A 72,089-nucleotide genomic window follows, 5' to 3' on the forward strand; every position below is an offset into this window, starting at 1 on the left:
GGAACTGTTCCTGAATCTATAGAACATTGAAAAATGATTACCAATGTGTCCACGATTTCTAGAGCCACCTTTTTAAGTACCCTGTTATGCAGACCATCAGGTCCCGGGGACATATCAGCCTTCAGACTCAACAGTCTATCCAACACCGTTTCCTGCCTAATATAAATTTCCTTCAATTCATCCTTTACCCTAGTTCCTTTGGCCACTATTACATCTGGGAGATTGTTTGTGTCTTCCCTAGTGAAGACAGATCCAAAGTACCTGTTCAACTCATCTGCCATTTCCTTGTTCCCCATAATAAATTCACCCGTTTCTGTCTTCAATGGCCCAATTTTCGTCTGAACTATTTTTTTTTTGCTATTCACCTACCGACAGAAGCTTTTATTAGCCTCCTTTATATTCTTGGATAGTTTATCTTCGTACTTCATTTTTTTCTTGGCGTATTGCCTTTTTTGTTATCTTCTCTTGCTCTTTAAAAGCTTCCCAGTCCTCCGGTTTCACGCTCATCTTTGCTATGTTATACTTCTTCTCTTTTATTTTTATACTGCCCTTTACCTCCCTCGTCAGCCACGGCCGCCCCTTACTTTCTTCCTCTTTGGAATGAACCGATTCTGCACCTTCTGCATTATTCCCAGAAATACCTGCAATTGTTGTTCCACTGTCTTCCCTGCTAGGGTATTGTTCCATTGAACTTTGGCCAGCAAATCCCTCATAGCTCCATAGTTCCCTTTGTTCAACTGTAATACTGACACATCCGAATTTCCCTTCTCCTTCTGGACAACAGCAATGCGCTGCTCTCCTCTAACCCCTCCCCCCTTCCCCCGGCATGAACAAGGCGCCGCGCTCCACTTCAATCCCCGCAAGCCCAAGACGCCGCGGTCCTCTTCCCTCCGCGCGAGACCAACGCGCCACGCCCCTCTTCTCTTCCCGCTGGACCATGGCTCCTCTTCCCTCCGCGCTGGACCAAGGGGCCGCGCTCCTCTTCACTCTCCGGGAGACAAAGGTACTGCTCTCCTCTTCCCTCCCCGCTGGACCAACGCGCCACGCATGTCGCAAAGGTAATGATACATTTGTCATGGGGGATTTCAACATGCAGGTAGACTGGGAGAATCAGAATGGTACTGGACCCCAAGAAAGGGAGTTTGTGGAGTGCCTCCGAGATGGATTCTTAGAACAGCTTGTACTGGAGCCTACCAGGGAGAAGGCAATTCTAGATTTAGTGTTGTGCAATGGACCGGATTTGATCAGGGACCTCGAGGTAAAGGAACCATTAGGAGGTAGTGACCGTAATATGATATGTTTTAACCTACAATTTGGTGAGTGCTCAAAGGACAGCTGGACACATGCACCCCCAGTGACATTGATACCTCTTGATTCAGCCCTTCCCCTCATCTCTCAACACTGGTCACCACTCTCCAACCCCTCTATCCTTCTGTCTGGACGAAAGCTCCAGACCAGCCATGTCAACTGTCCATCATCCTGACATCCCTCTGCATCTTTCACACAGCCCACAATGGGAATTCGGTCTGTTTCATCAGCAGACATGGATACTTTGCATCCCACTGTCACAACAAATCATTCATATAGATTGTAAAAGATTAGGAGCCCCTTTGACGTCACACCTCACAGCTGACTGCATTCCATTAAAGAGCCCTCTCCAAATTCTCATTTCTCCAAAACTGACTGCAGATGCTCTCAGAACATTCTGTGGAACTGCACTTTATTCCATGGTAAAGAAACCACCTTGGTCATCAGCCCTCCTTCCGTACAGTGGTGGGGTTAATGAGAGTTGGATTTGAGGAAGGAAAGTGACCATCCACAGTTTTCCACATTTAACCGCAATGAGGGTTTGCCTTGTACAGACATCAGGGAGGTGACAAGGTGTGGTACAGGTGGAAACATGCACATTTGGAAAAGCAACAGATACAGCCTCTTTAATGCCAAATGACTGCAAATGGTGAATGTTGGTGCACGAAAGTGGTGGTGGGGGGGGGCGGGGAGGTGGGTTGAAGGTGTAAATCACAGAAACTGACAGCACAAGAGACCAGAGACCAGTTTCTTGTATTTATCCTGAGTCTTGGAACATCCAGTCACACACAACGCTCACACTAACTTTTATCTGAAACTTCTCAAGAATCAAATCAATGAGAGGTTTAAGAGCTGCATCACGAAGTTTCCACCCCACCTGCATTGATTATTGTCAGCATCTTAGAACATAGAACATAGAATAGTACAGCACATTACAGGCCATTCGGCCCACACTCTTGTGCCGATCCTCAAACCCTGCCTCCCATATAACCCCCCACCTTAAATTCCTCCATATACCTGTCTGGTAGTCTCTTAAACTTCACTAGTGTATCTGCCTCCACCACTGACTCAGGCAGTGCATTCCACGCACCAACCACTCTCTGAGTAAAACATCTTCCTCTAATATCCCCCTTGAACTTCCCTCCCCTTACCTTAAAGCCATGTCCTCTTGTACTGAGCAGTGGTGCCCTGGGGAAGAGGAGCTGGCTGTCCACTCTGTCTATTCCTCTTAATATCCTGTCCACCTCTATCGTGTCTCCTCTCATCCTCCTTCTCTCCAAAGAATAAAGACCTAGCTCCCTTAATCTCTGATCATAATCCATACTCCCTAAACCAGGCAGCATCCTGGTAAATCTCCTCTGTACCCTTTCCAATGCTTCCACATCCCTCCTATAGTGAGGTGACCAAAACTAGACACAGTACTCCAAGTGTGGCCTAACCAGAGTTTTATAGAGCTGCATCATTACCTCATGATTCTTAAACTCTATCCCTCGACTTATGACAGCTAACACTCCATAAGCTTTCTTAACTACCCTATCTACCTGTGAGGCAACTTTCAGGGATCTGTGCAAATGTACCCACAGATCCCTCTGCTCCTCCACACTACTAAGTATCCTGCCATTTACTTTGTACTCTGCCTTGGAGTTTGTCCTTCCAAAGTGTACCAACTCACACTTCTCCGGGTTGAACTCCATCTCCATATAGAGGAGTCACTGCACAGGATCGGGAAAAGCTGCAGAAAGTTGCCAACTTAGCAGCTTCATCATGGACATTGCAGTCCCCAGCACCGAGGGTATCTTCAGCAGGTGATGCCTCAAAAAGGTGGCATTCATCATTAACGATGCACCCCCCCCCCCCCCCCGTCACCCAGGACAAGCCCCCTTCTGATTGCTACCATCAAGAGGGAGGCACAGGAGCCTGAAAACACACACTCTATGTTTCAGGAACAATTTCTTCCCCTCCGCTATCAGATTTCTGAATGGACTGTGAACCTCTGAACACTTACTCAACATGTTTCGCTGTTTTTACACTAAGGACTAATTTTCATTTTATATACATTTCTTCTTGTAACTTGGACTTTTTTTGTTACGTGCATTGTACTGCTGCTGCAAAACAACAAATTTCACGATATATCCCAGTGATATTAAACCTGACTCTGATGTGCTCAGACCTTTTCAGAGATGTGGATTCATGAACTGGAGGTTGAAAGAAATGCAGAAGCTGGGAGCCCGAGATAAAAACAGAAAACTCCAGAAGCACCCAATGGGTCAGGCAGAATCTTTGGGGAGAGAAACAGACTGACCGTTTCATCCTCGAGGTCCAAGCCATTCACAACCAGAATCTGTGGTCAGGATTGAACCAGGTTCTCTCGCACTCTGCTTCCTGCACCAACCAACATTACTCATCTGTCAGGAAGGTCCGTGCTCTACAAGTTGTTAATAAAATAGCTGAAGATGTGCACAGGCTGCAGAGATTTACAGGATGCTGTATGGATTAGGGAGCAAGTTTTATGAGGAAAAGTTGAGTGAGATAAGATTTCAAAGCAGCCAAAACTGCCCAATGCATCACGGCCATCAAGGACATATATTCAGTTAGGTGCTGGAAAAGGACCAGTAACATCATAAAGGAACGAACCTACCCTCCCATCTCCCAGCAGCAGGAGCGGGTTTAGGAGGCAGCTGCAGACAAGCCCCGATCCGCGGCGGGGAAAGGCCGAGAACCTCCGTGCAGCTGAAGCATCTCACAGAATCTCTGCCAGTCTCTTCACCTCTGCAATCTTAAGGATTCAAAATTCCGGCTGGTGTTGCAGCCTTTGCTCGAGGTGCTGCTCCCGATCTCCGGCCTCTCCCCGGTTCCGAGCGCTCAGCGTCCTGCCGACTGACACTGGGCGGGGCTGACTCCGCAGCCAATGAAAGCCAGCTTCTCACAGCACTGGTCGCTGATTGGCTGTGAGTGTGGCTGAGAACGAAGTTCCCCTAAACTCAAACGTTCAAAGTAAATTTTATCATCAGAGTACTAAAATGTCACCACATACAACCCTGGGATTTAATTTCCTGCAGCCACACTGAGAAAATCTATAGAGTAGTAACTATAACAGGATCAATGAAAAATCAGCTGGAGTGCAGAAAACAACAAACTGTGCAGATGCGAATACAAATAAATAAATAAAGAGGTTTAATGACAAGGTAAAGAGTTCCTAAAGTGTGATCACTGGATGGACAGTAAGTGAATCCCGAGGCTCTTGTACCTTCTGCCTGATGGCAGCAGCGAGAAGAGAGCACGGCCTGGGTGGTGAGGATCTCTGATGATGGACGCTGCTTTCCTCCGGCAGCATTTCATGTAGATGTGCTCAGTGGTTGGGAGGGCTCTCCCTGTGATGTACTGGGCCGAATCCACTACCTTTTGTAGGCTCATCGCACTTTCGATGTGAACCCTGTGTTAATGACATGGGTTACATTCATTCAGACCAGCACGTTGACCACAGGTCTATCAGGCAGTGGTCAGCACGGAATGCCCCGCAGTTACTGCAGGACAACGATTGGATGTACCTGGTGTGGTGGTTCCCTGAGCGACAGTCCGAACCATCAGCAGATCTCACCGTCAATCACCAAGACCTCGCCTGGCCGGCGGTGAGAGGAGCCCTCCCAGTCTGATCCTTGCTGCACACCGGAGCATCACTCCCTCAGCGCGCTGCCCCGAGATTGATGCAGTGGAGATGAGACCGTCTCTCAGCTCTTTGCGGACGGTGGGCTTGTGAAGATGAAAGGGTCTGTGCCACAGCAGCTGAGTGACACTGATCTTCAGGTTGTTCCCAGGACGAGCAGGAAAACGGACATCGCATCGAAGTCTCCATAGGCAGGGGTTCCCAACCTGGGGTCCACTACCCCTCGGTTAACAGTATTGGTCCATGGTCTATGAAAGGATGGAAACCACTGCTGCAGAGGAGTGTAGCCTACTGACAACTTCCAAGCTGCAGGAGAACGTGCTGAGGGACGCATTGAAGGGTTGGGTTCTTCTGCTACTGGATAGGGAGGGGTCGGGATGGGTGAGGAAGCCTCTCTATTATTGTAGTAGTGAACCATCCCGGGGGCCACATGAGCGGAAACGGTCTGATCGGTTTCAATGAAAGTAAAAGAACACTAAGTACCACATTGACCATGAATCTAAATTCATTGGGTCAAGGCATTGCACAGATTATTACTGAGAATGTTTTTATGATAAACAAAGTTTATTTTGATCAAAAGAATACAACTTGTGGTCTGTGTCCAGAATGAGGGAGACCAGACTTTCCACTGGAACCAGGAAGTCAGGGAGATTCTTCTCTTGAAGGGCCGTGGAAAGCAGAACTTCACTGAAAAACTGATTGCTTTCCACCCTGTGCTGTATAATGTCCAGTCCTGTGCTTTTTCCTGCAGCCACAGGTCGGTTATCACCACTGCATTCAGCCTCCTCACAGTACAATATTCTCCCCATATCCCAGTTTCGTGGCATGAACTAACTTAATAGTTGCTTTAAAAGTTTACTTATCCACCGTTTCACCCCAGTCTGACTCACTTTAGACCTCCAAAAAAATAAAAAGGAGCTGCTAGAGGAACTGAATGCATCAGGCAGCATCTGTGGGGGGGGGGGGGGGGGGAATGGGTAATCAGCATTTCGGGTTGAGACAGTCCAGATGAAAGATCTTGAACCCGAAAGTTGATTGAACATTTCTCTACACAGATGCTGCCTGACACACTCAGTTCTTCCAACATTTTGTTTCTAGCTCTGTTGCAATGAGCAGCTGGAGGTGACTGGAAGCGGACCAAAGTGCAGGGGACTCGGGACTCGACACGGACCTGGACATGGACTAAACTCGGAGCCTGGACACGGACTAGACTCGGACTGGGAACCTGGACTGTACTCGGACTTGGAGCCTGGACCTCGACTGGACTCTTGACTCTGAACATGGACATGGACTCGGAGCCTGGACCCTGACTGGACTCAGAGCCTGGACCTGGACTGGACTTGGATTCGGAGCTGGACCTGGAATCGGAACCTGGATTGGACCAGGACTCGGAACCTGGACCGGACTCAGATTCGGAGCCTGGACCTGGACTGGACTCAGAGCCTGGAGCTGGACTGAATTTGGAGCCTGGACCCGGACTGGACTCAGAACCTGGACCTGGACTGTACTCGGACTCGGAACCTGGACCTAGACTGGACTCGGAACCTGGTCCTGGACTTGACTTGGATTCGGAGCTGGACCTGGAATCGGAACCTGGATTGGACCAGGACTCGGAACCTGGACCGGACTCAGATTCGGAGCCTGGACCTGGACTGGACTCAGAGCCTGGAGCTGGACTGAATTTGGAGCCTGGACCCGGACTGGACTCAGAACCTGGACCTGGACTGTACTCGGACTCGGAACCTGGACCTAGACTGGACTCGGAACCTGGTCCTGGACTTGACTTGGACTCAGAACCTGGACCTGGACTGGGCAACTTGGAACCTGCACCTGGACTGTACTCGGTCTTGGAGCCTGGACCTCGACTGGACTCGGATTCGGAACCTGGACCTGGACTCGACTCGGACTCGGAGCCTGGACCTGGAGTGGACTCGTACTCAGAGTGGACGTGGACTCGGAACCTGGACCTGAACTTGTCTCGGACTAGGAACCTGGACCTGGACTGGGCAACTTGGAACCTTGACCTGAACTGTACTCGAACTTGGAGCCTGGACCTCGACTGGACTCTGACTCTGAACATGGACATGGACTCGGATTCGGAACCTTTACCTGGACTGGAATTGGAACCTGGACAGGACTCGGAGCCTGGACTAGACTCAGAGCCTGGACCTGGACTAGACTCGGACATGGAGCCTGGACCTAAACTGGGCAACTTGGAACCTGGACCTGGACTGGATTCGGACTCGGAGCCTGGACCTGGAGTGGACTCGGATTCGGAGCCTGGACCTGGACTGGAATCGGAACCTGGACAGGACTTGGAGCCTGGACCTGGACTGGACTCGGATTCAGAGCTGGACCTGGACTCGGAACCTGGATTGGACTAGGACTTGGAACCTGGACCTGGACTGGACTCAGAACGTGGACCTGGACTAGACTCGGACTCAGAACCTGGACCTGGACTGGACTCGGACCCGGAATCCGGACTGTACTCAGAGCCTGGACCTGGACTGAACTTGGAACCTGGACCTGGACTGGACTCGGACCCGGGACCCGGAACCCGGACTGGACTGGAACCCGGAACCCGGACCGGACTCAGAGCCTGGACCCGGACTGGACTCGGACTCGGAACCTGGACTGGACTCAGAGCTTGGACCTGGACTAGACTTAGAACACAGAGATGACAACACCAGACAAAGACAGACGATTCATAACCTGGCTTAATGGAGCAGCAAATGACCAGCGATCCTCAGCCAGACACGAAGAGACAGAATACCCAACCCAGAATAGTGGCAAACGGCTGGAGCTACTCAGCTGGGAACGAGATGACAGAAACCAAACAATGACAGTCCATTTCTATCTAGACTCGGAGAAGCTCATGAAGACGGTCCCTTATTCTTGGCGGCTCGGAGTGGCGACAATCGGCCAGCAAATCTCAGCTGAACATGAAAATGACATAATTCGCATCTTAGCTCGGAGTAGCGGCAAAACGGCCGGCAACTCAGCTGGACACAAAAACGACTGAATTCAGTAAGCAACCACAGGCACCGAAACAACCGAGAGTCCAAGAATCTCAGCTGCCCTGGAACGAGCATAGCTGCACTGGTTACGGTGATGAAGCAGCAGTGAGTAGATGTAAGCCTGAGTTTTTATGCTGCCGGTTCGAATGAGGATCAGGTGCCCTAATCAAGGAGCCCAGTGGAACACAGGGGAAAGGAAATAAACTGAAATGAGTAGTTAACGGACCGGACCATGACAAGTACGAGATTCCATCATATGCATTTCTGTGCCTCTCTTCTGAGAACTTGTCTATTTTGGTCCTGCCTTAGAATGACACCTTCATCTTCGCTGAAGATCTTATTCATCCAGTCGTTCCGAAATCCACGTAGAAATATCAAAGGTGACAGTCACAGAATATTCCTTAGCACAAGTGGTTACCACTTAACAGACTCGAAACCATGTAAGGGTTAATAAAGTTGTTGCCACTGAATACTCCATCCAAATCCACATATAGATCATACGAAGTGACAGTCACACATCCAATGTGCACGGTGTGCCGTTAATCAACCCAATCCTTTGGGCATGGTTAAGTATCAGACTTTAGCAGGCTGAGGGTAGCAGACACCAACAGAATCAACAAACTCATTCGCAAGGCCAGTGATGTTGTGGGGGTGGAACTGGACTCTCTGACAGTGGTGTCTGAAAAAAGGACGCTGTCCAAGTTGCATGCCATTTTGGACAACGACTCCCATCCACTCCATAATGTACTGGTTAGGCACAGGAGTACATTCAGCCAGAGACTCATTCCACCGAGATGTAACACTGAGCATCATAGGAAGTCATTCCAGCCTGTACAACTCCTCCCTCGGAGTGTCAGACACTCTGAGCCAATAGGCTGGTCCTGGACTTATTTCCACTTGGAATAATTTACATATTATTATTTAATTATTTCTGGTTTTATTTTGCTATATTTCTACTCTATTTTTGGTTGGTGCAACTGTAACGAAACCAAATTTCCCTCAGGATCAATAAAGTATGTCTGTCTAGCGAGCTCTTCCTGCCCACAGTCCAAATATATATATATATATATCTCCCTCCCTCTCCCTGGCCCTCTCCCTCTGAAAGTCCCAGCAGTTTATCGCAGCTTGTTACACTGACATCATAGTCCCACCTCATCAAGGCAATTTAAAGTGACGCCCACAGTAAAGGAAATTCCTGTGTAGTTTTGGCTTTATGCTTGGGATCATTATCTTGCTGGAAAACAATTATCTTCTCCCAAGTCGCAGTTCTCTTGCAGACTGCATTAAGTTTTCCTCCAGGATTTCCCTGTATTTTGCAGCATTCACTTTACTCTCTACCTTCACAAGCTTTTCAAGTCCTGCTGCAGTGAAGCATCCCCACAGCATGATGCAGCCACCACCGTGCTTCATGGTCGGGATGGTGTGTTTTTGATGATGTGTGGTACTTGGCTTACGCCAAACATAGCATTTAGTCTGATGGCCAAAAAGCTCAATTTTGTTTTTAATCAGACCATAGAACCTTCTTCCAGCTGGCTCTGGCAAACTTTAACCAAGATTTCATAAGTTTTTTTTCCAACAGTGGCTTTCTCTTTGCCACTCTCCCATAAAGCTGCGACTGATGAGGCACCTGGGGAACAGTTAGAACCATAGCACTAGGGAGCACTACAGAACTGAAAACAAGCCATTCGGCTCTTCTAGTCTGCGCTGAAACTTTATTCCGCTAGTCCCGTTGACCTGCACCCAGTCCATAACCCTCCAGACCTCTCCCATCCATGTATCTATCCAATTTATTCTTAAAACTTAAGAGTGAGCCCACATTTACCACGTCAGATAGCAGCTCGTTCCATACTCCCAACACTCTGAGTGAAGAAGTTCCCCCTAATGTTCCCCTAAACCTTTCTCCTTTCACCCTAAATCCATGTCCTCTCATATTTATCTCTCGTAATCTAAGTGGAAAGAGCCTACTCGCATTTACTGTATATACCGCTCATAATTTTGTAAATCTCTATCAAATCTCCCCTCATTCTTCTACACTCTAAGGAATAAAGTCCTTACCTGTTCAATCTTTCCCTGTAACTCGACTCCTGAAGACCCAGCATCATCCTAGTAAACTTTCTCTGCACTCTTTCAATCTTACTGACATCCTTCCTATAGTTAGGTGACCAGAATTGCACACAATACTCCAAATTTGGCCTCACCAATATCCTATACAACATCATCATAACATCCCAACTCCTATTCTCAATACTTTATGAATGCCAGGATGCCAAAAGCCTTCTTTACAACCCTGTCCACCTGTGACGCCACTTCCAGGGAATTATGTCTCTCAACGCCCAGATCCCTATGTTCCTCTGCACTCCTCGGTGCCCTACCATTTACTGTGTATGTCCTACCTTGAACTGTCCTTCCAAAATGCAACACCTCACACTTGTCTGCATTAAGTTCCATCTGCCATTCTCTGGCCCATTTTTCCAGTTGGTCCAGATTCCTCTGCAGGCTTTGTAAGCCCTCCTCACTGTCCACAACACCTCTAATCTTAGTGTCATAGAATGATAGAACCATAGAAGACTACAGCACAGTGCTGACCCATATAAACCTTAAAAAAAAGTACTAAACCCACACTACCCCATAACCAACAATAAGTATACCGTTTTGGATACTGTTGGTGGGGATGACCTACCAGGAACAAGCTGCAGTGGTCCTGTCTCTGGCACTGAGGTTGGACCCTCGACTAGGAAGGGGAGGAGGGAAGAGAAGAGAGCGGTAGTGATAGGGGATTCTATAGTCAGGGGGGCGGATAGGAGAGTTTGTGGGGAAGATCGGGAGTCTCGGATGGTATGTTGCCTCCCTGGTGCCGGGGTCCGAGACATCTCAGATCGGGTGCAGGTTATTCTCGAGAGGGAGGGCAAGAATCCAGATGTTGTGGTCCATGTAGGGACCAACGACGTGGGTAGGATGAGTGAGGGGGTCCTGCGTAGGGAGTTCAGGGAGTTAGGTGAGAAGTTGAAGAGCAGGACCTCCAGGGTAACAATCTCAGGATTGCTACCTGTGCCACGTGCGAGTGAGGCAAGGAACAAAAAGATTATACAGATTAATACGTGGCTGAGAGGATGGTGCAGGATGGAGGGCTTCAGGTTTTTAGATAATTGTGCTTTGTTCCAGGGAAGGTGGGATCTGTTCCGAAGGGACGGTTTACACCTGAACTGGAGCGGTACTAACATTCTTGCAGGGAAGTTTGCTAGTGCTTCTTGGGGAGGGGGGTTTAAACTAAACTTGCAGGGGGCGGGGATCCAGAATGTGAGAGAGGATAGCGAGATGAAGAATAAAGGACAGGTGGGGACTACACAGTTCTGGAATATTAAGTGTGTAGTAGAGAAAGGTGAGGCGGAACAAGTGATAAGGAGGACACATGTACAGAGGGATGGTCTGACGGAACATGGAGTTAAATGTGCAGAAAGAATAAGTAAATTTAGGAAGCACAACAAAATTCTAGGGGCGTATAGCCTGATGGGAGTTCGGGGAGCTGGGTTAAGCACAATAGGCAGCGATTCAAACAGAGAGAGGAGAAATGGGCTAAAAATTCTATATCTAAATGCACGAACTGTCAGAAATAAGGCAGATGAGATTGAAGCTCAGGTGCGAATGGGTAACTATGATGTTGTTGGGATAACGGAGACATGGCTGCAGGGAGATCAGACCTGGGAAATGAATGTACAAGGGTATACGTGCTATCGTAGGGACAGAAATGTGGGCAGAGGGGGTGGGATGGCCCTGTTGGTGAGGAATAAGATTCAGTCCTTTGCAAGGGGGGACATAGGATCAGGAGAAGTAGAGTCTGTGTGGATAGAACTGAGGAATAGTAAGGGCAAAAGGACCCTAGTGGGTGTTGTCTACAGGCCACCAAACAGTAGCAATGATATTGGGTGCAAGTTGAATAGGGAGTTAACATTGGCATGTGGCAAAGGTAATGTCGCAGTAGTTATGGGGGATTTCAACATGCAGGTGAACTGGAAGAATCAGGTTGGTGCTGGACCCCAGGATAGGGAGTTTGTAGAGACCCTACGGGATGCATTCTTGGAACAGCTTGTACGAGAGCCGACCAGGGACAAGGCTATTCTGGATTTAGTGTTATGTAATGAACAGGATTTGATAGGCGATCTTGAAGTAAAGGAGCCATTAGGAGGTAGTGATCATAATCTGATAAGTTTTTATCTGCAATTTGAGAAGGATAAGGGCAGCTTAGAGGTGTCGGTGTTGCAGTTGAACAAAGGAGACTATGGAGCAATGAGGGAGGAGCTGGCCAAAGTTAACTGGACGGATGTCCTAGCAGTGTTACGTACCCGTGACACGTGACAGTGGTACCCTTGTCACGTGACTGGGGTTGAAGTTATACTGGACTTGAGGTAATGGTCTTGTGATGGTGGAGTGACGTCATTTTCCCGCCAGTAGAGGTCATGTGACAGGTTTTTTTTACAGGGTATAAAAGGAAGACCCACCCTGTCAGGTGGGGCAGTTCGTGGCGGGATTTGCCAAGATGACTTCATGTCACTGCGTGATTTAATGTGATGACGCAGTTTAGTTGGAAAATGAAGTTTTATATAATGCCTAAAGTTTAAAAGGTCATAGCCAACAGTTTCTTTGCTGTGGAGAGTGAAGATAAGAATTTGGAAGATAAAAATCGAGGAGAATCGATTTTCGACGGTGGATTGATTTCGACCTTATTTGATCCTCATTCGGAAGGATTTCGTTGACTGTTCTCGTGTTAATCTCCGCTGGGAATAGCGGGAGATCGAGGACAGAGTGTGGAAGAAGAGGTTAGTGCCTTTAAGCCGTTATATTCCATAAAATTCTTCGTGGGAAAGTTCGACGCCGGGGAATCGAAGGACAACGACGTGGAAGACAATTTAAATCGCTTTAAAAAGTCTCTCCTTTTAAAAGGACTGTGAGCTTTTGAACTTTCGGCATACCGCTTTAAAGAACTGTTTTTTTTTCAATACCGCTTTAAAGAACTGTTTTTTTTCCAATACCGCTTTAAGGACTGTTTGGACTGCAACGCTATTAAGAACTGTTTAAACATTTCCGGTTACGTTTGAGTTTGTTTACTTTTGGGGGTTTGTTTTCAGAGTTTAATAAACGTGTTATTTGTTATAAAAACCCTTGCCTAACTCATATATATTTATTGTTGCCTGAATACGTAACAGCAGAAAAGACAGTGGAACAGCAATGGCAGGTATTCTTGGGAATAATGCACAAGGTGCAAAATCAGTTCATTCCCCGGAGAAGGAAGGATTCAAAGGGGGGAAAGGGGCCACAGTGCTTGACAAAGGAAGTCAGCGATTGCATAGCATTAAAAAAAAGGAAGTATGACAGAGCGAAGGTGAGTGGGAGGACAGATGATTGGGAAGTACGAAATGAGGTACGAACACAAGCTAGCCAGGAATATAAAGGAAGATAGCAAAAGCTTTTTTAGGTATGTGAAGAGAAAGAAGATAGTTAAGAACAATGTTGAGCCCTTGAAGAATGAATTGGGTGAAATTGTTATGGGAAACAGAGAAATGGCAGAAGAATTTAATAAGTACTTTAGATCTGTCTTCACTAAGGAAGACACAAGCAATCTCCCAGATGTATGGATGGGCCAAGGACATAGGGTAACAGAGGAAATGAAACAGATTGACATTAGGAAGGAAACGGTGATGAGTAGACTGATGGGACTGAACGCTGACAAATCCCCAGGTCCAGATGGTCTGCATCCTAGGGTACTAAAGGAGGTGGCCCTGGAAATTGCGGATGCATTGGTAATCATTTTCCAATGTTCCTTAGATTCAGGATCAGTTCCTGAGGATTGGAGAATGGCTAATGTTATCCCACTTTTTAAGAAAGGAGGGAGGGAGAAAACAGAGAACTATCGACCTGTCAGCCTAACATCAGTAGTGGGGAAGATGCTAGAGTCCATTGTTAAAGATGAAATAGTGGCATATCTAGATAGCAGTGATAGGATTGGGCCGAGCCAGCATGGATTTACCAAGGGTAAATCATGCTTGACTAATCTATTGGAGTTTTTCGAGGATGTAACCAGGAAGTTAGACAAGGGAGATCCAGTGGATGTAGTGTACCTCGATTTTCAGAAGGCATTTGATAAGGTCCCACATAGGAGATTGGTGGGTAAAATCAAAGCTCATGGCGTTGGGGGGAGACATTGACATGGATAGAAAACTGGTTAGCAGATAGAAAGCAAAGGGTAGCGGTGAATGGGTGTTTCTCGGAATGGCAGGTGGTGACTAGTGGGGTGCCACAGGGCTCGGTATTGGGACCACAGCTGTTTACGATTTACATCAATGATTTAGATGAAGGCATTGAGAATAATATCAGCAAGTTTGCTGATGATACTAAGCTGGGTGGCAGTGTGACGTGATGAGGATGTTAGGAGAGTTCAGGGTGACTTGGATAGGCTGGGTGAGTGGGCAGATACTTGGCAGATGACGTTTAATGTGAATAAGTGTGAGGTTATCCACTTTGGGAGTAAGAACAGGAAGGCAGATTATTATCTGAACGGTGTAGAGTTAGGTAAGGGAGAAATACAAAGAGATCTAGGAGTCCTTGTTCATCAGTCACTGAAGGTGAATGAGCAAGTGCAGCAGGCAGTCAAGAAGGCTAATGGAATGTTGGCCTTTATTACAAAGGGAATTGAGTACAAGAGCAAGGAAATCCTTTTGCATTTGTACAGAGCCCTGGTGAGACCACACCTGGAATATTGTGTACAGTTTTGGTCTCCAGGGTTAAGGAAGGACATCCTGGCTGTAGAGGAAGTGCAGCGTAGATTCACGAGGTTAATTCCTGGGATGTCCGGACTGTCTTACGCAGAGAGGTTAGAGAGACTGGGCTTGTACACGCTGGAATTAAGGAGATTGAGAGGAGATCTGATTGAAACATATCAGATTATTAAGGGATTGGACAAGATAGATGCAGGAAATATGTTCCAGATGCTGGGAGAGTCCAGTACCAGAGGGCATGGTTTGAGAATAAGGGGTAGGTCATTTAGGACAGTGTTAAGGAAAAATTTCTTCTCCCAGAGAGTTGTGGGGGTCTGGAATGCACTGCCTCGGAAGGCAGTGGAGGCCAACTCTCTGGATGCTTTCAAGAAGAAGCTAGATAGGTATCTTATGGATAGGGGAATCAAGGGATATGGGGACAAGGCAGGAACCGGGTATTGATAGTAGATGATCAGCAATTATCTCAAAATGGCGGTGCAGGCTCGAAGGGCTGAATGGTCTACTTCTGCATCTATTGTCTGTCTATTGCCTATAACCCTCCATTTTTCTTTCATCCATGTGCCTGTCCAAGAGGCTCTTAAATATCCCTAATGTTTTAGCCTCCACCACCATCCCTGGCAAGTCATTCCAAGCAATCACAACCCCCTGTGTAAAAAGCGTACCCCTGATGTCTCCTCTAAACTTCCCTCCCTTAATTTTGTACATATGCCCTCTGGTGTTCGCTATTGGTGCCCTGGGAAACAGGTACTGACTATCCACCCTATCTATGCCTCTCATAATCTTGTAGACCTCTATCAAGTCCCCTCTCATTCTTCTACGCTCCAAAGAGGAAAGTCCCAGCTCTGCTAACCTTGCTTCATATGACTTGTTCTCCAATCCTGGTAAACATCCTGGTAAATCTCCTCTGCACCCTCTCCATAGCTTCCACATCCTTTCTATAATGAGGTGACCAGAATTGGCCCTTCTCCAATTTAGGACATTAACTCGACTTGACCTGTCTGGTTCCCTAATAGGGAATCAAGTATTGCATCCTCTCTTGTTGATTTATATTGATTTAGAAAACTTTCCTGAACACATTTGACAAACTCCAAGCCATCTAGCCCTTTTACAGTGTGGGAATCCCTAGTGAATGTGTGGAAAGTTAAAATACTAAAGAAGGAAATCAGGAAGGCAAAAAGAAGAAATGAGGTTGCTTTGGCAGATAATGTAAAGATGAGCCCGAAGGGTTTCTACAAGTATATTAAGAGTAAAAGGACAGTAAGGGACAAAATTGGTCCCCTAGAAGATCAAAGTGGTCGTCTATGTGTGGAGCATCACGAGATGGGGGAGATCTTAAACTTTTTTTTTGCATCAGTATTTACTCAGGGAACTGGCATAGCATATATGGAAAGAAGGGAAACAAGCAGTAGTGTCATGGATCACAGAGAGATTAAAGAGGAGGAGGTGCTTGTGCCTTACAGCGAATAAAGGTAGATAAATCCCCCAGGCCTGACATGATATTTCCTCGGACCTTGAGAGAGAATAGTGTAGAAATTGCAGGGGCCCTGGCAGAAATATTTAAAATGTCCTTAGCCACAGGTATGGTGCTGGAGGATTGGGGGGTAGCTCGTGTTGTTCTGTTGTTTAAAAAGGCTCCGAAAGTAAACCAGGTAATTACAGGCCGGTGAGCCTGACATCAGCAGTGGGTAAATTATTGGAAGGTGTTCTGAGAGATCGGATATACAAGTGTTAGGACAGCCAAAGGCTGATTAAGGATAGTCAGCATGGTTTTGTGTGTCGTAGATCGTGTTTAAAGAATCTTCCCTCTCCTGACAGTCACCCAGCTACCTGCCTCCTGACTTTTAGGGATGACTATCTCCGTGAAACTCCTGCCTATTTCCGTCTCTGCCTCACGAATGGTCCGAAGTTCATCCAGCTCCAGCTCCAGTTCCCTAATTCAGTTTGTCAGGAGCTGCAGCTGGATGCACCTTTTACAGGTGTAGTCATCAGGGACAATTGTGCTGCCCCCAACCTCCCACGTCCTGCATATGGAGCACTTGACTGCCCTAACTGCTGCCTCCATTGCCTGCTCTTAAGTTAATTAAATTAATTAAAGGAACTTGCCCGGCCTTACCTCCTTCAGAGCAAGCTTGTCCTCAGCTTCTGCTTGCCGATGCCTCTCGAGCCAAAGCCTCAAAGCTCCACTCCTACCCTGTGTCACTCACACCAGTGGCCGCTCCTCTTCAGTTACCCCTCCTTATATTTGTCCCTCCCAATTATCTCAAGTACTCACTCCTTCTAATCAACTAACAACACTGTTTAACCCTTCAGTTGCCCTCCATTCTCCTTTTAAAGCACACTCACCTCAGCTGCTTCCCAGCACTCAGCGCTCTCCTGAGCCCCTCGCTCCTCCTCCTGCTGCGACAGTCTGGCAATCACAATGTCTGGGAGTTTCTCCCATATCAGCCGCAGAAGCTTGTAACTCGTCCAGAGTTGTCATAGGTCTTTTGGTGGCCTCCCTCACTAGTCCCCTTCTTACATGATCACTCAGTCTTTGAGGATGGCCTGCTCAGGGCAGTTTAAAGTTGTGGCATTTTCTTTCCATTTCTTTAAGATTGACTTAACTGTACTCCAAGAGATATTTAGTAACTTGGAAACTTTCTTGTATCCCCCTCCTGACTTGTACTTTACAATAAACATTTCACAGAATTGCTTGGAGTTTTGTATTGACTAAATTAGCACAATGTTCAGCACAGAATTATGGGCCGAATGGCCTGTTCCTCTGCTGTATTGTTCAACGTTCAGCAGCTGTGGACAAAGCTGTCAACAACAACTAGTATTTAGGTACAGTCGCTATGTAAGTGCAGTAAAGTGTCCTGGGCACTTACACAGACATGTTTCTCACTGGATACAAAAACAATGAATACAACAAACTCTGCATCCTGTTACATGCACCACAGCTGATGCAGATGTCATTTCTTTGGCTCCTGACTCAAACCTGGAACATTTGGACAGCAGAGATAAACACATCAGGATGCTCTTTATCAAAGCCAGCTCAGCATTCAATACTGTCATCCTTTCAAAACTAATCACTAAGCTTCAAGATCTTGACCACAATAACTCCTTGTGCAATTGGATCCTTAATTTCCGCACTTGCCCACCCTTGTCAGGTCAGATTGGCAACATCTCCTCCACAATCTCCATCAGCTCAGATGCACCACGAGGCTGTGTTCTTGGACCCTGCTCAACTCAATTTACACTCCTTTGTGGCTAAGCACAGCCCCAATGCCATGTTTAAGTTTGCTGGTGACGCCACTATCTTAGGCCAGTCAAAGGTGGTGATGAATCAGCATATCGGAGGAGATTGAAAATCTGGCTGAGAGGCACCAGAACAACAACCTCCTAATGTCAGCAAGACTAAGGAGCTGATTATTGACTTCAGGAAGAGGAAACTAGAGGTCAATGAGGAGATACTCCCAAGTGTGGTCTCACGAGTGCCTAATAGGGTCTCAACATCACATCCCTGCTCAATATTCTTTACCTCTATAAATGAATGCCAGCATTGCATTCGCTTTCTTCACAACCAACTCAACCTGGACGTTAACCTTCAGGGTATCCTGCACAAGGACTCCCAAGGGCCTTTGCACCTCTGCATGTTGAATTATCTTCCCATCTGAATAATAGTCTGCCCTTTTATTTCTTCCACCAAAGTGCATGTTCCCTAGTTTTAGTCTCATCTACCAATGGAAACAACTTTCCTACTTCTATGTCATCTTCAAAATGTTGTAGGTTTCTATAAGATCCACTCTAATTTCTGAACCCCAGAGAGTATAGTCCCAGGCGGCTCAATCTCCCCTCATAGGTTAACCCCTTCATCCCTGGAATCAAACTGATGAAACAACTCTGCACTGCCTTCAAAACCAGTATATCCTTCCTCAAGTAAGGAGACCAGAACTGCACACAGTACTCCAGGTGTGGCCTCACCAGTACCCTGTATAGTTGCAGCTTGAACTCCCTGCTCTTGAATTCAATCCCTCATTTTTCCCTGGATCACTGGTTCCTAAGGGTTCTTTACCTTAAGCACCCTAATCACCTCCGATCCTAACATCCAATCCAATCCAGTATAGCCGATCCCCTAGTTGGCTCAGTGACAAACTGCTCTAAAAACCTATGTCTTAGGCATTCAACAAACTCACTTCCTTGTGATCCAACCCTACCTGCATGTTAAAAATCTCCCATGACTACCATAACATTGACCTTTTGACTCACCTTTTCTATTTCCTGTTGTAATCTGTGGTTCACTGTTGGGAGGCCTGTATATAACTGCCATCAATGTCCTTTTACCCTTGCAGTTTCTTAACTCAACCCACAAGGTTTGAACATCTTCTAATCCTATGTCACATCTTTCTTCTGATTTGATGCCATTCTTTACCAGTAGAGCCACACCACCCCCTCTGCCTACCTTCCTATCCCTCCAAAGTACTGTGTAACCTTGGACATTCAGCTCCCAACTACAGACATGATTCAGTGATGGCCAGAACATCATACCCTGCAATCTGTAATATTGCAGCAAGATCATCCACCTTATTTCTTAGAAACATAGAAAGTCTACAGCACAATACAGGCCCTTCGGCCTACAAAGTTGTGCCGAACATGTCCCTATCCTACTAATAAATTACTAGGCTTACTCATAGCCCTCTATTTTTCTAAGCTCCATGTACCTATCCAAAAGTCTCTTAAAAGACCCTATCGTATCCACCTCCAGCCCTGTTGCCGGCAGCCCATTCCGCACACTCACCACTCTCTGTGTAAAAAACTTACCCCTGACATCTCCTCTATACCTACTCCCAAGCACCTTAAACCTGTGTCCTCTTGTGGCAGCTATTCCAGCCCTGGGAAAAAGCCTCTGACTATCCACACAATCAATGCCTCTCATCATCTTATACACCTCTGTCAGGTCACCTCTCATCCTCTGTCGCTCCAAAGAGAAAAGACCGAGTCTGTGGTGGCCAGTGCTATCATGTTTGCTGTTGTGTGCTGCGGCAGCAGGCTGAGGGTAGCAGACACCAACAGAATCAACAAACTCATTCGTAAGGCCAGTGACATTGTGGGGGTGGAACTGGACTCTCTGATGGTGGTGTCTGAAAAGAGGATGCTGTCCAAGTTGCATGCCATCTTGGACAATGACTCCCATCCACTCCATAATGTACTGGTTAGGCACAGGAGTACATTCAGCCAGAGACTCATTCCACCGAGATGCAACACTGAGCGTCATAGGAAGTCATTCCTGCCTGTGGCCATCAATCTGAACCTTTCCAGCATTCGTATCTGTACTTTGCCCATTTGAATATCGATTCTGCCTGTTTCCCGATTCTGGTTTTTGGATTTCTCTGGATGTTTTGATCTCTGCCTGAACTTTGATGCCGACTTTGTTTGCACCTTGGGATTTGTTACTCAATTAATATCACTGTGTCCGCAGTACTGGGTCTGCAATTGGATCCCTGCTCCAGTGTCCTGACAGCTAGATAATTTACAAAGAAAAGTAAGAACTGAACTGACAGATTTCAGAAAACAAATACATTCTAATGCACTTAGATTAACACTACCTAGTACAGAAGGAGGGAGGAATAACAGACAATAAAAATTTACACAACAGTCAGATAAAACTTCAAAGGATATATTCCCATTATCGAAAACAGGATTCAACACTCCACATGAACATGTGCAATTCTGATAAGAAGTATACACCACTAAACTTACATGACAGCACAGCCTGGAAAAGTGAAAACATTATCACTATTGAAGAAAAAGTTAACCAATGGAAGGGCAGGACCCTCTATGGATGCTGACAATGAAGCATTGAATGCCTGATTCAGTTTTGGAGAACACTTCCCATAAATAGAAGAGTTCCTTGTGGCAACACAGGACCAGGTGATTAACACAACAACGATATCAAAAATACAAAATATGTGCATGTGTGGCCTCTGTCGGACCATGGGTACTGCGCCTCTGGTAGTCACTGGAAGTGGCTTCTCCAGGGTGCAAGCCAGGGCAGAGTTGATATGGAGATCCGTCTGTTGCCCATGCAGTGGGACCCCCCTCTCCATGCTGATGACAGGTCCAAAGAAACGACGAAAGTCAATACAGTTTGGTGCCAGCGGCATTGTAGGAGTTGCCGTGCTGGTGCTGGGTACAGCAGTCAGCCGCCTTTGGGACTCCGACTCCGGATTTTTCCTTGGGGTTTACTCCCAAAGCCTTTCCCATGAGCAGGTATAGCTGCAAGGCAGCGGAGGTTTGAAATCAGAGTTTCCTTCTCCTAGATGAGCCATCATCCATGGTTAACGAGCCCCATCTGCCCAGAGCTACTGGTTTTAAGGTGCCAATGGCCCGCCTTTGCCCCTTCTGTCAGCTCCACCGGGCATAAGAACTATGCCACACGTGAAGGTCAGGAGTTGGACTTGGTTGTCAGAGGCTATTTGAGATACACACCATAAAGAGTGTTGGAGCAGTGCTGCTCGTCCCCACTACCACCCTTTGGCTAGGACTACCTTTGGAGCCATACAAAATAAAAGATCAACAAATTCAAGACAATAAATGCAGAAAATGCCAGAGAAACAAGAAACAATCCAACACACTACAGGATCCTGTAGCAGTTTAACTCAATCTGATTACTTACACAGGGACGATCAAGTGGCAAACACAATTCACCAAAAACTTACTTTAAAATACAAACTCAGAAAACTGGATTTGGAAGAAGAAGGCAGCGGGAGAGCACCTAAGGATTTCCAGTGGGAAGACATTTTGATTTCTTGGTGGAAGAGAGAGGCAAGACTGCGCAGGCGTGTGACATCAGCCAGTTGTGCGCAAATGGTTTAAAAAGAAGGCAGCCATACCCAGCGGGCAGCGTTGGGTGTGGGCAGCGGAGTGAAAGGCAGCAGAGTGAAAGGGCTTTTGCTCAACAGGCTTCGGCGGGTAACGGGACAAGGTGAGGCAGTTGTTGATTGCAAAAGGAGGTAGTATGTGTGTGAGGCCAGTTTTCTGTGGTTGGTGTCAGATGTGGGAGGTCCTGGAGTCTCCCAGCGTCCCGGATGGCTGGTGCATCGAGATGCAACTCCTAAGGAACCGTGGTAGGGAACTGGAGCTGCAGCTCGATGACCTTCGTCTGCTCAGGGAGAGTGAGGAGGTGATAGAGAGGAGTTACAGACAGGTGGTCACTCCGGGGCCACGGGGGACAGAGAAATGGGTCACAGTTAGGAGAGGGAAGGGGAAGAGTCAGGTACTAGAGAGCACCCCTGTGGCTCTGCCCCTTGACAATAAGTACTCCTGTTTGAGTACTATTGGGGGGGGGACAGCCTACCTGGGGGAAGCAACAGTGGCCGTGCCTCCGGCACAGAGTCCGGCCCTGTGGCTCAGAAGGGTAGGGAAGGGAAGAGGAAGGCAGTAGTGATAGGGGACTCTATAGTCAGGGGTTCAGAGAGGCGATTCTGTGGTTGCAGGAAAGAAACGGATGGTAGTTTGCCTCCCAGGTGCCAGGATCCGGGATGTTTCTGATCGTGTCCAAGATACCCTGTGGTGTGAGGGAGAACAGCCAGAGGTCGTGGTACATATTGCTACCAATGACATAGGTAGGAAAAGGGAAGAGGTCCTGAAAGAAGACTACAGGGAGTTAGGAAAGAAGTTGAAAAGAAGGACCTCAAAGGTAGTAATCTTGGGATTACTGTCTGTGTCACGCAACAGTGAGAATAGGAATAGAATGAGGTGGAGGATAAATGCATGGCTGAGGGATTGGAGCAGGGGGCAGGGATTCAGATTTCTGGATCATTAGAACCTCTTTTGGGGCAGGTGTGACCTGTACAAAAAGGATGGGTTGCACTTGAATCCCAGAGGGACCAATATCCTGGCAGGCAGGTTTGATAGAGCTGTTGAGGAGGGTTTAAACTAGTTTGGCGGGGGGGGGGGTGGGAATCAGAATATGAATACAGGGATTAAGGTAGAAGGACAAGGGCATGATGCTAAGAGTTCTGAGTTGATGAGGGAGGACAGGTAGGAGACAGAACATAATTGTAGCCAGTTAAAGGGGTTTTAACTGGCTATTTCAATGCTAGGAGTATTAGGAACAAAGATGATCTTAGAGCATGGATTAGTACATGGAATTATAATGTTGTGGCGGTTACTGAAACTTGGTTGGAGGAAGGGCAGGATTGGATGATGCAGGTCCCAGGGTTCAGGTGTTTTAAAAGGAATAGGATGGGGGGTAGAAAAGGGGGGGAGTGGCATTGCTGGTCAGGGATAGTATCACAGCTATAGAAAGGGAGGACAATGCAGAAGGAGTGTCCACGGAGTGAGCCTGGGTGGAAGTCAGAAATAGGAAGGGATCAATCACTGTGCTGGGAGTAGTCTATAGACCCCAAATAGCCCTCGGGACACCGAGGAGCAGATAAGCAGGCAGATTTTAGAATGGTGCAGGAAATACAGGGTAGTAGTTATGGGTGATTTCAACTTCCCTCATATTGACTGGCACCTCCTGAGTGCAAGGGGGATAGATGGGGCTGAATTTGTCAGGTGTGTTCAAGAAGGATTCCTGACACAATATGTGGACCGGCCAACAAGAGGAGAGGCTATACTGGATCTAGTTCTGGGTAATGAACCTGGTCAGGTGACAGACCCCTTGGTGGGGGAGCATTTTGGTGAGAGTGACCACAACTCCCTTAGCTTCAGCATAGCTATGGAAAGGGATAAAATCAGACGAAATGGTAAAGTGCTTAACTGGGGAAGGGTTAACTTTGAAGGGATGAGGCAGGAACTAGCGAGAGTAAATTGGAAACAGATGTTCAAAGGGGAAAGCACAGAAGTAATGTGGGAGAAGTTTAGGAACCACTTGAGCGGGGTTCAGGATAGGTTTGTCCCACTGAGGCAAGGAAAAAATGGTAGGAAAAGGGAACCGTGGCTGATGAAACATGTGAGGCAACTCGTCAAGAGGAAAAAGGAAGCATATGTTAGATATAAGAAGCAGGAAGTAGGAGGGGTTTATGAGAAATATAGGGTAGCCAGAAAGGAGCTAAAGAAAGGACTTAGGAGAGCTCAAAGGGGGCATGAGAAGACCTTGGCATGTAGAATTAAGGAGAACCCCAAGGAGTTCTATGCATATGGGAAGAAGAGGAGGATGACGAGAACGAAGGTGGGACCGCTAAAGGGTAAAGAGGGCAACATGTGCCTGGAGGCGGAGGAGGTTGTGGAGGTCCTAAATGAATACTTTGCTTCAGTATTCACAAGTGAAAAGGATCTTGATCAGGATGAGGTCGAAGTAGAGCGGACCTAGTTCTGGACAATGTGGAGATTAAGGAAGAAGAAGTGCTGAATCTTCTTAAAAACATTAAGATTGATAAATCCCCAGGGCCGGATATGATACACCCCAGGTTGTTGTGGGAATTGCGAGAAGAGATTGCAGGAGCATTAGCTATGATCTTTGAATCCTCTTTGGCTGCAGGGGAAGTGCCAGAGGACTGGAGAATGGCAAATGTAATTCCCTTGTTTAAACAAGGTAATAGGGAGAAACCTGGGAACTATAGACTGGTGAGTCTTACGTCAGTGGTATGCAAACTACTGGAAAGGATTCTTAAGGATCGGATCTACGAGCATTTGGAGAAGTACAGTCTACCCATGGATAGACAACATGGCTTTGTGAAGGGAATATCGTGCCTCACGAGACAGACTGAGTTTTTTTGAAGAGGTAACAAAAGAAATTAACGAGAGTAGAGCAGTGGATGTGGTCTACATGGACTGTAGCAAAGCATTTGACAAGGTCCCTCATGAGAGACTCATCCAGAAAGTTATGAGGCATGGGATAAGTGGAACCTTGGCTGTTTGGATAAAAAATTGGCTTAAAGGAAGGAAGCAGAGGGTAGTTGTGGAAGGAAAGTATTCTGCCTGGAGGTCGGTGACTAGTGGAGTGCCACAGGGATATGTCCACGGACCCCTGCTATTTGTGATTTTTATAAATGACCTGGATGTAGAGGCGGAAGGATGGGTGAGTAAGTTTGTGGATGACACGAAGATTGGAGGAGTAGTGGATGGAGCTGTAGGTGGTTGAAGGTTACAAGAGGATATAGACAGGCTGCAGAGTTGGGCAGAAAAATGGCAGATGGAGTTCAATCTGGACAAGTGCGAGATGATGCATTTTGGAAGGACAAACCAAAAGACTGAGTACAGGATTAATGGTCAGTTACTTAAGAGTGTGGATGAACAAAGGGACCTTGGGGTTCAAATCCATACATCCCTCAAGGTCGCTGAACAGGTTGATAGGGTGGTTAAGAAGGCCTATGGGATGCTAGGCTTCATTAACAGGGGGATTGAGTTCAAGAGCAGAGAGGTCATGTCGTAACTCTACAAATCTCTGGTGAGGCCGCACTTGGAGTATTGTGTTCAATTCTGGTCACCTCATCATAGGAAGGATGTGGAAGCTATGGAGAGGGTGCAGAGGAGATTTACCAGGATGTTGCCTGGATTGGAGAACAAGTCATATGAAGCAAGGTTAGCAAAGCTGGGACTTTTCTCTTTGGAGCGTAATAAATGAGAGGGGACTTGATAGAGGTCTACAAGATTATGAGAGGCATAGATAAGGTGGATAGTCAGTACCTGTTTCCCAGGGCACCAATAGCTAACACCAGAGGGCATATGTACAAAATTAAGGGAGGGAATTTTAGGGGAGACATCAGGGGTAAGTTGTTTTTTATACAGAGGGTTGTGAGTGCCTGGGATGACTTGCCAGGGATGGTGGTGGAGGCTAAAACATTAGGGGTATTTAAGAGCCTCTTGGACAGGCACATGGATGAAAGAAAAATGGAGGGTTATGGGGTAGTGTGGGTTTAGTACTTTTTTAAAGGATTATATGGGTCAGCACAACATGGAGGGCTGAAGGGCCTGTAAAAAAAAAACCATACCTTACTACAAATACAAACCTGATCTTGTTTTAGAGTCAGAATCCCATAAATTGTATTAGATTGATCTGTTGTTACAGATAGGAAAGTCTATAATAAAACCATCTGGATATAATATTACAAGAGAAATAAGCAAGAACAATTGCTTAATAGATATAGCCATTCTAAACACACATAACATACAGAAATCAATAAAGTAAAAAAACACCAGAAATATATTGAATTAAGAGGAAATTGAAAGACTTTGGAACATGAACAGGGTACACATTGCCCCAATAGTAATATCTACAACTGTTGTCACCCCAAAGGCAGTAGACAATAGCATTAAACCATTAGGGCTACACAGCAATATCTGTGTAAATCTTCAGAAATCCACAATACTAAACAACACTAGAATAGTCTAAAAGTTCCTAGCGATTTAGAAAGAGTGTGTTTGGCAATTTCCATAGCTCAGTTTTTACCATATTAAGCTGAGAATTTAAAAAAAGTAAATAAGCAACAACGGTCAAGAGCATGAGATGAAGAGTCCTAGAGAGTGTGTGAATAGTCTGTGGGAACAGTTCAGTAATAGGGTGAGTGAAATTGGGTGAAGCTATCCCCACTGGTTCAAGAGACTGATCTGATGGAGGTTGTCCAGATGTTAGGGTGATGAAGGGACGTAGGTTCTGGACCTGATACTGAGAGGATTGGAGGTGAAGATTGGATTGAATGAAAATCAATCGATCAAAGCAGCTGAAAATCTGTTGGTAACGCTTAGCGGTACAGGTAGTGAATGGGACCACGTTTGCCGGTCCTGCTACAGAATGTGCAGAACCTGAAACAATGACTGTTTTCCCTTCCACATGTGGGTGCTCCTGCGCCTTCTGTTTTTTTTTTGTATTATGTACCTTCTCATCAATTGGCATGAGTGGCCCCAGTGAACAGCGACTGATACTGAGATGGACTTAACTAAGGTTCCTTGTTCACACCCTAACCTACGTGGCCTTGCATGATGCCCCTGACCAGACAACATGGAAAATAGAACATAGAACAGTACCATATATTGTCCCACGGCTCCCAGATCCATTATGTCATCCACATCGGTGCCGAGGAATCCTTTGATTCCAGGGAGGTGTCTAATATTATGTCCGCAATGAAGTATTATGGTGGGTAATGTTGCATGGGAGGAGCAGGGGTGGGGGGAGGAGGGTGCCGTAGAGAGTCATTTCCCAATACCAAATTAAGTACAGTTGCTCATCTTGTAGGCTTATCTACATATTGTGTCAAGAAACCTTCCTGAACACACCTGACAAACTCCACCCCATCTAAACCCCTTGCTCTAGGGAGATGCCAATCGATATTTGGGAAATTAAAATCTCCCACCATGACAACTCTGTTATTATTACACCTTTCCAGGATCTGTTTCCCTATCTGCTCCTTGATGTCCCTGTTACTATTGGGATAACAAACACCCAGTAGTTATTGACCCCTTCCTGTTCCAAACCTCCACCCACAGAGACTCTGTAGACAATCCTTCCATGACGATCACCTTTTCTGCAGCCGTGACACTTCTTATATTCCACACATTTGTCATGTACACGCAACCCTGTAAAAGTATCAACAGCAACAGAACACACCTGGAGTCTGGTTTTGCTGTTAACAAAACACTATTTTATTAGTAACTATGTCATATAGTAACTTACACCAGGAAAAACAGAGTTAACAGTGTTATGCATATATAGGCATAAATGTATAAATCCCCAAAACTTCTTCAACAGTAGCTTATCACAAAGGGGATCCTCTTCCACGGAACTATCACCCAGGCAAGGGTAGACACACGAGTGGATTCTACAAGGTTAGCCCAATCACACACAACGTGATAGCCACTTATCCAGTTCCACGATATACGAAATAACCCCAACAGTGATTTGCCACAGGGGTGCCTTTCTTCAATGAACTACCACACCCAGAGAAAGGGTAAACACACACGTGGTACTCACAAAGGTTTCCCCCTCACCAGAGAACCCACTCCTGTGGATTAACTCCTTGATAAACACACTTTCGTATCCGAATAGAAACAAACTTATCCTCACGGGCTATGTGGAGAGAGAACAAACAGTGTCACTAGGTTTCTTCTGTTTCAAAACTTCCTCTCCTCTCCTCTCTGCAAACTTCTAGTTGCAGCAACTTGTGAGAGTCAGTTATCAATACTCTGGATCGATCTCAACTCACCCCTTTGGGCTACCGAAAGTTTAAACCAGACTGGTGTCTTCCATTGACTGAATCCATCTTGACTCTGACTGCATAAGTCTCTCTGTGTGTGTCTGTGAGAGGATCATCTGACCTTGCTTATTCAAAACAAGCCACAAGAAACCATAAACATTCATTGTCCATCAAATAACTTCACCTCTCTCTCTGTAGGAACTCAGAAGCTGGCAGCGTCCTTGCATAAATCCCAAACAAACTGTGAGCAGTGTCCGCCCCTCTCTCTCACTCTGCAACAAGCTGTTTGTGCTGTACAGCTTTCTCTTTCCCACAGGCAGGGTTCTTAAAGGCACAGTCCACAATGAATAAAACTTAACGTTCCATCACACATTGAGATACAACATCTTGCATACCGTATTTGCTATCCTTTCTGATTCTGCATCCCTAATGTTTTGATTCTTATCCTGTTGCCTGTGACTACGTCTCATCACCTCTCTGCCCTCCCTGACACCCGACTGTATGCTATCTTTACTTTTTTACCACCCGTCCTATCCTGAGTCCCTTCACTCCAGTTCCCACCCACTTTCTCAGCCACGCATTTATCTGCCAAATCATCCTGTTTCTACACTCACTGGCACATGGCACAGGCAGCGATCCAGAAATTACTACTGGGGGGGGGGGGGGGTCCTGCTTCTCAGCTTTCTACCCAGCTCACTAAAATCTCTTCACAGGACCTCATTGCCTTTCCTTCCTCTGTCATTGGTATCAATATGTACCAAGACATCCAGTTGGTCTCCCTCCCTCTCCAAAATGTTGACGTGATCTGAGATTTCCGACCCAGACACCTGGGAGGCAACATACCACCCAGATGTCCCGTTCACATCCACAGAATCTCCTATCTGTTCACTCACTGAGTCCCCTATTCCGATGTACCGGTGATAAATGAAGATAATCCCTTGAAGATCCCCTCTCATTCTTCTAAGCAGGAGGAACTGGAGTCTTCGCTCCCACACCACCAGGTTCAGGAACAGTTGTTACCCGACAACCATCAGACTCTAGAGCAGCGTGGAGAACTTCACTCTCCACAACTCTGATCTGATTCTACAACTGCAAACTCCTGCCCAAGAGTCTCCCCCCAAAACGGCGACTGTACTCTTTGCCATGGATGCTCCCTGGCCCACCGAGTTCCTCCAGCATCTTGTGTGTGGTCCTCACTTTCAGGAACTCTTTTCAACTCAAGTTTACAATATTATCTTTTCTATTTGCAAAATATATTCTTTTTTAGTTGTTTTTCAGTTTATCAGAAATTCTATTGTATTTCTTTATATTTCTTGTAAATGCCATCAAGTAAATGGAACTCAAGGTAGCATATGGCAATATATATGCACTCTGATTATAAATTCATTTTACAAATGTGAATTTCAGCAAGTATATTCCCAGCCAACTCAATCCCTCCTCAAAGGACAACCCCTTCATCTCCAAACTCACCTAGTGACCCTCCTCTGCACCACCTTCAAAGCCCGTATCACTCCCCCCAAGATGTGTAACCCCATCTGTAAAATTGACCAGAGCTGAGCACAGGGTGAACATGCCTGGTATCTCCAGCCGACCCTCGTATTCCCGGCCCAGAAGCTGGTTTTGGATGACACAGGAGTACATGCCAGAGGTGGCGTGACTCACAGCGATGATACTCTCCACTCTCAGGAGCCCTGCATCGTCCGCTACCTCTGACTCCCTGTGTGCTATGATGCGCTGGCCCGCGGCGTCCCGCCACATCACTTGCGGCCGTGGGAACCACTTCTCCGAGACGCAGCCCACCAGGATCCTGTTGCCCTCGTAGCCCACCATCTTCATCGTGGGCTGCTGTCCCATACCTGGAGGGGAGGGGTGTCAGTGGGCAATGGCGCCAGTTCAGTTTAGACAGGAGCTCACAAAGGAGTTTGCCCCCTGCATTCCCCGAATCACCATAATGACCTCTCTCATCCCGCAGACATATCAACATCTCCCTCAGTACATCTTTCTCAGTAAGCCACCAGCCCCACCGTTCCACAGCATACTGTTCCACCAACTCCCATCCCCCTCTGCACTCGCTGATTCTTTCCAAGCACCCCACTGTCCCTCTCCTTAACTTGACTCCCTCCCAAGTCCTATCCCGTCATCCCATCCTCCCTCAACTCTACTCCCCTTATCCCACCCTCCCTCTGCCCCTCCCCTCGTTCTCCCTCTCCCCTCATCCCGCCCTCCCTCCCAACTCTCATCCCCTTATTCCACCCTACCTCATTTGCTCCCCTCCCCTTATCTTGCCCTCCAACACCCCTCCCCCAACCTGTCCTCCTTCTCCCCTCATCCCTCACTCCCACTTCCTCCCCAAAACTCTCCCTCTCCCCTCATTCCGCCCCTCCCAGTATCCTACCCTCCCTCTAACCCCTCAAACCCTCCTGTTCCCCTCGCACCTTTTTCAGGTCTTCTACATTCCTCCTGCCCACTCTGAAACCCTGGTAGTCTGCAATTGTTCTTCCCCTCTGGTAGTCTCCCCTCCCCCCTCAGCTAACCTCCCGCTGCCTGCACTGTCCTGCCTCCACTGGGACAAAGTACCCTCTCGGTCCTCTGCAAACCGTGCCCTCCGTTAAACCCCCCCCCCCCCAGCCCATTTCCCGCTGTCCGGTGACACCCTCACTCACTGGCAACTTGCAGCTGCAGAGAGCCCTCCTCATCCAGAGCCTGGGAGACCACGAAGCACTTGTAGCGTCCCGCATCGCGCACGGTCACCTTCTTCAGCAGCAGGGAGACGTTCCCGTGGGGAAAGGAGTCCTTGAACAGCTCCGTCCTCCCGGAGTACTGTGCTAACTGGGACCCAGGACTGTCCTGCCCCTTCCGGTACAGGTGCACCACCTTGGACCAATCCTCCCGGAACCAGCGCACCTCCATCTCCACAGGGACCTCGGTCGGAACCAGCTGGCAACCCAACACAGCATCCTGGCCTACCTCAGCCACGACAGGCTTGCTCGGAGTGACCACGATAAACTCCCCTGGGGACGTGCAGGTAAAACACAGTCAGAGTGTCGACAGTAAACCTCTCAGACACTTTATAGAGATAGAATTATCATCACTGACTTAAACTGCATGTAATTTATTGTATTCTGGCAGCAGAGGCGTTAAATTAATTAGTGTGGTTGGTGCTGCCCTCTAGTGTTTCAAAACACAAAAATACACCTGCAGATGCTGTGGATCAAAAGTTACATACACAACACTGGAAGAACTCAGCAAGTCAGGCAGCATTCGTGAGAAAAGAGTAGCCAACTTTTCGGCCCAAGACCCTTCATCAGGAATGGGGGGAAGAGAGGGCCGAAGACCAGAAATAGAGATAGGGGAGGGGGAAGGGCTAGAGGCGCCAGGTGGAGAACCAATCAGAGGAAAGATAAAGGGGGGGGGGGAATAAGCATGAAATAACTGTAGAGATAGGGGAACAGAAAGTTGAAAGGGGAGAGAGGCAGAGAGGGACCTGGGATAGGGGGAGGGTATTACCGGAAATTGGAGAATTCAATGTTCATACCACCAGGCTGGAGGCTACCCAGACGGTAGATGAGGTGTTGCTCCTCCAACCTGAGTTTGACCTCATCATGGCAGTAGAGGAGGCCATGTATGGACATATCTAGATGGGAATGAGAGGCAGAGATGAAGTGGGTGTCAACCGGGAGATCCTGTCTGTTGTGGCGGACGGAGCGAAGGTGCTAAACGAAGTGGTCCCCCAATCTGCGTCGGGTCTCGCTGATGTAGAGGAGGCCGCACCGGGAACACCGGATGCAATAGACAATGCCAGCAGACTCGCAGGTGAAGTGTTGCCTCACCTGGAAGGACTGTCTGGGGCCTGGAATGGTGGTAAGGGGGGGGAAGTGTGGGGACAGGTGTAGCATTTGCACTTACAGGGATAAGTGCCAGGTGGGTGTTCTGTGGGGAGGGACGTGTGGACCAGGCAGTCGCGGAGGGAGCGATCCCTGCGAAAAGCTGAGAGGGGTAGGGAGGAAAAGATGTGCTGGGCGGTGGGGTCCTGTTGAAGGTGGCAGAAGTTGTGGAAGATAATGTGTTGGATCTGGAGGGTGGTGGGGTGGTAGGTGAGGACAAGGGGAACCCTGTCCCTGTTGTGGTGACGGGAGGATGGGGTGAGGGCCGAAGTGCGGGAAGTGGAGGAGATGCGGGTGAGGGCATCTTTGATGACGCCAGAAAGGAAACCACGAAACCCACAAACCCACTGACTCCCATAACTATCTTGACTATACCTCTTCCCACCCTGCCCAATGCAAAAATGCCATTCCCTATTCCCAGTTCCTCCGTCTCCGCTGCACCTGCTCCCAGGATGAGGCTTTCCATTCCAGGACTTCTCAAATGTCCTCTTTCTTTCAGGATTGTGGCTTCCCTTCTGGCGTCATCAAAGATGCCCTCACCCGCATCTCCTCCACTTCCCGCACTTCAGCCCTTAACCCATCCTCCCGTCACCACAACAGGGACAGGGTTCCCCTTGTCCTCACCTACCACCCCACCAGCCTCCGGATCCAACACATTATACTCCGCAACTTCCGCCACCTTCAACAGGACCCCACCACCCAGCACATCTTTCCCTCCCTACCCCTCTCAGCTTTTCGCAGGGATCATTCCCTCCGCGACTGCCTGGTCCACACGTCCCTCCCCACAGAACTCCCACCTGGCACTTAACCCTGCAAGCGCAAATGCTACACCTATCCCCACACCTCCCCCCTTACCACCATTCCGGGCCCCAGACAGTCCTTCCAGGTGAGGCAACACTTCACCTGCGAGTCTGCTGGAGTTGTCTATTGCATCCGGTGCTCCCAGTGCGGCCTCCTCTACATCGGCGAGACCCAACACAGATTGGGGGACCACTTCGTCGAGCACCTCCGCTCCGTCCGTCACAATAGACAGGACCTCCCGGTTGCCACCCACTTCAACTCTGCCTCTCATTCCCATCTAGATATGTCCATACATGGCCTCCTCTACTGCCATGATGAGGCCAAACTCAGGTTGGAGGAGCAACACCTCATCTACTGTCTGGGTAGCCTGCAGCCTGGTGGTATGAACATTGAATTCTCCAATTTCCAGTAATTCCCTCCCTCTCCCCCTATCCCAGGTCCCTCTCTGCCTCTCTCCCCTTTCAACTTTTTGCTCCTTGATCTCTACAGTTCTTTCATGCTTATCCTCTCCCCCCTTTATCTTTCCTCTGATTGGTTTTTCACCTGGCGCCTCTAGCCCTTCCCCCTCACCATCTCTATTACTGGGCTTTGGCCCTCTCTTCTCCCCCCATTCCTGATGAAGGGTCTCGGCCCGAAACCATATAACAATCACAGCACAGAAACAGGCCATCTCGGCCCTCCTAGTCCGTGCCGAACTCTTAATCTCACCTAGTCCCACCTACCCGCATTCAGCCCATAACCCTCCACTCCTTTCCTGTCCACATACCCATCCAATTTTACCTTAAATGACACAACAATGAAACGTTGGCTACTCTCTTCTCACGGATGCTGCCTGACGCCCTCTAGTGTTTGCTTGGCGGAAGACAAGCTGGATTGTGTTTGTGGATCCACAAGTGAGTGATCATCCGCTGTCAGCTTCTTCTTGCCGACAACATCCTGTGCATCATCAAACTACAGGGCATGACATTCAGGGGCCTGGGTTAGATTATATTTTTGTGAAACTGCATGTTTACTGCTGTCTCATATGTGCCGAATATGCCTTGTGCTTGTCTGACTATTGGGACCGTGGCTTGCACCTCGACCCCCAGAGGAACACTGTTCCGTTCGGCTGTATTCATGTGTGGTTCAATAATAACTAAACTTGAAAAAGGGTATATCCAACAGACATAGGCACACGGGCCTCTTGCCCTGCTGTATTTCTGAATAATCATTACAATATTAATTATAACATTAAAAAACTATTAAGCCATTTACCACCCGTCTGTAAGAACGGATGTCCTGCCGTTGAAGAGTGTCTAGAGGGGGTCATGAAAATTATCATAGGAATTAAAGGGTTAAAAACCAAGGAGCTTTGATGGCTCTGGGCCTGTACGTGTTGGAGAAGGGATCTCATCAAAGCCTATCAATATTGAAAGGCCGGGCGGGATACAGTGGAGGTGGAGAGGAGAGGGCCAGAGAACACAACTCAGAACAGAAGGACACCACTTTAGAACAAAGACGAGGAGCAATTTCTTTAGCAGAGGGTGGAGAATCTGTGGAATTTGTTTCCCTGGGCAGCTGTGGAGGCCGAGTTGCTGGGTATATTTAAAGCAGAGGTTGGTCAGTTCTCGATTAATCAGGGGTCAAAGGTCTCGGGGAGAAGGCAGGAGAATGGGGTTGAGAGGATTAATAAATCAGCCATTGGGCTAGAGGATCATCGGGGTTTCTCTTCCACCCTTCCACCTTCATCAGGAGCGCTGCAGCCACAGGGCCCTCAGCATTGTCAATGATCCCTTACCCCCAGGCAGGAGGTACTGCAGCATCAGGTTGGGCAACAGCTTCTTCCCCCAGGCTGAGAAATGCCAGCAGCGTTACACTGTTTACTTTCCATCTGGCATCGGGAATGCCTGGCATTATTTCTTCATTTAATAGGGGTAATATTAATTATGTGTTGTGTATCTGAGTTATGTGTATTGTGTACCTTGGTCCGGAGGGACATTGCTTCATTTGGCCGTATACATGTGTACGGTTGTGAATTATCTGTATTTTGCCCTTTGGTACGGAGGAACATTGTCTTGTTTAGCTGTATACATGTGTACAGTTGTACGTGAGTTATCTGTACTGTATTGTGTATCCTGGTCCGGAGGAATGTTGTCTTGTTTGGCTGTATACCTGTGTACATTTGTATGTGAGTTATCTGTACTGTATTGTGTATCCTGGTCCGGAGGAACGTTGTCTTGTTTGGCTGTATACCTGTGTACAGTTGTATGTGAGTTATCTGTACTGTATTGTGTATCCTGGTCCGGAGGAATGTTGTCTTGTTTGGCTGTATACGTGTGTACGGTTGCATGTGAGCTGTGCGTACTGCATTGTGCACCTTGGTACGGAGGAACATTGTCTCGTTTGGCTGTATACATGTGTATGGTTACGGTTGTATGACAATAAGCTACACTTGAACATGAATGGTGGAGATGACCTGATGGATGGAATAGCCTTATTCTGCTCCAACACCTTGTACACTAACCGTGACGCTGGTCACCTCGATCACTGATTTCCAAAACCCAACCGTCTCCGCCAATGCCACGAGATTCATAAGGCCGTAAGACAAAGGAGCAGAAGTCGGCCATTCGGCCCATCGAGTCTGCTCTGCCATTTCATCATGAGCTGATCCAATCTCCCCTTTAGTCCCATTCCCCCGCCTTCTCACCATAACCTTTGATGCCCTGACCACTCAGATACCTATCAATCTCTGCCTTAAATACACCCAATGACTTGGCCTCCACTGCCGCCCGTGGCAACAAATTCCATAGATTCACCACCCTCTGGCTAAAAAAGTTATTCATCACTCAATGTTTAGTAAGTGTAAAGCACCAAGGCTGCAGGTTCCACACTGTCCGCCCAGGACATCCCAATCGGAAGCATTGTCCCAAGGAGTTGGGGCGGGGGAACCCAGGAACACAGCACTGTCTTACCAAGAGACGTGGTGACCAGCAGGAGGAGAATCGCTGAAAGATATTGCCACTTCATCGCTCGACTATACCCAGTCATCGAGAATCCCACAGCAACGTTCACGGGAACCTGAAATAACATTCCACCCGTGGTCAGACAAAAGTCCAGGGCACCATCCAGACAGAGAGCATCGTCCATCCCCCAGAGGGGCAAGTGGCAGATCCCACCCCCAAACAGTCGCCCAGTTCATGGTGCTGAGAGTGGATTTAATCTGCATTAAGGATTTGGAGCTGGATGTAGATAAAATCCAGATCATTCGGGAGGCTGAGGGGCGATGGACAGGACATATAGAGAGATGGTTACACACAAGGTGCAGGACACTGGGTGACAGTCAGGAAGGGGAAAGGGGGGTAAACAGCCAATGTAGAGTATCCCTGTGGTCATCCCCTCAACAACAGGTACACCACTTTGGATACTGCTGGGGGAGGAGGGAATGACCTAGCAGAGGAAAGTCACAGCGGTCGGGTCTCTGCCAACCAGAAGGAAGTGGGGGAGAAGAGGCGAATTGTGGTGATCGAAGATTCGTTAGTTAGAGGAACAGAACGGAGGCTCTGTGGATAAGAACGAGACTATCAGATGGTATGTCGCTTACCAGCTGCCACAGTTCAGAACTTCTCAGATCAGGTCCTCAGAATTCTTAAGTGGGAGGGTGAACAACCAGAGGTCGTGATCCACATAGGTACCAATGACGCAGGTAGAAGAGTGACAAGGTTCTGCAAACAACGTTCAGGGAGTTAAAGGATAGGACCTGTTGTGATTTCAGGATTGCTACATGCTAGTGAGGCCAGAAATAGGAAGATTATACAGTTTAATACGTGGCTAAGGAACTGGTGTTAGAGGGAGGGCATAAGATTTTTTTGATCATTGGGGTCTCTTCCAGGGAAGGTGGGACCCGTACAGAAGAGATGGTTTACACCTGGACTGGAAGTAGACTAATATTCCAGCAGGAAGGTTTGCTGATTCTGTACAGGGGTGGGGGGGGGGGGGGTGGTGGTGCCGTGGAGGAATTAAATTTGTAGTGGGATGGGAGCCAGAGTGTCAGAACAGGTAGTTGAGAGGTTGTGGAGACAGATGTCAGGAATCAAAAGGTTGAGCATGGTTCAACTGATGTCCTGAGTTGCATATATTTCAATGCAGGAAGTGTCGTAGGAAAGGGAGATGAGCTCAGGGCATGGATCAACACCTGGAATTATATATCATAGCCATTAGTGAGACTTGGCTGCAGGGAGGACAGGACTGGCAACTCAATATTGTGGGGTTCGCTTGTTTTTCATGTGACAGAGCGGGAGGAATTAAAGGAGGAAGGGTGACATTACTAGACAGTGAAAATGTCACAGCAGTTCTCAGTCTGGATGGACTGGAGAACTCGTCTAGTGAGGCGTTACAGGTGGAACTGAGGAATAAGAAAGGTATGACCATGTTAATGGGGCTATATTACAGACCACCCAACAGTCCGAGGGTTTTAAGGGAACAAATTTGCAGAGAGATCACAGACTGTTGCAATAAACATAAGGTTATGATAGTAGGTGATTTTAACTTTCTTCACATTGCCTGGGACTCCCATACTGTAAAAAGACTGGATGGGATGAAGTTTGACAAATACGTTCAGGAACATTTCCTTAATCAGTACAGTCCCAATGAGGGACAGTGTGACACTGAATCTGCTATTAGGGAAACAGTCAGGCAGGTGACAGAAGTTTGTGTTGGGAACACTTGGTACCTGGTGATTGGGCGATCAATGAAAGGAGTGCGTAAAATGAGTTACCCTTCAATCAGGACCACCGTTCAGATTTAAAAGGCAGTGCAATGCCACAGTTTCTCTGATTTGGGCGGTGACGAGTCAACGAGAGAGATTGATTACAAAAGGTGATAAATATAATGTGAATACACGCAGAGCGGCGTTCTTTTGTGTGTGCCAGTTTCAGAGTGGTTTTGGCGAGATCAGGCTTGGGTGAGGTAACATATCCTTTGCTTCCCTCTTTCTGTTCTTATTTGTTCATCCCTGTGTTAGGGCACAGCAGTGCAGTGAGATTGGCTGTAGGGCCCGTGTTTTGTACTGTGTGTGGGATATCTCTGAGACCTCCAATCCCTCAGATAAACACATCTGCACTAAGCTGAAGCTGCTGATAGAACCTGTAAAGGAACCGGAGCTGCAGCTCGATGACTTCCAATTCATTTAGAAAACTGTGGAGGTGACAGAAAGAAGCTTCAGAAGGTAGTTACCCCTAGATTACAGGAGACAGGTAACTGGGTGACAAGTCAGGAGGAGCAGAAATGCACAGCCACTGCAGAGTACACCTGTGGGCCATTCCCCTCAATAAGGATACAGCTTTAGATATTGTTGCAGGGTACGACCTACTGGGGGGGGAGGTCATAGTGACATGGTCTCTGGCACTGAGTCTGATACTGTGGCTCAGAAGATAAGAGAGGTGAAGAGGACTGCAGTGTTGATAGGAGATTGCATAGTCAGATGAACAGAGATGAGCTTCTGTGATATGTTGCCTATCTGGTGCCAGGATCAGGGATGTCTCAGATCAGGTCCATGATATTCTCAAAGGCGAGGGTGAGCAGGGAATCACGGGTTTGCGTCTCTGGTGGACTGCGTCCTCTCCAGGGCGCAAGTCTGGGTGGGAAGATTTGGAGAACCGGTTGTTGCCCGTGCAGCGGGTTCCCCCTCTCCATGTCACTGAAGGAGTTCAAGGGAAGGGCAAGCACCGATACAGCTTGGCACCAGTGTCATCACAGGGGTTGTCAGAGTGAAGTTGTAAACAACATCAAACTGCCTTAGGGACCCCAGTTCTGGATCTCTTCCTCGGTGTTTACTCCCGAAGTATTTCCCATGGGTGGGTATGGCCACGTGGCAGCGGAGGTTTAAAATCAGAGTTTTCCTTCTCCTGGACAGGCTGCTGTCCAAGACTGATGAGCCCAATCTGCCCGAAAAGCCAAAGGAAGGGCACAGAATAGAGCAAAAATTAGTGGGAGGTTAGAGGATTGAAAAGCTTTTAAAAACCAACAGACAGCAATTTAAAAAAGTCATTAAGGAAAAGATGGAATACGAAAGTAAGCTAGCCAATTATATTAAAGAGGATACCAAAAGTTTCTTCAGATACATAAAATGTAAAAGAGAAGCGAGAGTGGATATCTGACCGCTAGAAAACAAGCCTGAAGAGGTAGTAATGGGGGACAAGGAAATGGCAGATGAACTGAAGAAGCATTTTGCATCAGTCTTCACTGTGGAAGACACTAGCAGTATGATCAAAGTTCCAGGTGTCAGGGCAACATGAAGTGTGGGAAGCGTGGGAGGCATGGGAGAAGACTCTTGGGAAAGTAAAGGTATGAAGTTAGATGGGTCACCTGGGCCAGATGGTGCACACCCCATGATTCTGAAAGAGTGGCTGAAGAGATTGTGGAGGCATTAGTAATGATCTTTCAAGAACCACTAGATTCTGGAATGGTTCCAGAAGACTGGAAAATTGCAAAATGTCATTCCACTCATCCAGAAGGGAGGGAGGCAGAAGGAAGGAAATTAAAGTCCAGTTAGTCTTACCTTAACAGTTGGGAAGATGTTGGATCTGATTGTTAAGGATGAGGTCTCAGGATACTTGGAGGCACATGATAAAATAGGCTGTAGTCAGCATGGTTTCCTCAAGGGAAAAACTCGCCTGACAAACTTGTTGGAATTATTTGAAGAAGTAAGCAGGATAGACAAAGGAGAATTGGTTGATTTCGCGTACCTGGATTTTCAGAAGACACCTGACAAGGTGCCACACATGAGGCTGCTTCACAAGCTCCGAGCCTGTGGCATTACAGGAGAGATTCCAGCATGGATAGAGCAGTAGCTGACTGGCAGGAGGCAAAGAGTGAGAATAAAGGGGGCTTTACTGACTGGCTGCTGGTGATAATGGTGTTCCACAGGGTCTATGTTGTGATCGATTCTTTTTACATGATTTGCCTGTGATTTGGATGATGGAATTGATGGCCTTCTAGCAAAGTTTATAGATGATATGAAGGCAGGTCATTTTGAGGAAATAGGGGTGGCTTCAGGTAGACTTAGACAGATTAGGAGAATGGTCAAAGAAATGGCAGATGAAATACCGTGTTGGAAAGTGTATGGTCATGCACTTTGGTGAACTATTTTCTAAATGGAGAGAAAATACAAAAATCTCAGCTTCAAAGGGACTTGGGAGTCCTGTGCATGATTCCCTAAGGATTAATGTGCAGATTAAGTGGGTGGTGAGGATCGCAATTGTGACATTAGCATTCATTTCAAAATGACTAGAACATAAAAGAAAGGATGTAATGTTGAGACTTTATAAAGCACTGGTGAGAGCATTGTGAGCAGTTTTCGGTCCCTTCTCTGAGACGGGATGTGCTGAAACTGGAGAGGGTTCAAAGGAGATTCATGAAAATGATTCCAAGATTGATTGGCTTGTCATATGAAGACTGTTTGATGGCTCTGGGCCTGTATTCACTAGATCTGAAGAATAAAGGGTGATATAATTGAAACCTATCAAATGTTGAAAGGCCTTTATAGAGTGAATGTCGAAAGGATGTTTCCCACGATGGGGGAGTCTAAGGCCAGAGGGCACAGCCTCAAAATAGAGGGGCGTCCTTTTTAGAATGGCGATGAGAAGGAATTTCTTCAGCCAAAAAGTACAGAATCTGCGGAATTCATTGTCAGAGGACTCTGTGAAGGCCAAGTCTATGTATATTTAAGACATAAATATAAAAATTGACTGATTCTTGATTGGTCAGGGCTTGAAGGGATACGGAGAGAAAGCAGGAGACTGAAGCTGAGGAAGAATCAGTCATGATGGAGCAGATTCAAGGGCCCAAATAGCCTAATTCTGTTTCTATATCTTAAGGTGTTAAATAGTGTCTTCCTAAGTGAAGATTAATGCAAAATACATATTCAATTCCTCTGCCATTTCCTTGCCCCCATTACTACCTCTCCAGCAACATTTTCCAGTGGTCCGATATCCACACTGAACTCTTTTGCACTTTATGTATCTGAAGACACTTCGGGTATCCATTTTAATATTATTGGCCTGCCTTCTATCCTATTCCATCTTTACCTCAATGACTTTTTTAGTTGCTCTCTGTTGGTTTTTAAAAGCTTCCCATGAATTTTACTCTACTGTATGCAGTCTCTTCGGCTTTTATGTTGGCTTTGACTTCTCTTCTTACCCACAGTTGTGTCATCATTCCTTTTGAATACTTCTTCCTCTTTGGGATGTATCTATCCTATGCCTTCCGAATTGCTTCCAGAAATTCCAGCCATTGCTACTCTGCCATCATTCCCGCCAGTGTTTTCTTTCCAATCAATTGTGGCCAACTCCTCTCTCATACCTCTGTAATTCCCTTTACTCCACTGTAATACTGATACATCTGATACATCTCAAATTTCAGGGTGAATTCGATCATATAATGATCACTTTCTCCTCAGGGTTCTTCTACCTTAAGCTCCCTAATCAATTCTGGTTCATTGCACAACACCCAATCCAGAATAGCTGATCCCTGGTGGGCTCAACCACCAGCCGCTCTAAAAATCCATCACATAGGCATCCTAGAAAATTCCCCCCCCCCCCCCGCTCCCCCCGGGATCCAGAACCAACCTGATTTTCTCAATGTACTTGAATATTTAATTCGCCCAACACTATTGCCCTTACATTGCCCTTTTGGCATGTATGTTCCATCTCCTATTGTAATCTGTAGGCCACATCCTTACTACTGTTTGGGGGTGTGTATACAACTCCCTTCAGGGTCTTTTTACCCTTTCAATTCATAAGCTCTATCCATAATGATTCAACACCTTGGGTTCTATGTCACCTCTTTCTAATGATTAGATTTCATTTTTTACCAACAGAGCAACGCCACCCACTCTGCCTTCCTACCTGTCCTTTCAATACAATCTGTATCCTTGGACAATAAGCTCCCAGCTATAATCTTCTTTCAGCCGTGATTCAGTGATGCCAACATCATACATGCCAATCTGTAACTGTGCTGCAAGTTCATCTGCTTTATTCCGTATCCTGCATACATTCAAATATAACACATTCAGTCCTGTATTAACGCTTTTCGGTTTACCGTACCATGCTCAACCTTTTGATTCCAAACTTTGTCTGAGGTCTTACCATCATCTGCCTCCACATCTTCAGTCCTGTATTCAACCTTTACATTGCAATTCATCCTATGGACTGCAATTTTACCCTATCACCAGCCACTTGTTGCTCAATCAGGAGATGCACAGCCCGACAGCACGGACCCTTCGGTCCATCGCTGTTTGCTGGCCCATGTATTACTTACACTCGCCTATTTACACTCATTCTCTCGGAATTGCGACATTACACATTCACCGGCGGATCTCAGTATTGCTTCCACCATCACCCTCCCCACCCGTGGCTGGACTGGATCCGACAGGACGCCCAATCGCGGAACCCGGCCCATGTAGGAAATTGCTGATGCCCTCGGCTCACCTGCTCCACGGTCAGTGAGTCTCGGAGGCAGAGGGAAGATTTCGAGCCGGCCCCGGGTGTTCTGGGTTCCGTTCACCGGGGGTAATGCATTGTACGCAGTAACAAGATGGTGTCGGGGGTGCAGTGGGTAACTCCGACTGCAGATCACGGAAAGACTGACATACCGGGCAGGTGTGGACCCATGACATTTCCAGCAACCTCTCCCCACCCATCCCGGTACAGTGATCGACTCTCCGGCGGGGAGACGGGTCACTAGCCCAGGCCGCGCTCCTTCCGCGGGCCGTCCCACGTTTCCCAAATCCCGCTGAAACATTTCCCAGCCGACACCCGAAGGTTCGGGACACTTACCCGAGATGCTAAAGGGTCAGCACCAGCCACTGCCCCCCACCACAGCTCCGGGGGTCTACCCCTTGATACTTTCACTTTGGAACAAGATCGGGAACAAGCACAACAGAGCGGCCGAGCCCTCTCTGTCACTCACGCCCAACGTCACAGCACTAAACTCCGCCCCTAGACCCTCTCCGTTGCAAAGTTCAAATTTTCCCTTTTTTCCTCGATGCCGCTGGCGTTTCGGGCGGCAGTGAGGCTCCTCCCTCCATCTCTGGCGGTGTTCAGGGCTTCCCTCATCGTGTCAGGGTGGAGACTCGGGGAGGGAGGGGGAGAGAGGAGAGGTCTGGTACAGTGTTGTTTTACAGGTCAGGGTTGTTAGTCCTGAGCTGAACTCCCGAAACTGGATAACCGGTAGTCTGGCCTGTGGACCTGTTCGGTGTGGGCGACATGCACGCAAGTGAATGAGACAGTCGAGGTGGTGCTGGGTTAATGGGCGGAGGTTGGTCAGCCCTACCGCTTGAGCAAGACAATTGTCCTTGAGTCTATAAAGTCACCTGGCAGCCTCCTTCGCTCAGGGAAATCAGTGCCACTCTGTCCAGTCTCTCAACAGAACTCAAACCCTCTTGTCCAGGCAACATCTTTGTGAATCCCTTCTGGATTAATTCACGTTTGACCTACTGTGTGGTAAACAGCCTGAGAGATAGTCACATGCGAGAGGAACTAAACAGTTACAAGGACGTAAGCAAATGGTCCAAATGTCCACCATGGTATCATAACAAGTAGCTGATTCCTCTCAGGAGAGAATCTAGAACAGGGAGAAGTTGTTTAAAAGTGACAGGATGTCCATTTCACAGAGCCAAGCTTCACATTCCGTCATGAGCAGGGGGACGGTATGATTGTGGAGGCCAAGTCATTGACTATATTTAAAGTGAAAATTGATAGATTCCTTTCTTCCTTCTTTAAAACCTCCAAGATGGTGGCCTCTCTGGTGAATGGTATCTGTTACTTGTTCAGTAGGGATCCGTGCACAATCCTGGTTTGATGGAGGCAGACGTGAGAGCGTGGAGGAACATCTGGAGAAACTTCTGAAATGCCCACTTCGCTGCCGCTGCTACTGTGCGGTCCGGAATCTCCGGAGGAGTGGGCCTCCGAGACCTCGGCTTTGCTTGTTTCGGCGGCCGGGTCGAGGTCGAAGGGGCTCGGGCGGCTGTATCGCAGGGGCTGGTCGGAGGCTCGAAGTTTTCGGACGGACTCAGAGTCTGCCGTCATCGGGTACTTCCAAAGGCATCAGTTGTCAGTGCCTGGAAGTTTATGGCAGGGAGAGTTTCTCCCTTTTTGCTGCCTGAGATCGGGGACTATTGGAGTCGATCGGGACTTGAGACTTTTTTTTACAGGTGCCCATGGTCTGCTTTTATCAAATTACGGTATTGCTTTGCACTGCTGTAACTATATGTTATAATTACGTGGTTTTGTCAGTGTGAGTCTTTGGTTTGTCCTTTTTTTTGTGATATCACTCTGGAGGAACATTGTATCATTTCTTAATGCACGCATGCATTTCTAAATGACAATAAATGAGGACTAAGTGTCCTCATAATCTAATCTAATCTAAAAAAAAAAATCCTGTCCACTGCACTGCCTTCATCACTGGACAATCCTGAATTCGCCCCTTTCTGAGAAACCTACCAGCCACCTTCCTCCATGCAGCTCCCCTCATTCAATATCATCTCCCGTTCGCTGCTTTTGTCTTCATTACGTCCTGACATCTCTACCCCACAAGCCTTGACTGGATCCCTCGATCATCTTCTGTCCTGCTCACACCTCACACATGCCTCAAATTCACTAACCAGTCAGCAGGCGACATCTAAACCTGTTTGGGGACAGACACAGGGCTGTAAACGAGGGGAAAAGTTATTTTTTGGACATACGAGTTTGAATAATCCTGTGTTCAGAATTGATATGCATGAAACAGGCATTTGTAGGGAGTTCATTTGTCAAGATATTTTAACCAGATTGTGGATTGACACAGGACAGTGGAATTAGTGTGGGGACTGTCACAGGGCTGTGGGGAGTGAGCGGAACAGTGGGATTAGTTAGGATTGTCACAGGGCCTTGGGGAGTGAGCGGAACAGTGGAATTAGTGAGGGAACTGACACAGGACTGTGGGGAGAGAGTGGGACAGTAGGATTAGTGTGGGGACTGACACAGGACTGTGGGGAGAGAGTGGAACAGTGGGATTAGTGTGGGGACTGGCACAGGACTGTGGGGAGAGAGTGGGACAGTGAGATCAGTGTGAGGACTGACACAGGACTGTGGGGAGAGAGTGGGACAGTAGGATTAGTGTGGGGACTGACACAGGACTGTGGGGAGAGAGTGGGACAGTGGGATTAGTGTGAGGACTGACACATGGCTGTGGGGAGAGTGGGACAGTGAGATCAGTGTGAGGACTGACACAGGACTGTGGGGAGAGAGTGGGACAGTAGGATTAGTGTGGGGACTGACACAGGACTGTGGGGAGAGTGCAGAACAATGGGATTAGTTTGGGGTTTGGTACAGGGCTGTGGGTGTGTAGGGGTTAGAGGGGGTGATCTGATTATCACATTTTGTGAGGTATTTCTTAGGAAGAGATGTCAGATTCCAGAGGATGTGCATTTAAGGTGGGGGGGGGGTATTATATCTTTAGGAGGCAATGCCCCCTCTAAGGTGCATGCACACAAAGGAATTTAAACTGAGCACTAAAGGTTGTCACCCCCTACCTCATTACCACATTTAGTATATTTCATGATCGTGTATAATCACATTTCCTTTTCTGGTTTCTGATGTGGACATTGTTGATTACATGGAGTTCACGATGATTTGTCTGCAGATTTAGGACTGGCTTTTTATACTGTTTTTATTGAATAAATTATTCAGTGCGCATATGTTGTTGTCACGGGGCAAAAAATTTCAGAGCACACGATTTCTTCGCACACTGGTCATTAAAAAGTAGCGGGGAAATTGGTGGGAGGTTAAATTTTTACACAGAACTGGGTGTGTTCCTGGATTATCCCACCAGGAATGGTGGTGTTTAATTGGGGTTTAGATAGACAGTTGTCTACACAAAGAATGAAGGGAAATGGTTTTTGTACAGGTAGGAGGGATTAGGTTATCATCGTAGAAACATCAGACAGCAGACGGTGGAATCTGAAGTGGGGTTTCAGGACAGACATGATGGGCCGAAGTGCCTCTCCTGTGCTGTACTGGTCAATGTTTTGTATTCCCAGCCATGGCATCCACACGACACGTGCACCCAATAAGACAGGCACAATCTCCCAGTGGCCAACCATTTCAATGTGACTTCCCATCCTGATCCCAGGCCTCGCCTTCTGTCACTATGAGGCCAATCTCAGGCTGGGGGAGCAACGGCTCATATTCTGTCTGGGTAGCCTCCGGATGACAGCATGAACATGGATTTTCATTCGGGTAATTTTTTTCTCCTATTTTTTACTCTTGCCTTTTCCACCGATCACCTCAGTAACAACAGTGATCCGGAATTGATCCCTATGGTACAGGTTTCACAGGTCACAGGCTTCTAGTCTGAAAAACAAACCTCCACTCTCACCCTCTGAATCCTCCCAACGAGCTGATTTTAGAACATAGAATGATTTTAGTACGGGGGGCATGGTAGAAAGGTGGTTAGTGTTAATGCTTTACAATGTCAGTGACCTGGGTTGAATTCCTGCCACTGTCTGTAACGAGTTACAACCATCGACATTCTCCTCAGCATTGAACTCACCCTGTGGCTACGGCCTGTGGCCATTGGGCTCCTGGACCAGTTTCCCTCGCCTCAGACAATGTGCCAGTGAATCGTTACCACAGCTGTGCTTGAGTTGAAATTGATCCTCAGACTGAAAATTCAGCAAGGAATCCTGAATGGTTTGACTGCAGACAAAACAAGTGATGATTCCAGGTATTGATTGTACTTCCAGACTGTAATTTCAGCCATTTTGAAATTACTCTCCTCCAGTGCTGGGTCCTTGTTCATTCACAGCTTCCATCACACCACCGATGGCGTTCCTACCGTCAGGATCTGGTTAGATCCCAAGCCCTTAATACCAGTGATGTAACGGTCAGTAAGTCAGTGACTCTCCACCACAGTGATATGGTCAACACAAGGCATTAGAGAGTGACAGTATACACGTTGGCTCGTGAAACTCTGCCTTTCCTGTCCACCCTCTGCTGACATAGACCCTATCCCTCCACTTCTCACCCTGCATTCTCTCCAGCCCTCCACCTATTCTCATTTCCCCGGTGAAGTCAGGGAGGTGAACTTCATAACAGGCAGGCTGTGTCACTGACATATTCGGAAACAGTTTTATTCTCCCTTTCAAAGCCAGCATAAAAGGCATTGAGCTCAACTGGGAGTGAAACATCACTGCCATTCATGATGTTGGGTTCGCTTCTCAGGAAGCAACTCCTTCCAGAGCTGATGTGCATCCAATTCTGCCTCTATTCTCAACCAGAATTGTTATTTTGCTCTTGAGATAGCCATCTGTAAGTCACACCTGGCTTTCTTACGAGATTGGTTTTGCAGACGACCTGTAGATGGATGCCTCTCTAACTGGAGGCCTGGGACTAGTAGTGTGCTGCAGGGGTTGGTGCTGGGTCTGTTGTTTGTCATCTATATCAACGATCTGGATGATAATGTGATAAATGGATCAAAACATTTTTGAATGACAAAAAGTTTGGGGATGTAGTGGACAAGGTTCAAAGTAAATTTACTATTGAAGTAACTGTATGAAACCATTTACAACTTTGAGGTTCATTTTCTTGCGGGCATACTCAATAAAACCGATGATAGAAACAATGAAAGACCGCATGAACAGGGTGGACAACCAGTGGGCAAAAGACAACAAACTGTGCAAATACAAAAAGAAAGAAAAAGAGAAATGATTAATCAATAAGTATTGTGAACATGCGTTGAAGATTCCTTGAAAGTGAATCCATATGTAGTGATGGGAGTGGAGTTATCCCCTCTGTTTCAACAGCCTGATGGTTGAGGGGTGGTAACTGTTTCTGAGCTTGGTGGTGTGAGTCCTAAGGCTCCTGTCCCTTCTTCCTGATGGAGCAGTGGGAAGAGAGCACGCAATGATGGGGTCCCTGATGATGGATGCTGCTTTCCTGCGACAGTGCTCCATGTAGCTCTGCTCAATGTTGGGAAGAGCTTTACCTGTGATGGATTGGCCTGTATCCACTACTCTTTTCAGCTCAAAGACATCGGCATTCCCATGCAAGGCTGTGACACGGCCAGTCAATATACTCTCCACCACTCATCTATAAGGTTTAGATGTCACGCCAGATCTTTGCAAACTTCCAGTGTAGCAGACACATTGCCGAGTTTTCTTCATAATTACACGTATGTGCTGGGCCCAGGACAGGTCCTCTGAAATGATAACTCCGAGGAACTCAAATTTGCAAACACTCTCCACCTCTGATCCCCTGATGAGGACTGGCTTTTCTCCTCTTGAAGTTAATAATCTGTACCTTGGTCTTGCTGACATCGAGTGAGAGGTCATTGTTGAGCCAGATTTTCAGTGTCCCTGTTCTATTCTGATGCATCACCACCTTTTATTCAGCCCACACCAGCATACAGTTGCACAAAGGGGCATTGAGGCCAAGGTCTTGAAGGTTATTTCTAAAGTAAGTACATGTTCGGTACAGCATTGTGGGCCGAAGGGCCTGTATTGTACTGTGGGTTTTCCATGTTTCCATGTTTCTATGTTTTTAAATAGTGCAATGAAAGGAATAATGGGGTAATCACTGGGAATCAGGGGAAATCACTCCAGTGGCTGGGACCATCACCATCGCTACCAAAGAAGGTAGCGATGGTGTTTGGAAACTGCTCATTTCAGTACAGGACATCTCTGCAAGAACTCCTCGGTCCAGTGTCCTATTCCCAAATATTCTCATCTGCTTAATCAATGACCTTCTGTCCATGGTAAGGTCAGAGGTCGGGATGGTCACTGATGACTGAACAATGTTCAGCACTATCTGCCACTCCTCAGGTAATGAAGCAGCCCACAACACAAATGCAGCAAGACGTGGACAATGTCCAGGCCTGGGCTGATAGGTAGCAAGTGACAATCACACCACACAGTGTCAGGCAGTGATGTCTAAGGAAGGAATCTCTGAGATTCACAAGAGAAATGTAAAAGTTTGTAATATAGTCAGACGATGTGCCATACAAACTTGGAAATTACAGGGAAATTTGCCCTCAACAGATGCTGCCTGACATGCCTGACATTCCCTGGCACTTCACCGGTTACCACCACAACATGTCTCGTCTCCCCAAGATTCACCTTGACTTCCCTCTTCCAGTCAGCACCACCACCACTTGTCCCATTTCACCTGTCTTGGTGGACTTTAGTACTCCGGGAGCTCAGGACCCGCCGCCCGCGGCTGCTGCTGAATCCGCAGTGTTTCTGTTCCGTTGACGGATGCAGTGAATGAGTTAAAATTAATGGATCGATAATTCTCACATTGTGTTTATTTCACTCTTCGTACAGTTATATTTACACTGACTTACTCCTGACTCTGGTCCCAGGACCCAACCCATTTACAGACCCGGAGTGGAACCGGAGCAGATTCTCAGCCACTCGTTTGTATCCCAGGTCCTGAAAAATGGATGAAGTTTCTCCGTGAATGTATTCCCAGTGAAGGTGTGGAAATGGGACTTGGTCTTTGCGTTGTAAAATGAAACTGTCCCGCCACCTCTACTTCCCAGAAATGTCTCCCGATGTGAATCTCTCCAACCCCAGCACACAACCCCAGACTCGGAACTGCTCCCCAGTGTCAGGGAGATCCCTCCAGGTCTCAGTCAATCTCACACTCTTCCGATCATCAGTCATTTCGAGCTCCGGATTCGCCGTTTCCACATTCAGGGTGATAGAGTCTGGGAGAGAAGCAGAGAATTAGAGTGCCAACAGGGAAAGGTGGAATGGGTTTGTGGGGGGGGGGGGGGGGTGAGATTCGGGCAGCATGGACCCGAGACCAGGGAAGAGGCTGCTGAGCATTGGTCACAGTCGGTTAGCCGACAGGAGTTCCCGAGGTTTTACCCAACTACAGCAGATGGACAACCAGTATCTTCCCAAGGTAGTTTCTCCAGGAAAGAGAGTGGAGCTTTCTTGATTATCGCACAGAAAATGCTGGAGGAACTCGGCGGATCAAGCAGCATGTGTGGAAGGAGATGGATAGTCGATGTTTCTGATCAAGAGCTTTCTTCATAAGTGGAAAGAAAGAGGGTAGATAACCAGTAATAACGGGTGTGCACAAGGAGTGAACAACAATTGCATTGACATGGGGAGGGGTGAGTGAATACGAATGATTTAATGAGGAGGACAGAGAGGCTCTTCAGCCCAACTCGTTTGTGCCAACTAACTTGTTTTAATGAGCTAGTCACATTTGCCCATTATTCCTTTACACCTTTCTTATCCAGGTACCTGCCAAAATGTTAATTGGAGATTCCTTAGTTGGAGGAACAAAGATATCGTTCTGTGAGCGTGATAGAGACACCTGGATTGTATGTTTTACCAACTACAGTGGATGGACAACCATTCCTGGTGCCAGGATCAAGGATGTGTCAGATCATGTCCATGGTAGTCTCAAGGACGAGAATGGCACCAATGTCGTAGGTAGACAAGGTGAGAGGTCCTGAAGAGAGATTTTAGGGAGCTAGGTAGAAAGCTGAAGAACAGGGCCGCCATCAAAATAATCTCTGGATTGCTGCTTGTACCACGTACCAGTGAGGGCAAGAATAGAATAACTTGACAGGTTAATGGGTGGCTGAGGAACTGGTGCAGTGGGGAGGGGTTCATATTTATGGATAATTTGGATCTCTTCTGGGGAAGATATGGCCTGTACAAAAGGAATGGGTTACACCTGAACTGGAGGCGGTCCAGTATCCTGTGCACAGGTTCACTAGAGGTGCTTGGGTGAGTTTAAACTAATTTGGCAGGGGAATGGGAGCCGGAGTGGTAGTGCTGAGGATGTGGTAGTTGGTTTACAAACAGAGGCAATGTACAGTGAGACTCTGAGCAAGAAGAGGCTAATGATAGGGCAAAATTGTAGTCAACAGGATGAGTTGCAATGTGGAAGGCAGACAAAATTGAAAAAGGTGAATACAGGATGAAAGGTCTTATATTTGAATGCACACAGTATTCAGAATAAGGGTGATGAACTTGTGGCACAGTTACAGATACACAAGATACGGATAGAGTGATACCTACAACATCACTGTATCATGGCGGAAAGAAGATTATAGCTGGGAACTGAACGTCCAAGGGTACACATTGTATCCAAAGGACAGGCAGGAAGACAGATTGGCTGGCTTGGTCATGACGGTAAAAAATTAAATTAAATCATTAGAAAGACATTACATAGGGACAGAAGGTGTTGAATCATTGTGGATAGAGCTAAGGAAATGCAAGGGTAGACAGACCTTGGTGGGAGTTATATACAGACAGCAAATGGGAGTAAGGATATCATCTACAAGTTACAACAAGAGATAGAACATACATGCCAAAATGGAAATATTACAATAGTCATGGGAGATTTCAATATAGCTGGTTTAGGAAAATCAGATTGGTCCTGGATCCCAAGAGAGAACACAGGTAGAAATAACACAGAGCAGCATTGGCTGGAATTTCTGGAAGCAACTCAGAAGGCATTGGGTACTTCTCCCAAAGAGGAAGGAGTATTCTAAAGGCAAGATGACATGACCATGTCTAACAAGAGAAGTCAAAGCCAACATAAATACCAAAGTGGGAACATAGAGTGGAGCAAAAATTAGTGGGAAGTTGGAGGATTGGAAAACTTTTAAATACCAACAGAAGGCAACTAAAAAGTAATTAAGAAGGAAAAGATGGAATAAGAAAGTAATCTAGCTAATAATATTAAAGAGGATATCAAAAATTTATTCAGATACATAAAGTGCAAAGGTGAGGCAAGTGTGGTTATCGGACAGCTGGAAAATGATGCAAGAGAGGTAGTACAGACAGACATACTTTATTGATCCCGAGGGAAATTGGGTTTCATTACAGCCACACCACCAAGAATAGTGAAGAAATATTGCAATATAAAACCATAAATAATTAAATAATAATAAGTTAATCATGCCAATTGGAAAAAATAAGTCCAGGACCAGCCTATTGGTTCAGGGTGTCTGACACTCCGAGGGAGGAGTTGTAAAGTTTGATGGCCACAGGTAGGAATTACTTCCTATGACGTTCAGTGTTACATCTCGGTGGAATGAGTCTCTGGCTGAATGTACTCCTGTGCCTAGCCAGTACATTATGGAGTGGAGTGCAACTTAGACAACATCCTCTTTTCAGACACCACCGTCAGAGAGTCCCCCAGCAGTATCCAAAACAGTAACTTATTGTTGATGGGAATGGCCACAGGGGTGCTCTGCTCATTCTGTCTGTTCCTCTTCCCTCTCCTGACAGTCACCCAGCTACCTGTCTCCCGACTCTTGGGGGTGACTATCTCCCTGAAACTCCTGTCTATTTCTGCCTCTGCCTCCCGAATGATCCGAAGTTCATCCAGCTCCAGCTCCAGTTCCCTAACACGGTTTGTCCGGAGCTGCAGCTGGATGCACCTGTCGCAGGTGTAGTCATCAGGGACAGCTGTGCTCACCCTGACTTCCCACATACTGCAAACGGAGCACTCAATTGCCCTAACTGCTGCCTCCATTACCTACTCCTAAGCTAATTAGATCAATTAAAGGAGCTTACCCGACCTTACCTGAATGGGAGCAAGCTCGTCCTCACCCTCTGCTTGCCGAAGCCTCTTGAGCCAAAGCCTTCCTATTCTGTCTCCTCTACTCTGTTGCCCGCTCCGTTAATCTGTTCGCTTTTTAAACTCTCCTGCTGATCTACACCTCTAGAAATGAATGCCAACATTCATTCAACCGGGAACTGCGACACTCTGCTATTCTACATGAACGGGGACAAAACTACACAACAATATACGAAATTCTGCTCAGGAAGCCTCACCCGGAATCTGGAAATATTTTCTTTCTGTTGCTGCTCAATTTTCTCTAAGTCTGATTTCTTCTTTGTGAGAGAGTCTAAGAACCATTTAACTCGATCCTGGGAATTAAACGGTGAAAGAATTAGACAAAAAGCCCTCTTTAATCGTCAGGAAGCGGTGCTCTCTCTGTTCTTGGGAAGCTGCACAAATCACACAGAACAGTTTCTCGTCGGTTTCACAAAACAGCTTCAGTTCTTCCCCATGTTCCTCGCAGTGAAGTTTACTTTCCTCTTCCTTCCGATTCAGGTTTAGTTTTCGAGCTTTTTCAGCCATTCTTGCTAGGACCCGACTCGGCCTGAGTTTACCGTCTGCAAATACCTCTCTACATTCCGGGCAGGAGTTTCTTTTCGCACTTTCCCAACATTGTGTGATACAGGAGCCGCAGAAATTGTGACCACATTCCAGTGACACCGGATCGGTGAAGAAATCCAGGCAGATGGGACAAATTGCCTCCTCGCTCCAACTCTCGAAGCCATGTTAACTCCCGGTACTTCCTGATTCAGGTCCTTTCACAATCGGGGAGCCGCTGAACCCCTGCAGTACCGCGATTGTCCACTAGATGCGCTGCAGCCTCAGGGAATGAACGTTGTGTTACCGCTTTTGTTCAGTGGGAAGGTGGCCTGCATTCTTCCGACTGATCTCGTGACGGAGGGGTGAGGAAGACAACAAACAGGACTGAAAGTCGATGAATCCAGATAGGTCTCGGCAGTTTGCAGCAGGACAGAAAAGAACAACTTTAAAATGGGACCCAGTCTGGTTTTAAACGGCAGTTAAATATATATTAAGAACAACTGTTAAACATTTATTTACCGAAACAGAGAAAATATGCACCACGGACTGGAACAAGTTTAGTGAGGTCCCCATTTCCAAAGCCCTTCATGTGAAGACTCTCCCTGATTTCACCCACCTACAATCCGATTCCAATGGACGTCCGGCTTTCCTTGTTCCGGGCTGGACTCACAGTGTGCAAGTGGTTTCTCTCGGCCTGTCCAGTAAACTTCTCCCGCCTCAGACAGCGCTTTCCGCCCGGCCTCATCAGGTCGGTTCTGAAACAGCGGCTCGATCCACAAAACACGGTTTAGCCGTTTGGTAAGAAGCTGATTTAAAGGCTCGTGGGGAATCTGGTATTCCCGCAAGGCTGTTGATTTCCTGGTTACTTGGAAAACAGATGACGGAGCGCCAGTGAGGGAACAATCTCTTTCTCAATCTCTGTGTCTGACTGTCTGTCCCTTTCTTTATGCCTATATCACCAAATTTGCCTTCTCGCTCTCAATACAAATCTACTCAGAAAACTATATTATTGAACTTGACGCCAAATGACGTGCGTGACCAAGTTCACATCGCGTGTGCTGTGAACGAAGAGACTGAGAAGGTAGTTGCGGGTTACTTCCGGTGATTCTGAGACAAACTCCGCGCTTCCATCTCCAACTCAACGCAGATGAATCGCCCCGGTCACCCTCTTGACCATCACAGATCCGGTTCTGGAGAGGTGGATTGTTCAGAGGGCCGGACGCGGAAGGCTCGGAGCGGATCGCAAAACCGCGTGCCGAGATCCGGAGCGGCACCTCGAGTAAAAACTGCAACACTCGCCGGGGCTGCGAAACCTTTCAGTGGCGGGGATGAGGAGACTCCGGCGGAGATTCCGTGAGATGTTTCAGCCGCACGGAGGGTGCACGTCCTATCCGCGCCTGAGGAAGGGTCTCGGCCCGAAAAGTCCTTTCTACAGATGGTTCCTAGCTTGCTGAGTTCCTCCAGCATTTTGTGTGTGTTGCGTGATTGGGGGCCTGTCGCCTGCTGCTGAAATACGGAAGCTGTGCCGCAGCGGCGACTGGTGCTCTCACCGCTCCACTGTGGGATTCGATAGGTAAAGTCGAGTTTTGAAAAGTAAGAAACGGGAGCAGGAGAGGCCATGTTGCGGCTGCCCTTCGCTCACAACGTGGCAGATTTTGACATCGGCGCCACTTTGGTGCAGCATCCCCATCATCGCTGAGCCGCTAACGTCCAGAGATTCACCGCACGCTGAGTGAGGAAATTTCCCCCATCTTAGCGCTGCTGAGGCGAACACTTATTTTATTTGATCCTCGGTTCCAGGGGAAATATCATTTCTGCCTCTACCCTGTCAATGCCCTGTGAGACTGTGTCTGCCCCAGTCAGTGTAATCTCTCTGAGGACACTACGTTAAAGTGAGAGGGTTAAAGTTGAACCGGGATGTTCAAGGCAGGTTTTTGGACAAAGTGAGCGGCGTGCTCCTGGAAAGCGCGGCCGGGATGGGGAGTGGTGGAAGCAGATACGATCGTGATGTTTAAGAGGCGTTTAAACAGGCAGGGAATGGAGGGGATGGATCATTTGTGGGTTAGTGTAATTAATTAATTAATGTGGCATCGGGATCGGCATTGACAGTGTGGACAGAAGGGTTTCAGTGTTACAAAATATCACAGCCAGCGACCCAGCAATTTCTTCCCTGTATACCCACCATGTCAGAGGATACACTGGGTCAGAGCCCCGGGATTTATTCAGCTTTATGTGTTTAAACTGATCAGCATCCTTTGGGAGACCCTGTAGAAGCTGCTGCGACTCAGATTCATTTGAATGCTGTTAAACACCAGTTCAAACCTTATTTATTTAACCTTGCTTTTAACCAATATTCTTTTTTCTTTTATTGTCTGTTTTATGACTCTCTTCACGGACCAGTTCAGAACACTATCTGCTTTCATTTATTATTTTGCATGAAATGTTTTTTTCCTGTCTGAAAATTTGCTGTTCGAAGGTCTTCTTTTTAATGGTTTCTATTTAAGCAGGGCCTCGGCCTGAAATAACAACTGTACTCTTTTTCTATAGATGCTGCCTGGTCTGCTGAGCTCCTCCGGCATTTTGTGTGTGATACTTGATCTACCATTGGGGAATGAGACAGGGCAGGTGACACAGGTTTGTGTGGGGAACACTTTGCATCCAGCAATCACAATGCTGTCAGTAAACGTGCACATGGTCTGTGGGTTGAGATTCTAAATTGGAGAAAGGCCAATTTTGATGGTATCAGAAAGGAGCTGGTAACTGAAGATTGGGACAGGCTGTTTTCTGGCAAAGGTGTACTTGATAAATGGGAGACCTTAAAAAGTGAAATTTTGAGAGTACAAAGCTTGTATGTGACTGCTGGACCAAAAGGTGGAGGGAACCTCGATTTTCTAGTGATAGAGGCAGGTAGGAACAAATGAGGTGCCTGTGGAGGATTGTAGGACTAAGAAGACACGACAGCGGCTAAATGTCATTGGTATGTGAGGAAATTTCATATGACACCAAAGATACTCGCAAATGTCTACAGGTGTAATGTGGAGACGTTGTAACTGGCTGCATCACTGTCTGGCATGGGGGAGAGTGCACAGAATCGGACAGTCAGATCATGGCTGACCTTTGACCTCAATGCCACTTTCCTGCAAAGTTCCCATCACTGCTGACCCCCTAAATTTGCCTTCTGAATTTTCAAAATTCATGGAGAAAATTCCAGATATTCTCTGCACTCTGGGTGAGACTCCTCAGTTCAGCCCTGCTGAGGCAACTTCTGATTTTGAGTCTGGGACCCCTGGTTCCACACCCCAGCCAGCAGAAACATCACTGCTGCCTGTCAATACCCTGTGAGACTGTGTCTGTCTCAGTCACACCACCTCTGAGACAGTCCCAGTCAGCGTAATTCTCTCCGAGAATTCTACCACCACTCCCCACCCCATCCCAAACCAATCTGGGAAACATTCTCACAAACAAGAGAAAATCTGCAGATGCTGGAAATCCGAGCAACACACAAAATGCTGGAGGATCTCAGCAGGCCAGGCAGCGTCTGTGGAAAAAAGTAAGGGCGACAGGACTGGAGAACAAAGCTGAGTAGATTTGAAAGGTGTGTGGGGGGGGGGGGGGGGGGAACAAGAGAGTGAAACACCAGGCGATCAGTGAAACGTGGTTGGGAAGGGATGGAGCAAAGAGCTAGAAAGTTGATTGTTATGAGACAAAAAAGGCCATGGAAGAAAGGGAAAAGGGGGAGGGGGGTGGTGAGGAGAACCAGGGGAGGTAATGGGCAGGCAAGGAGATAACATAAGAGAGTGACAAGGGGATGGGGAATTGTGTAGAAAGAAACTTTCCTTCATTCTTTTGTCCCACAGGCTGACTCTGGGAGGGTGACCAGACCTGTGTACAGTGTTCCATGTATGCTCTTACCAAGACCCCAAATAACTTCAGAGGAGATCTTCATTCTTGTATCCAAACTTTCCTTCCCATTCAATGCTCTTCATTTAATATAGAACTCAAATAGAGAACAGGTACAACACACCCTGAGCCATGAATTGAATTCCTGCCAATATACTCCCACTGGCCATTACCCACAAGGATCTCTCCAGGTGCTGTGGTGATGATCTCCCTAATCAACACCACCACTCCCCCTCCTCTCTGACCCCCACTTCTGTCACGTCCTTTGCATCTGTAGCAGAGTGAGGTGGTTTTGATCTTATTCAATGGGACAGTAAGAGTGAGGGGCTGAACAGTCTCCTCTGCCACAGTCTGCAGTGGAGGCCAAGTTCATGGGTATATTTAAGGTGGAAGTTAATAGTTTCCTGATCAGTCAGGGCATCAAAAGATATAGTGATGAGGCAGGTGTATGGAGTTGAGTGGGATCTGGGATCAGGCATGGTGGAATGGCGGAGCAGACTTGATCTGAATGGCCCAATTCTGCTCCGATGTCTTATGGTATTACACGGTCACTCAGTTTTAGAAGATGGCCTAGTCTAGGCAGATTTACAGCTGTGCCATATTCTTGATGATTGACTTAACTGAGCAGCGAGTGTGCACTTGGCATCTGTTGGCACTTTCTGTCCCGACTGGGAGAGCGCAAATCGTAAACACAAAATACTGGGCGTGAATAAGTGGAGCAATTCCCCCACCTGCTGGTCGCACAGGGGAATGCACCTTCTCCAGCAGTCTCCCAGAGTTGCCTGGAAAGTAAAGGTGAGTCATAAAGGATTTTAGAAAGATATTCTGATCAAAAGTATAACTAAGGAGATAAAAGGGCCCTTAAGTGATCAGTGTCTGTGTGTGCAACCACGAGACGATGGTGAGGCCTGATGAATTAATTGCCTATGATTAAAGTGAGCATTGGTGTGGAAGCTGGCGAATTTGTTGACATTTCCAACATCCATTTTTCCGTCTGCTCTGATGTTCTGCTCATTTGTAAAACCGTAGTTCATCGTTGTTAACGTCCTGAAATCAGGACTTTGCCAATCCAGCTGATGGACGTAAGGAAGTTCAATTCATGGCAGTGACGCGTTCAATCTGAGGATGGGGAGCGCGAACAGCCGGAATATTGGTGTAGTTTCACGGTGCAGGACCGCCATCTGCTGCTGGCAACCGGTACTGCAGGACGGAAAGACATAAAATTCCGCTCTCAGCTGGAGTAAAGTCAAAGCGAATTTATTATCAATGAACAGTACCTGTATATCACGAAGTACAGCCTTGAAATTTATCTTCTTGTCAGAGTTTACAGCAAAATAAATACAATAGAATTTCTGGAAATATATACGCAAACAATGTACAAAAGAAGACAAATTCTGCAAATAGGCATCCAGTCGTGGAGCACCACAACACAGAAACAGATCCTCTGGAACATCTAGACCGTGTCGAACTGTTATTCTGCCTCACCTCATCGCTCTACAACTGGACAACAGCCCACCATAAGCTTCCCACGCATGTACTTATCCAAACTTAAATATTGACATCAAACGTGTGGCAGCTTGTTCTGCACTTATACCACTTTCTGTGAATACATTCCCCTCCAGATTCCCCTTCAATATTTCATCCTAGTTGTAGTCTCACCCAAACATAGTGGAAAAGTCTGCATGTACTTACCCTATATGTCCTGTACTCCTCATTAAGTCGTATATCTATCAAATCGGTCCTCACACACCTAAGCTCTCGGGAATTAACTCCTCATCTGTTCCTGAAATCCTGGCAATATTCTTATACATTTTCTCTAAATACTCCTTCAATCTTACTGATATCTTTCCTGTAGGTAGGTGACCAGAACTGTACACAATACTCCAAATTAGACCTCACTGACATCTTATACAACTTTACCATAACATCCCAGCTCAAAAGGTGCTTTGATTTATAAACGGGCAATGTGCCAGAAAATCTCTTTCCAACCTTTCTACCTGTGACACCACTTTCAAGGTATTCTGGTTCTGTATTCCCAGATTCCTCTGTTCTACTGCTCTCCTCAATTCACTGAATTAACCATGGAAGTCCTACCCTGGATTGCCCTCCAAAAAGTGCAACAGCTCTGGATTCCATTTCATCTGCCATTTTCAGCTCTTTTTTTTCCATTTTGTCCAGATTTTAATTTAAGCTTTGATAGTCTTCCTTGCTCTCCTATATATATATATATATATATATATATACTGTCGCACCAGTTAACAGATTATAACTGGTCTCCATTATCCTTTTGAACCTTTCCTTCCTTCAATCTATCAAAATTTTATCTACCTTCACTTTAAGTACATCTCCTCAACAGATGGATTCCACTCGCACTGTGCAGGGAACTGCAGACAGCATCCTCATCACTGACCTTCCTTCCTTGAGAAATGAGATGTGCAATGACATCTGTAGATTCTTCAGTTTTATTAAAAGCTCCTTCCTAAAAGAGCCAGCCATTGCCCACCTGCAGCAAGACCCAGACAATATTCCTACACAGGCTGATAAGAGGTAATTCTCAGCCGAGTCACTAAAGTACCAGTATTAACTTCTCCAAAAGGAGAAGGTCTAACAATCTACCTTTCACTTTGAACAATGTTGTTCTCAGTGAGTCTTCCACCATCAACATCCTGAGTGATGATCTTTGACCAGAAATGTTACTGGATGACTGAGGGGCAAGTTGGAGTTCAGGTATCCGGTGTTGAGTGAATCATCTCCTGATTTATCAGCATCCTGAGCCTGTCCTACCTGCACAAGGTGGCCACATGGCAATAAAGATTACACAGTGGATGGTGGCATTGACAGTGATTCCAATGCCCCATGAATATGGGATATGCTTGCACATTCCCTGGACTGTCAGACTGCACAGTAAATGGTAAATGTCCATGCTGTTAAACGTTTCTCCCTGACATATCTTCTTCATTTTATGAATATTTACAGCCCTAAATAACAGAGAACAATTCATTATCTGGCTCTTCAATTCAATTTCTTTATAAAGATCTTTTCTTAACTTCAGTACTGAATGGTCCAACTCCGTATATTACTGTCTTTTCAAGAAAGGAAGTATTTAAACTTTGTCAAGTATTACTCTTGTGAATCATTTGATATCAAAGGTTGAATTCTTTTGTAGAAATGAGCAGATTGACAAACCAACTCACCTCTGACAGGTGGATGTGCAAACACTACAGTGCGGCCCATCCTGAGACATCCTTGCCACTCTCAGACTGATTGTGTGTCAGGATTGGACTGGACGGGGCCAGGCCTCCCACCGTTTCCCCACAGTGACACAGAGTTCCGGACATGGAACCGGTTTTGGTTTTGTTTTCAAGGGAGGTTATAGTCATAGAAAAGTACAGCACAGAAACAGGCACTTCAGCCCATCTAGTCTGTGCCGAGCCACTTAAACTCCTTACTCCCATACCTGCACCAGGACCATAGCCCTCCATGCTCCTACCATCCATGTAGCTATTCAAACTTTTCTGAAACATTGAAATCAAGCTTGCAGGCATCATTTGGCTGGCAGCTCAGGTGGGTAAGTTTCATGTTGTTTACATTTGTTAAATTAAAAAAGTGGATTAAATGGAGTTAATTCTTCTCATACAAGCCTATGGATGTATGGAATTGTGCAATAGTTATTTTGTCTGAATATATTTATTTTGTGAATTTTTCATACTTGTAAATTATGCTTTTAATTGTTTTGCTTTGTATTTATGATTGTCAGGGAAATTGTCAAACTGTTCAAGCTCACTGCTGTCTTTAACACCAGGTATCAGATATCATAAAATTACTCAGGCAGGGAGCAAAATATTATTTAGTGGCTTAAGAAACAATTAAATGTTTTTTCATCCAGAGAGCTGGAAGTGTTCTCATTCAAGAAACACATTAGTTAATCGAATAATGAGTAATTATTAATATATTAATTGGAAGCCTATATTACAAGAGGGAAGAATTGGCATTAATGTCCCTTTACCAGATTCTCAGCTACGTATCCAATGCTTAAACTCTTCTGTGCATCCTTTCTGGAGAATCATTAATATTAGTACTCACTTTCTACATGATGTAGGCATCCGATACTGTGGTTACAACTGGGAGATTGCCAAAACAGTATTGTTGTGTTGTGTTGGTATCTTGACCTGGGGTTGTTTCCCTATCTCCGAGGCCAACAGTTATTGTGTGAAACAACCTGGGTAAAAATTAGGGATACCAACTGATGCTCTGGGCCTGCATCTTGAGTGTTGCTCCCACCAGGAAGGCATTTACTGCTTTGGGTGCAGGGGTCAACATGAAGAAGATTGACAACAAAATACTTCCCCACCTCCTTTAGTTGGATAATTAGTCACCGTGAGGCTGATTGTCCCATCACTGGGGTCCATCCCCAATCCCAGAGTCCTCAGAGTACTCTTGCCATCGAGGATATTCAGATCTTGTGGAAATTTAATAGCCATCACAAGGCACGGGATAAGTTCCCATGGAATGTTGTTCTGTTAGTAACCATCTCTGTCCCTGCTGCAACATCATCCATTTGTGGATTATAAGGAAAATCAACAGTTTTTATGAATAAAATCCAGTCTCTCGCAAACAAAGCCCTTCAGCCAGAGGATGTTAATGATTCTCACCCTGTGCTTCTGTTGAGTTCAGTGTTGAACATCCCAGCTTGTGGGCCTCCCACATTCATAAATCTGAAAATTATTCAACATCCCTTAAACATTAATCACACTATTAGCACGTTCTTGAAATTCAAAAACATTCATAGATATTTAAATTCATACGGTTAACCCAAACTGTATGCATTGAACCTTACCTGTCAAGATGAACAGAGTCATTGAACCTCTACAAGGTCTAACCAGCTGCAGGTTCACTGGAGCCTTTCCTGCTGTTGCTGCTGGGAAAATGTGGGAAGTTGGTGAACAACTGCTGGATGCCATGAGGGTGAAAGTTTGGAGCGGAGTGGGAATGACACAGCTGAGGGCCTCAGTGAGCTCTGGGCTTAGAGAAATGTAGTCACAGAGTAACACAGAATAGAAATGTGTCCTTCAGCCACCTCCTCCTTGCCGGCTATGGAGCCGACAAACTTGTCCCATTTTCCATATTTGGCTCACATTCTTCTAAAAGCTGTCCCATCCATGTACTTACAATACAGTCTTTTAAAAGATTCTGGGTTAGGTGGTCAGACAGGGGGGAATTAATGCCCAGTCACTGTGAAAGTTCTCGGCTTTCCTGAACAAGGTTTGTTCCAGACCCTGGTCCACATGACAAGATTCCCCCAGTCCCCATGACAATTCCTTTCCTCTCCTCCACCCATTCCATCTGCCCATTACCCAAATACCCATCCTACTGTGCCCCATCATCCCACTCTTCCTGTTTCCCTGTCCACCTGCCACTGTGGTTCCAAGCTCCAGGTTCCTCTCCCATCAGACTCCACTACCTGCAGCCCTGTGTCACCTCCACCTATCACCTCCCAGCCTCTCTCCTCTCCCATCAGACTCCACTACCTGCAGCCCTGTGTCACCTCCACCTATCACCTCCCAGCCTCTCTCCTCTCCCATCAGACTCCACTACCTGCAGCCCTGTGTCACCTCCACCTATCACCTCCCAGCCTCTCTCCTCTCCCATCAGACTCCACTACCTGCAGCCCTGTGTCACCTCCACCTATCACCTCCCAGCCTCTCTCCTCTCCCATCCTCCTGTCAACATTCCTCAGCTGGATCCACCTTTCACTTCCGAGCTTCAGCTTCTCCATTTCCCCTCACCTTGTTTTGTTGTCATTATCTAGATTCCAGTATCTGCAGGCGTTCGTGTCTCAGACATCTCGGGTTTCGTCCAGGTGGGTCACCTCTCCCAGAATAGATGATGCCAGTTGGTGACGACTTGGACAGTATCCTGCAATCCACAGTGATGTGGGTATCGCACTCCTCAAGTCTGCTTCCCCCGTTCTGTTCTGGAGCAACCTCGACAACACCGACTTCCCTTTGTAACACCGCATCACGAAGAGAAAGGGAGGTTTTATCATCAGCTGTAAAGGATATCATTACTATACAGGAAATCCATATCTCTCCTTACTGCCGGCTGTGTTTCCTCTGTTCCTGCTTTGTGGAATTTGCTTTACTCGCTGAATCATAGGGATACATAGATAGAGAGTGAAACATGCCATTCGACCCATCTAGTCTGTGCTATTCCTCCTACCCCATTGCTCTGCACCCGGACCATAGCCTTCTCGTTCTTGTACTAATATAAATTTCTTTTAAATGCTGAAACCGAGCATGCACCCAGCACTTACACTGTATCACTTCCGCCTTTTTGTGTGTACAGCCTGGCCGGAGGGGCATCTGAGCTGGGGAGAAGTCCGCTTGAAAAAGTTACTGAGACGGTGTGTTGTTCGGTCCTGTAGTTCCGGATAGTGCAAAGATCACAGGGACAGAAAGTGAAAGCCAACGTTTTCCGCTCTTCGGGCACCATTTTAGTTGGTCACAGTGAACTCGGTGAGTCCTTGGACATGGAGGATCATCTGTCTTGTGCTGTGTGTCATGATCTGTTTCAAGATCCTGTCTTAATCGACTGTGATCACAGCTTCTGCCGATCCTGTATTACTCAGTACTGGAAGAGACCCGGCACAGCGTCCTGTCCCTTATGTAGAAGAGAGACTTCCTCCAAAACTCTGAGGCCAAATCGCACCCTCGCCGGCATCGTTGAATCGTTTACAAACCGGGAGACAACTCAGCAGGAATGCAGCCGTCACAAGGAGAAGCTGACGCTGTTTTGCCAGACCGACAAGCAGCCCCTCTGTGGGATCTGTCAGCATTCAAAGAATCATCGTGGCCACAAGTTGTTGCTGCTGGAAGAGGCCGTGCAGGAGTTCAAGGTGAGCAGACTGAAAATCACAACATCCAAACGTGTCGGTTTTATCTCCAGAGTCGGAACTTTAGATAATGTGTTTCTGTTTGAAGGCGTTGTTCTGTACAACGTTGTTCAGAACGCAGAAAGGTGAATAGGGTCCAAAACACACAACGTGCTGGTTTACTCAAGGGGAATAAAGAGTTGGCTGAGACCTTTAATCAGGACTAGAAAGGCAGGTGCAGAAGCCAAAATGGGACCGAAACATCGACTGTATTTCTCTCTGTAGATGGCGAGGGACTTGCTGAATTCCTCCATTTTTTTTGTGTGTCCGAGTTTGAACTAATTCGTGTTCAAACCGCAGGAGGTCCCTGAACATTGATGTTTCCCAATCAACCCCTTGTAATTCTTTTTGCAATATGCCCAATATTAAAAGGATACAACCCTTCCTATCTGGGGTGAACCCAGCGACCCAGAAGGCTTCCAGTGAGCAAATACACATCCTAAGATATAGGAGCAGTATTGGGCAATCTGGCCCATCGAGTCTGCTCCACCACCTCCTCACGAGTGATACAATTTTCCCCTCAGACCCAGTCTCCTGTCTGCTCCCGTATCCCTTAATACCCTGACCAATCAAGAATCTATCTGCCTTTGCCTCAAATACACTTAAAGAAGGCCTCCATAGCTGCCTGTGGTAACGAATTCGGTAGATTCACCACTCTCTGGCTAAAGAGATTCCTGATCATCTCTGTTCTAAAAGGACATCCCTCTGTTCTGAGGCTGTGTCCTCTGGTCTTGGACTCTCCCAAAATAGGAAGCATCCTCTCCACATCTATGTACTCTCTCTTCCCATCAGCCCTGGGGCAGAGATGTCCTCAGATGTGGAACAGGCGGTCATCTCAGACAGACCCCGCGGTCCACTGCCTCTATCTGCCACCATGGCAAATGAACCTCATTATCTGGGTCCGCTGAGTTGTATATTCTCAACTTGACCGTGTGGGTTTCCTTCGGGTGCTCTGCTTTCCTCCCTTGGTAGGTTAATTGCCCATTGTAAATTGCCCCATGGTTAGGTTACTGTTAACCAGCGGTTGCTGGGTGATGGGTCCCAAAGGGCCAGAAGGGCCTATTTCACTCTGTATGTCAATAATTTTTTTAAAAATCTGTAATCTCTTTGTCCTAATGAGGAGCTACTGGGGAAATGTTCAGAGACCTTCCTACAGAGTCTGACACTAGTTACCCTGGTGAACAGTGACATAACACAGGGGTGATGCTTCAATTTGAACTGCTAGATGACCTTCCAAAACCAGAATTTTAGTCACACGAAGTACTCTAATGGAAAGTGAAACAATGATGGAAAGGATTCCACTGTGTCTGTGTTGTGTGGTAGTTGTTGCACCGTGACCAGAAACATTCAAAGAGCTTAGATACGCACATCTTCTACTTTCCCACTGGTGCCAGTAAGGAATTTATCCTGTCATTCAGTCCTGCCAAAGGGTTTTGGCCAAAACATCCACTCTACTCTTTGCCTAGATTCTGCCCAGCCTCCTGAGTTCCTCCCATATTTTGTGTGTGAGTTGCTCAGATTTCCAGCATTTGCAGATTTTCTCTTGTTTGTGACTAAACCTTTCCGTCAGTTGCCCCAACACCCGTTCAACCAGTTCAGCAAGTTGGCTCTACATGACCCTTCCTTAGAATGTCATCCACATTTTAATTGTCTGCAATCTTACTGCTGTAATTTTCCTGTTATGTAGTGTGATTACGCTGATTCTTAATCTTCCTGAGCGACACAATCCATTGTGTTTTCATCTCCCTGATGAGACCATTACAGTCTTGCATATTGAGCTATACATTCCACAAGAATTATTCCCTCAGTTGCTGGAGTTCTGGACTCTCCCTGAACAAGTATGGGAACGCTAACATGCCAAACTTAAAATAATGAAGATTCCTGATGAAGGGTCTTGGCCCAAAACATCAACTGTTTACTCTTTTGTGTAGATGTTGCCAGACCCGCTGAGTTCCTCCAGGTGTGTGTGTGTGTGTGTGTGTGTGTGTGTGTGTGTGTGTGTGTGTGTGTGTGTGTGTGTGTGTGTGTGTGTGTGTGTGTGTGTGTGTGTGTGTGTGTGTGTGTGTGTGTGTGTGTGTGTGTGTGTGTGTGTGTGTGTGTGTGTGTGTGTGGGGCGCTTTGGATTTCAAGCATCATTAGATTTCACAATCTTATCATGATTGTGGTTCAAATAATTTCCCCAACATTCATAACCAATGAGTGACTTATTCAATACATGACATACATATAGTAACTCCCTGTGAATAACCCATCCTCATATCGTTAATACTGTTCTGCAGAGTGGCGTTTGTATTCAGGTGCCAACAAATTCACACTGATCTGCAAAATCCATTTCAGAATGATCTGAAACTCTTGCTTCACTGTGTTGCATCCTGCAATGACCATACGTTGTATAGTCTGTACTAAGCTTAAACTATTTAAAGATTCCAAATAATATATAGATTCCCTCGATAATTGCAAAATTTGATTCTGCTATTGAAGGTTTTGTGCACATAGTGCCTTGTACTTTGAACAGCAAACAAAAATCAGAAAATAATTAACAGCCCAGGACATTTAGAGGTGTATAAGATAATGAGAGGTATTGTTTGTGTGGATAGTCAGAGGCTTTTTCCCAGGGCTGAAATGGCTAGGATGACAGAGCATAGTTTTAAGGTGCTTGGAAGTAGGTACAGAGGAGATATCAGGAGTAAGTTAGTTTTTTTTTAAACACAGAGTGGTGAGTGCGTGGAATGGGCTGCCGGCGGTGGTGGTGGAGGCAGAAACGATAGGGTCTTTTAAGAGACTCTTGGATGGGTACATGGAGCTTCAAAAACCAAAGGGATAGGGGTCAAGCCTAGGTAGTTCTAAGGTAGGGACATGTTTGGTACAGCTTTGTGGGCCGAAGGACCTGTATTGTGCTGTAGGTTTTCTATGTTGATGTTTGCATGTGTTGAGTCAAGACTGATGCAGATACATATCAGTGAATCCATTTGAGGGTTCTGAGAGCTTCCCTCACGCAGAAGGCTCCCTGGTCAGGGATCTCACTGCACCAGATAGGCTGAGGGAAATCAGTTGAATGGTTAGGAAGCAAACATCGATGTGATCCAGATGCATCTTCAAGTTTTCCTCAGCTCTGTAAACCACATGGACTTCCCATCCCAGATACACAACTCACCAAACAGCAGGTGTTTCAGCAATTGGACTACAATCTTGAGAAAGAATGTCCTACACATCCCAACCTTGTTAACAAATTCCCCCAGTTCTTGTGAAATGTCCCTCCGATCAAAAGCAATGAGTTGGCTGCTGGCTGTGTGACAAGAGACCCGAGTTCCTTGGGCACAGAGCTCGCAAGAAGTGATGCAACAGACTTCTTACACCATAAATCGGCGAGTTGTTTGTTATGTCGCCCCTCTCGCTATGAAATGGGGAGACCTCTCTTTCCTTTATTGGGGAAGAGTGAGAGAGCCTGTGGTATGTCGAATGACCAGGTGAGTGAGTAGTCTTTGGGATTCTCCAAGTCTGTGTCTTTATTGATGCTTTGCTGCATACTTGAGTGTTCGGTGGAGGGTGCTGATGTTTTTTTGCTGGTGGGGGAGGGGGTTGTGTCACGAGGTGGGGACAAGGGTGCTGGGAGAGGACACACAAGCAGGACACAAACACGTCTTTCTTAGGTACAATAAAACAGCGTTTATTACTCGCTACACAAGATCGGGAAATCGAGGAGGACAAAGAGGAACACGAACCTTGGGTTAGGGGACTAGGGACTAGGATCGCCGCGGACCTTGAACTTGGAAACAGGGAACTGGGATTGCTGCGGACCTTGGACTTGGACAGGGTGAACATGGACAGCCATGGCCATGACTGGGACCCTGGGGACTGGGACCGCCACGGCCCTTGGTCTTGGAGACTGTATCCTTGATTCACCGCCGCCAGACATTTGGATACCATGGATCACTGCAGCCAGAAACGTGGACACCAAAGCACACAACAGGGAATTTTGAACCAGGACTCCTCCTTCAGATCAGGCATTGAGCCGGGACTCTTCTTCAGGGGGTAGACACATGAACGTCGAGTCAGGACTCCGCCTTCCACTCAGGCACCGAGCTGGGACTCGTCTTCGGGGAGGTGTAGACACAGACAAGGGGCATGAACGTTTAGTCAGGACTCCTCCTTCAGCTCAGGCACTGAGCCGAGACTCTTCGAGGGGTAGACACGGACAAGGGGCATAAACGTCGAGTCAGGACTCCGCCTTCAACTCACCCCTGGTAGACTGAGCTTGCCCGGACCCACTCTGGCGACGGAAGGTGAATTGCTGGTACTCCGATGCGGGCTGGATCACTCTGTTGACGGAAGGTGAATTGCTGGTACTCCGATGCGGGCTGGGTCACTTTGGCTTGTCATGGCGACTTACGAAGGCTTCTTAGCATTCTCGTCCCGAACGGCTAAACCCAAGGTCTTATAAGCTGCCGGTTCGGGTCGAGGGTAGATTACCTTGATTGCCAAGCTCAAGGGATGCGTGAAACGGAATTAGAAGGAACAAGGCGTCAGTGGTCCGGATCGCAACCTAACTAAATTTAAAGCAGAACTGATCCAGACCATGACAGGTTGTTACTTTGCTGCTGATTATTTGTGGGAGGGGGGAGCTGGGGGGCTTTGGGGTTCTAACATTTAACTATCATTCCTTCTTTGAGGCACTTCTCTGTTTTCGTGGATGTTTGTGAAGAAAAAGAATTTCACAATATATATTGTATACATTTCCTTGACAGTAAATGTACCCATTGAAATCTCCTTCTGCAGACAGACAAATTGATAGGTACAAACATAGAATCACATTGAAACAGACTTACTGGGTCATAAACTCAGAGACTGAGTATTTTCAACATTTACAGTCAATTTCAGATTTCCAGCTTCTGTTTTTTTAAGAAAATCTTCTTTTTGAATCATGAGCAGGCATAGATCAGACCCCAGCCTCATGACACCAGCTTATAGGATCAGAGGTGATTGGATTGTAGTCTCAATCCAATTTCTGTCATCCCCAGGAACCCTTCATCCTTTTGCTTCACAAGAAGATACCCCACATTCAGGGCAATTTTCACTGGAAGGGAGTTCCAACCATTTATGAGAGAATGAAAAATAATCTTTTAAGAGTGGCTAGTACCTTATTTTTGAATGTGACCCTAAATTCCAGATTCTGTCACAGGAATAGACATCATCTCCACATCCACTCTATCATTACCCTTCTGGATCCTGTATCTGTCAGTTATGGACTACCTGGTGCAGGAGGTGGAGCTCCAGAGACCCATCTGCTGTCTGTGTGGAGTTTTCACATTCTGTCTGTGACCTTGGGAGTTTCCACCAGGTGCTCCAGTTTCTTTCCACATCACAAAGACACATGGATATTGGTTTAATTGGCCTCTGTACATTGTTTGTGGTGTGTAGCTGAGTATAAAGCTGATTGGGTGGAATCCGAGGACAATAAAGTGAGATTAGTACAGCTAGGAAGAGATGAAGCAACTATATCCACATTGAGACCCAAAATCTGATCAATTTCTCATGGAACAATCCGTTAATTCCACATATTAGTTCCATGAACTGAATTGAATCTAATGTTATTAATATCCTTTATCGATAATCTTATTTTAAATCATTACAATTAAATAACATTCTACATTGACAGAAATAAATTGATCTCTTGCAGGAAGAACTGAAAACTTCACTGAAGCCAATCCTGGACAAGAAGGAGGAATGTGCTGCTGTAAAAAGTGATTATGAGGAAACATTAAAGCATATTCAGGTACATAATCATGTCACATCATTCCATAAGCTATAATCACATTGAAACTCAAACTGCGAGTGAATAATTCAGTCAACACAATTATCCCTCACTGACCTCCTGTACTGGTAAATCCTGAGAAAACTAATATACATCCCCTGATTCTTAGTTAGAGCCTCCTCTTCAGAGTACGTTGCTGCCCGGCTCCCAGTAGTGAGATGTCACTGATTCCGGTAACAGCACAATATCTGTCAGTGCTCAGACTCTCTCTTATTTTCCAAAGGACCAGGGAGAAATGGCAGAGAAACAGATTAAAGCCCAGTTCGAAACAATGCATCAGTTTCTCCGTGACCAAGAAAGGATCGCGCTGGAAGATCTCAAACTGCAGAGAGAGAGAAACTGCCTGAAGATGAAGAGAAAGATTAAGGATGCAACAGAAGTCATCTCATCACTTTCAGACACCATTCAGGACATTGAAGAAGGGCTGAAGGAAGAGGACAGCATCAAATTTTTAACAGTACATCTACTTGATTTTATTCTCTTCATCCTTTTGTTAACACTGATATTAAGATCAAACAGTTTGCCATTCAGCCATAAACTATTATTACTCTAATGATATGGAGTCAGGCCATTCCTCACATCAAGCCCACAGCGATGGTTACTAGCATTACCAGCCCCTGACACCCATTACTATATGATCCAACTTCAGTCTCACCTCAAAACTTTACAGTTGAAAACCCTCTCTTATTCTGTATCTGTTTTGAATGACTACCCATTCATTTACTTCAGCCCTTGTCCCATGATGCTTGTGCTGAACATGATGCCATATTAATCTGAACCCCTCCTGCACATACATGGTCCACGTCCCCTCTTGTTCATTCACATCTATCTAAAAGTCTCTCAATCACCACTGTCTAACTCCTGCAACACCCCTTGCAGCAAATTCCAGGCATCCACCACTCTCTGGGTGAAACTTTTGCCCAGTATATCTCCTTTAAACTTTCCGCTACTACCTGAAGTCTTGTCCTCTCATATTTTAAATTTCTAGCCTGGGTAAAAGATTCTATCAACATTATAAAGATGAGAAAATCTGCAGGTGTGGGATATCCAAAGCAACACACACAAAATGCTGGAAGAACTCAGCAGGCCAGAAAGCAACAACGGAAATGAACAAGCATCAATATTTCAAGCTGAGACGACTCACAGTCATGAAGAAGGGCCTTGGCCTGAAACGGCAACTGCTTGTTTACTTCCATAGATGCTGCATGACCTGCTGAGTTTCTCCTGCATCTTGTGTGTGTGTCTCTCTACATTAGCCATGTCTCTCATAATTTTCTCAACTTCTTTCAGGTCTCCACTCAGCCTCTGACACTCTAGAGAGAAATGAAAACAAGAATGGCAACCTCTCCTTCCAGTCTAATCCAGGCAGCGTCCTGATAAACCTCACAGGCATCCTTTCTAATGCCTGCACATCATTCCTGTAACGTGTGACAAGAATAGCACATGGTTCATCAAGTTAACTTAATTCAGAAACAACAGCAACGTTCTCAATCACTGCACATTGACAGTGAAACTCCAGTGACCACTATCCGGTCTCTCCCTGCTCACTGCTCAGACCAGGAGTTTGACCATAACTGTGCAGTGTGGGAGAATGTTCTGATTGTTCAGACAGTGAGCAGTTAATCCAAGAGGGAACACAGGACAAGTGTCTTCTGACTGAGCCAGTTTTCTGCTCTGACCACCCTGTGATGCCTCCAGTTTTTAATCCTGTCAGATTTGATGTGCATCAGCTCGTACTGTACCTCATGTTGTGGGATGTCCGCCCGTAGAATCTCAGAATCAGAATCAGGTTCGATATCACTGGAAATTGTCATTAAAAATGTGTTGCTTGTAGCAGCAGTACATTCAAATACAAAGATTAAAAATTAGAGATATATGAAAAATAAATAATTAGTGAAACAGAGAGGGAAAAAAGAAAAACAATACTGAGATAGGGTACATGAGTTCAACGTCCACGGGGAGAAGCTGTTCCTAAAACGATGAGCATGTGCCTTCAGTCTCCTGTACCTCCTCCTTGATGGCCGCAGTGAGAAGAGGTGATGTGGATCCTTTATGATAGGTGAGGGCTTTCTGAGGCCTCACCTTTTGAAGATTTCCTCGATGGTGGGGAGCCTAGTGTCCATGATGGGGCTGGCTGGGTTTGCAACATTTTGCATATTTTTCTGATCTTGTGCAGTAACACCTCTACACCAGATGGTGATGCAACCAGTTAAGATGCTCTCCACAGTATTTCTGTAGAAATTCGTGAGTCTTTGGTGACAAACCAAATCTCGTCTAACTCCTAATGAAATGTAGTCACAAACATGCCCTTGTAACTGGACCAGTACATTGGGCCCAGGAGACAATCTTACAGATGTTGACTCCCAGGATCATTCTGATTACTTGATTGCAATCTTATCTCTACATAAATATTAATATTTGTTTTTATTCCACAGAAACTTCCAGAAACTCAGAAAAGGTATAATTTACTGCCTGTGTTGGTATAAGTTGAAATTTCTGTTTCTAACATGGTTTAACTCCCAGGCAATGGATCACGACTGACATTGTCATCTCTTCCAGAGCAAAGCGAACTGTGCCAGAGCTGCAGAAGGTTTACCCTTTAATAAATGTGGGGAAGCATGTTGGCTCACTGCAGTACAGAGTGTGGAAGAAGATGCTGACAGTCATCAATGCAGGTGGGGTGGAGACTTCGTGATTAGCTCTTAAACCTCTCATTAATTTGATTTCAATCGAT

At 46.6% G+C, this 72,089-nt stretch overlaps 2 protein-coding genes and 1 long non-coding RNA gene across 5 annotated transcripts in view; 2 read left to right on the plus strand and 1 right to left on the minus strand.

The window, feature by feature from the left end:
* Window positions 1–27,302: 27,302 nt before the first annotated feature.
* LOC140719554 (butyrophilin-like protein 8) lies at window positions 27,303–42,520 on the minus strand. 2 transcript variants are annotated; one of them, XM_073034255.1, is made up of 5 exons: window positions 42,375–42,520; window positions 36,143–36,263; window positions 35,514–35,619; window positions 30,541–30,888; window positions 27,303–29,733 (listed from the first exon to the last, which is right to left on the minus strand). In XM_073034255.1, exons 3-5 carry the CDS (start codon window positions 35,587–35,589, stop codon window positions 29,348–29,350), a joined length of 810 nt encoding a protein of 269 aa, XP_072890356.1. In that variant the 5' UTR covers window positions 35,590–35,619; window positions 36,143–36,263; window positions 42,375–42,520; the 3' UTR covers window positions 27,303–29,347. The 2 variants fall into 2 exon arrangements, with proteins under 2 accessions (XP_072890356.1, XP_072890362.1); XM_073034261.1 differs by lacking the exon at window positions 36,143–36,263.
* On the plus strand, window positions 41,931–45,274 carry LOC140719579 (uncharacterized). Its single transcript, XR_012096953.1, has 2 exons — window positions 41,931–42,036; window positions 43,371–45,274. It is a non-coding gene; the product is annotated as an uncharacterized lncRNA (long non-coding RNA).
* Window positions 45,275–63,069: 17,795 nt separating this feature from the next.
* The window catches only part of LOC140719479 (zinc-binding protein A33-like), a 13,209-nt gene continuing 4,189 nt past the window's right edge, over window positions 63,070–72,089 (plus strand). The window contains exons 1-5 of one of the 2 annotated variants that reach the window (XM_073034185.1): window positions 63,070–63,507; window positions 69,221–69,316; window positions 69,579–69,812; window positions 71,791–71,813; window positions 71,915–72,030. In XM_073034185.1, coding sequence (XP_072890286.1) covers window positions 63,142–63,507; window positions 69,221–69,316; window positions 69,579–69,812; window positions 71,791–71,813; window positions 71,915–72,030 — 835 coding nt within the window. In that variant the 5' untranslated portion in view covers window positions 63,070–63,141. The remainder of the gene's footprint in view (window positions 63,508–69,220; window positions 69,317–69,578; window positions 69,813–71,790; window positions 71,814–71,914; window positions 72,031–72,089) is intronic. The other variant, XM_073034194.1, reaches the window with a different exon arrangement.

This window comes from Hemitrygon akajei, chromosome 2 (assembly GCF_048418815.1).
Source record: "Hemitrygon akajei chromosome 2, sHemAka1.3, whole genome shotgun sequence".
NCBI lineage: Eukaryota > Metazoa > Chordata > Chondrichthyes > Myliobatiformes > Dasyatidae > Hemitrygon > Hemitrygon akajei.

Coding starts and splice junctions, on each gene's coding strand:
- LOC140719554 (XM_073034261.1), bottom strand. CDS start 35,589: ATGACTGGGTATAGTCGAGCGATGAAGTGGCAATATCTTTCAGCGATT. Junction 30,889..35,513: donor GCTGGTCACCACGTCTCTTG/GTAAGACAGTGC, acceptor GCACGTCCCCAG/GGGAGTTTATCGTGGTCACT. Junction 29,734..30,540: donor TCTGCAGCTGCAAGTTGCCA/GTGAGTGAGGGT, acceptor CCTCCCCTCCAG/GTATGGGACAGCAGCCCACG.